Here is a 71382-nt window from a genome sequence, read left to right as displayed (position 1 = left end):
ATCTCCTGACCTCGTGATCCGCCCGTCTCGGCCTCCCAAAGTGCCGGGATTACAGGCTTGAGCCACCGCGCCCGGCCTGCCCTTCCTTTCTGAAGCTGAATAATAATTTATTGATGTGTTTACCACATTTTGTTTATCTATTCATTGATTGATATTTTATTTAACTTTAACTTACTTAAATTTATGTAGCCAAATGTGGCTACTGGCTACTATATTGAACACTGCAGATTTGTAGGATTTGGGCACTTCTGGGTGTTAGGAGTATGTGTGAATGAGAGGAGTGTGTGTTTGAGTGTGCACGCTACATTGAAGAGGTGGTGTGGAAATCAGGAGAATTTTCAAAGGGAAGAAATCCCAGTGGGCACAGGTGCAGAGAGAAGGGACCTTTTGGAAAAGAATAAGGATCATGGTAGCTGAAACATAAGGTACATTAAGAAAGGTAGAAAATACGGCTAGAAAGAGAGGCTTTCCCAGAGCATAAGTAGTCTTGAATACAACGTTTAAATTATTTCAAAATGAACTTACCTTCAGTTGTAAAATTGCAGTATTATGTACTTGTTTAAATCCTTCAAAGCATCATTCCTGTTATCATTTTATGAAGAATAAAGACCAAATGTTGGACAAATACCTGCAGGACTCCATTTGAGAGAAAAAAAAATGTGCATAAAAGTTCCAGTCTAGAATGCAGATGAATTAGACAGATGTTGTTAAACTTGCAGGGAAAAAAATACTCACTTCATGGAAGGATTTACTAGAGACTCTTCCTTTACAGAATGTGCTCCCTTAGAGTACTAAAAAAGGATTTGATTTATTTTAAAAATGCATTTACAACTCTTCCAGGCCCATCTTGACAGTGCTAAACAAAGCCAGCCTGTAGAACTGTTGCTCTGTGTGGGGCTAAAGCACAATGTAATGGTCACAGTTTTTCTCCAGCTTGGCTGAAACAGCAAAGAATAGTGGAAAGAGCTCAGGCTTTCAAGTCAAGACATCTTCCTCAGGAAAGTGATTGAATTTCTTTGAAATATGGTTTTCTTATCTGTCAAATGGAGAAATTCCGAGCAACCTTGCAGACCTTTATATAAATTGCCTCGTCCAACATCTGGAAGGTTATAGGAATACCAAAGAGGGGTGGGAGAGGGGAGTCTTGGCAGTTATATCATTTTCCAAACAACTAAAGATAGATCAAAATGGACAAAATGTTGCCAGAAGTCAGAGCGTCTTATATGATAATGGTGAAAAGAGATAACAGGCCTGCCAGGCAGGAGGACCAAAGTTTCAGATCTGCCAACTAGCCGGGACCAAAAGAGCAAGAAGATTCAGGATGCAGATCAAGATAAAGCAAAGTCTTATTATCCCCATTTGACAAATGTGGAAACTGAGTCTCAGAGAATTTTCTTAGTTTCCCCTAAAGTGATATATACAGTTGGTGGCTAGAACAGTAACTGAAACCCATCCCCTGTGAATGGAGCAGAATGAATGTCCCTTCCGCCTTACCATGCCCACTTAACTCTGCCACTACATGTGACAGTGAACACTCAGTAACTGGCTAATGGCAAGTTCATGAGAGGCTCCAGGGCCCTGAGGAGACACAGATGCAGTAGGCTCAGCAACCAAGGGCTACTCCAAACTTTTAAAGTTTTGGGTCTATTTCTAAGGGACATCAGAGACTGCAACACCTTGATACACTGAAGATGTAAAAACGGATGCTCAGGGCCAGGCACTGTGGCTCACGCCTGTAATCCCAACACTGTGGGAGGCCAAGGTGGGTGGATCACCTGAGGTCAGGAGTTCGTGACCAGCCTGGCCAACATGGTGAAACCCTGTCTCTACTACAAATACAAAAATCAGCCGGGCACGATGGTGGGCGCCTGTAATCTCTGCTACTGGGAGGCTGAGGCAGGAGAATCTCTTAAACCTGGGAGGTGGAGTTCACAGTGAGCTAAGATCACACCATGGCACACCAGCCTGGGTGACAGATAGAGATCCTGTCTCAAAACAAAAAACAAAAACAAACAACAACAACAACAACAAAACCTGACACTCAGAGATAGGAAGTGACCAGCCTAGGTCATGCAGCAAACCACTGGTGAAACAAGAGACTGGAACTGGTCTTCTCATTTTCAGCCCCATACTCTTTCCTCTGCTGCACCACCCAGGAAATGCAGACGTGAGTTTTTTCTCTACTTAGTGAAAGTCAAAGCCCCTTCTTATGTCTCTCTGTAAACAAGTCTTTCAACGGGCATGACTGCTTTCAGCAGAAGCATCTCACAGTTTCTCCAACAACACTTACCTTCACTCCTGTTTCCAGAATCCACTGGACTCATTGTGGAGAAAACTATAAAGTGACCCCTGACTGGGGACTATGATGGCAAAAGCCAAACATTAACTGAAAAACAATATATGTATGAAATTAACCCAGAAACATTATGGAGAAATACATAGATAAAGAAGTTTCAAAGAATAGCAATGTTTTGCTAACAATACCAGTAGATCACAGGTCACAATTGTGTGTGTGTGTTGGCAATCACAATTGCATTTGCATAGTATTTTATAAATGTTAAAGCATTATTATATCCACCCTATCGTTTGTTCCATATAATGCATTGATATCCACGGAACATTCTAATATTCCATTTTTCAAAAACCTGAGCCCCAAATTAGTCCCATTTTCCATCCTTCTCTACCTTTATATAACCTGCAGTTTCCATGCAAACAAGAGTTGCTTCAATATCTCCGAACCTTTGTTTGTACTTTTCCTGCTTTCTGAAACATCTCCGCCTTTTTGTGTTTGTTTTTGTTTCTGAGACAGAGTCTTGCTGTGTCACCCCGGTTGGAGTGCAGTAGTGCGATCATGGCTCACTGCAGCCACAATCTCCCAGGCTTAATGGATCCTCCCACTTTAGCCTCCCAAGTAGCTGGGACTACAGTCACACACCACCAGGCTCGACTCATTTTTGTGTTTTTTTGTAGATGGGGTCTCGCCATGTTGCTCAGGCTGGCCTTGAACTTCTGGTTCAAGGGATCCATCCACCTTGGCCTCCTGAGGTCCTAGGATTACAGGCATGAGCCAGCACACCCAGCCTAAAATGTCTTTCTTTGATATGGCTTTCCCAAACCTGGACATCTCCTTATCTGTAAACACTCAGCTCAGTGCTGCTTCCTCCAGGGAGTTCTCCCTCACACTTGCTGCCTACAAAGTCTGAACTCCCAGACCTTCAGGGAAGGGTTCATGCTGGACTCATCTCTGCATCCCCCATGCCCAGTGCAGTGGTTGGCATGGACAGGTATGCTTCAGGGCAAGGGCTGATGAGGAAAGCAAGTCCCAGAGAGGCTTGGTGGCCTGCTTGGCCACAGAAGCTGAATTCACCACAGAACGTGGATTAAGACCCATATATCTTGAATCCTAGACCAACGCAGGGCTTGAACAGCTTCTGCCAAAAGCACAGGGTGGGTTGCCATCCAGAATCAGGGTCCTGCCTGGTGCGCTGCTGGAGGTCGCTGTATGGGGAATTCCTTCTTCCCTCCGGATCCTAGTGGGTCCCGAGCCCTCCCCACCAGCCCCCTCTGCAGTGGGGCCCACAGCACACAAGGGTGCTATTTCCCTCCTCTCTCCTTAGCAGAGGAACAGCGTTAAAGAAATCTGGAAGCCTATGAGTGAGCATCTCTTTTCTGCTGTATTAGTTTCTAATTGGGCAGGGGAAGGATCATGGAGAATGTCTGGGGTATGCTTTCATTCCTGGCTTGGGTTTTATTTCGTTTCCTTCCTCATTCCCAATAGCTCCTCCAGCGCCTTGTCATAAAGTTATGGGGCTTTTAGAATTATTTATAATCTCATTTTAAGTTGGCATGCACTCTTAAAAGCCTCCATTTCCCCTATTGTATTTATTTAGGCACAGGTAATATCATAATCTACAATGATGCATTACAAGGCAAAATAATTGTCTTGTAAATATGGGTCTGATGAATCCTAATTGGTTCCTGGGTTACTCAAAGGGAAAATCATTTTGACTGAGTCATGATGTTGTGATATTTTTCAAACCACTGACAATACCTGTTCAACACCCATGTGAAGCCTCTAGAAGATCCGAAGATGGCTAATGTAGCATCCCTGCGCCTCCAGGAGCCCCGAGTGGAGAGTGAGAAACAGGACAAGGACAGCTACAGTGACACTCATGAGTTGTAAAAAGGACACGAAGAAGAGAAGCACTCATTTGGACCGAAGCAAGCTGTGCTTGAGAGAAACCTTGACGTGAGATTAAACTTGGTCAGATGAAGATGAAAGAGAAGAGAGAAAGAGCATCAGGGAATCAAGGGACAAAAGTGTGGGAAGACTGGACAGGACCTGGGAATAGCACCAGGAAACAGGACAGGAAATTGAAAGGAAAGACAAGGAGAAAGAAAAGACGAAGAGTTTCAAGGTTAGTGAGAGCTGAACACCCTTTCTGTCCACTCTAGCCAGACCTCGCTTTATTTTTCATTTATTTATTTTTTTTATGAGATGGAGTCTCGCTCTGTCACCCAGGCTGGAGTGCAGTGGCGCCATCTCGGCTCACTGCAAGCTCCGCCTCCCGGGTTCACGCCATTCTCCTGCCTCAGCCTCCCGCATAGCTGGGACTACAGGCGCCCTCCACCTCGCCTGGCTAGTTTTTTGTATTTTTTTTAGTAGAGACGGGGTTTCACCGTGTTAGCCAGGATGGTCTTGATCTCCTGATCTCGTGATCCGCCCGTCTCGGCCTCCCAAAGTACTAGGATTACAGGCTTGAGCCACCGCACCCGGCCCAGACCTCGCTTTATTGCACTTCATTAAATTTCACAGATACCGCATGCTTTACAAATTGAAGGTTTGTGGCAGCTCTGCATGGAGCAAGTCTAAGGACCCCATTCTTCCAATAGCTCATGCTCACTTCATGTCTTTGTGTCACATTTTGGTAATACTTTAAATATTACAAAAAAAAAATCTAACAGTATTTCAAACTTTTCCATTATTATTGTAACTGTTATGGTGATTTGTGATCATGGATTTTTTTTTTTTTTTTTTTTTTTTTTTTGAGGCAGAGTCTCACTCTGTTGCCCAGGCTAGAGTTTAGTGGCACGATCTTGGCTCACTGCAACCTCTATCTCCCAGGTTCAAGTGATTCTCGTGCCTCAGCCTCCCAGGTAGCTGGGATTACAGGCACCTGCCACCATGCTACTAACTACTTTTTGTAGTTTTAGTAGAGACAGGACTTCACCACGTTGGCCAGGCTGCTCTCGTACACCTGACCTCAGGTGATCCGCCTCCCTCAGCCTCCCAAAGTGCTGGGGTTACAGGTGTTAACCACCCTACCCAGCCAGGGATCTGATGTTATTGTTGTAATTGTTTTGGGGTGCCACAAGCCATGCCCACATGAGGTGGCAAACTTAATTGATAAGTATGTTCTGACTACTCTGCTGACCAGCCATTCTCTGTCTCTCTCCCTCTCTTCCCGCCTCCCTATTCCCTGAGACACAACAGTATCAAAACAAGACCAACTAATAATCTACAATGACCTGTAAGCGCTTAAGTGAAAGGAAGAGTCACGTATCTTTCCATTTAAATCAAAAGCTAGAAATGATTAAGTTTAATGAGGCAAGTGTGTTGAAAGCCAAGATAGGCCAAAAGCTAGACCCTTTGCATCAAATAGTTAAACCAGATGAGAATGCAAAGGAAAAGTTTTTGAAGGAAATTAAAAGAGCTACTCCAGTGAACACATGAATGATAAGAAAGCGAAACAGCCTTATTGCTGATATAGGGAAAGTTTTAGTGGTTTGGATAGAAGATTAAACCAGCCACAACATTCCCTTAAATCAAAACCTAAACCAGAGATGGCCCTAACTCTCTTCAATTCCATGAAGGCTGAGAGGGGTGAGACAACTGCAAACAAAAGTTGGAAGCCAGCAGAGATTAAGGAAAGGAACCGTCTCCATAACATAAATGTGCAAGGTGAACCAGCAAGTGCTGATGGAGAAGCTGCAACAAGTTCTCCGTAAGATCTAGCTAAGATCGTCAACCAAGGGGGCTTCACTAAACCCCATATTTTCCATGTAGGCAAAAGAGTCTTCTATGAGAAGAAGACGGTCATGGACATTTTCTCCATCCATCTAAGGAGAAATTGATATGATATGCTAAGTCCACAATTACCACCTAAAACTTTCATTACGCCTTACAGATGGAGAATAAGAAACGTGGAGAAATGATGATAGCTGTGAGCCCAAAGCTAGAAAGAGACAGGGTGGGGACTCAGTTGCAGGCTCCAGAGCCTGTGACCCACCTGCCAGACTATTCATTGATTCTACCTAGAAAAGTCTTCTTTGGTCTTCTCCACCCCGACTGGAGTTCATGGGGATCAGTTGCACCTGGGAGGCCAGTAGGTAAAAGAAAGGCAGGAACCAGGGCAGATTCCTTGAGAAAATCCTAACAATGGGTGAAATCTCCCTGGGCATGCGCTGAGGCTCGCTGTGAACCTGGGCCTGCCACTGGTTCCCGAAGTCACATGACCTATCTGCACCTGGGTGTCCTCAGCTGTGGCATGCAGAGTAAATCCCATCCTGCTGGCCACAAAGTGGCACAGTAAGGATCAGGAGCCATTTGATGTCAGAAAGGCTTTTGCAAAGGGGAAAGCCCCGTACAAATGAGAGTTGTTCAAACAGGGAGAAAAAAATAAAAAAGTAGAATTTCGGTGAGCTCCTCCTCCCTTTGGTTCCCCCCACCCTGGGAACATGACTACTTCAATCAAACACATTTCTGGGTAAAACGGTACCTGTTTTAGATTCTGTAATGATGAATTTGTGACCTCATTTAACCACTCTTGAAAAAGACCATGCCCAACACAGACTCACCTGGTTTCTTTGTGGGAGGAATCCAAAGACACATTGTGTATTGTTCTAGTTCTAGGCTCCAGCTACCCTTTTGCTCCCCTCCCCTCTCCAGGCACTCTGTTCCCACCATCCTCCAAGTTCACCAGCAGTCAAGGCAGAGTCCTCTTGTTAAACAGAACACGCTCTATTTCAAGGTATGCAGACCGCTTAATTTCACATGGTATGAGTCATGATTCACAGCTCCAAAAAAGAATCAAAAGAATTCATTAAAACAGTAGAAAATGTCACATCCAGCCTCTGTAATGTTGATTTTTTTCCTCTCTCATCTGGGGACCCAGGTACGGAGGGGCAAGAGAAGTGTCTGCACATAGGTCCATCAGCCATCCTTCCTAGGCCCAGGGATTGGGAAGGCCAGGGTATAAGGCAAGTTGGGACAGTTGATAAAGAGGGAAGATGTTACAGGGCAATACTCCCTACTCTGTCTCACCCAGGACTTTTCGAAGTTCTCAATAGATTTTGATTGAGAGGGAAGGTTAGCTAACTCTCTAGTCCAAGAAACATTTAAACAGAGAGAGGTTGAGAGCAAGAGAATGCATGTTGGCCAATAATGGCTGTTGCTGAAGAGACCCAGCTTATGGCCAGGGCCGGATCTCCAGTTTGAGTAATTTATGCAAAATAAGAAAGCAGGCTGGGTGCGGTGGCTCACGCTTGTAATCTCAGCACTTTGGGAGGCCAAAGCAGGTGGATCACCTGAGGTCAGGGGTTCAAGACCAGCCTAGCCAACATGGCAAAACCCTGTCTCTACTGAATATACAAAAATTAGCCAGGCATGGTGGTGGGCGCCTGTAGTCCCAGCCACTCAGGAGGCTGAGGCAGGAGAATTGCTTAAACCCAGAAGGCAGAGGTTGCAGTGAGTCCAGATGGCACCACTGCACTCCAGCCTAAGCAACAGAGACAGATTCCGTCTCAAATAAATAAAGAAAGAAGAAAACAAACAGAACACAGGTGTAGGTGTCTCTTTTCATGAGGCTGTGGGTAGATGGAGAGAGTTGGGGGAAAAGTGGAGAGAGTTAGAGCTGGCAGATTTCACCTCCTGGTAGATTTCGTCCCCTGGTAGATTTAGTCCCACACATGGTGTTCTTATAATCTGTGAAACTTGTCTTTCCCATTTTTGTCCCTGTCCCTCTTGAGTCACTGGCCTTCCTATGTAGGATGTCACCCTCACTCAAAAGCTGAGAGAGTGGACCCTTTAATGAGAGTCCCATCACCTGTGTCTAATCCACTCACAGCCCTGAACACACTGCATTATAACGTTGATTCTGACTTGTCTGTCTCTCCCCACTAGACTAAGGCCCCTAAATACAAAGACTGACCGTTGCATCTCTGCAGCCCTAGAACTGAGCACAGGGCCTGGCACAGAGCAGATGGCCAATAAAAATCAGCTGACCTGAGACCCCCTGTTATGGAGTTGATTTGCATCCCCCCGAAAAATATGCTGAAGTCCTGACCTCCAGTACCCCAGAATGTGACTTTATTTGGAAATAGGGATGCTGCAGATGTAATTAGTTAAAATTAGGTCACACTGGAGTAGGGTGAACCTGGATTCCAAATAACTCTTGTCCTTATAATAAAAGGGAATTTTGGACAAAGAGAGGGAAGAGGCCCATGTGAAGACGCAGAGATTTGGGGAGAATCCTGTGAAAGGAAGCCATGGAGCACGAAGGATCACCATCTGTCAGCAGAAGCTATGGGAGATGCCCAGGACACTTCCCGTTATGGTCCTTAGAAGGAACCAGCCCTGCTGACAGCTTGAACAAATTTGTAGCCTTCAGAACTGTGAGAAATACATTTCTGCTGCTGTAGCTCCCCAGTTTGCAGTACCTTGTTATGGTGGCCCAAAGGAACAGATACAGCCTTCCACATCCACCCCCCCCACCCCTTTCTGCTAGCAGGGGCCTATTCCTTAATGTGTTTTATTGCATAATCTGGGCTGCCAAAGAGGAGCAGGATTTTGTTGTTTAATGGGAATGGTAATGTTTTCTAACCTAGAGTATTTCAGTGGATGAAATATTGTAGGATGTCATCAGAGTTCAAATCCCACGAGAAGCCATTTTTCAGTAGCTAAAAGACCTAAAGAAATGCTCCGTGTCTAACGACGGCCAATGCCCGTGTCTGAGGAGCTGGGGATGAAGGGCAGGTTCTCCCTCTTCACCCCCCAGGGGGATTTCCCTATCTCCTGTTGTGGGCTGGTGCCAGGGCGGGGGCACCCCCAGTGCAGAGATGACAGGAAGCTGGGTGGCATAATCTGTCCTCCACCCGATAAAAGACAGGAAATCCAGAGCTGAAGGTGGAAAATCTGACCTCAGCTCACCCCTGCATTGTGTTGGGCCCAGAATGAAAGAACGGGCTGCACAAAGGCCTCTAAAGAAAGCGATTAGGGCCTGGCCCCTGTGGCGAGGGAGTGATGAGACACTGTCCCCAGACCGAGCGGCCCCAGTCCAAAGGGCTGGATGGAGGCCGCCACAGTCGAGCAGTCCCCAGGGAAGGCCCACTCTGACGCCCTGCAAAGGGCGTCCCACCCCATCGCCTCCTCGAAGAGCGCCTGGGGCCGCCTCCAACCAGACCAGCCTCCTGGGCATGAAGGACAGACTCAGGCCCTAAAGAAGCAGGGAGCACCAGCCTGTCCCAAAATGGGGATAGCCTCTACCCACCTCAGAGGGGGATTATGCAGCTCAAATGAGCTAATGGATAACAATAATTCCTTCAATTTTTGGGGCACTCTACAGTTTACATAACCCTTGCAGTCCTTTATTTCATTTAATCCTCCTCGCCACCTTGTGAGGTTGAAATTTTCACTGCCTTTTACAGATGAGATCACTGGCTCCAGAGTTCAAATGCCCACAGTGCCCAGAGGGGGGGAAGAGCAAGCTGTGCCCACCCCACACACGACTTGTATTGTGGCTCTGGACCTGGCTTGCGCCGGAGACAAAGCTTGGAGCTTTCTTGAGGACAGGGCTCCCTGGCTCTTCTGTCTGGTCCTAGGTGCACTCTACTAAGACAGGGTAGACTTGGATTGAATTGATGATAGGTGAAGCTGCCAGGCAGGTGCTGAGTCCTGAAGGTCTGGCTGTGTCTGCTCAGGTTTATCCTGGACTCTCTTAGTTCTGCTGACTCCATTTTTTAAAATTACCAAAGTAATCACTAAAGCCAGGCACAGTGGCTCATGCTTATAATCCCAACACTTTGGGAGGCTGAGGCGGGAAGTTCGCTTGAGCCCAGAAGTTTGAGACCAGCCTGGGCAACATGGCAAAACCCCATCTCTACAAAAATATTAAAAAAAAAAAAATTAGCCAGGCGTAGTGGTGCATGCCTATAGTTCCAGCTACTCAGGAGGCTGAGGTGGGAGGATCACTTGAGTCTGGGAGGTGGAGGTTGCCATGAGCCAAGATCGCACCACTGCCCTCCAGCCTGGGTGAGACAGTGAGACTCTGTCTTTAAAAAAAAAAAAATTGCTAACACTTACCAAATATTTATTATGGGCCTTGCCACAGTATTAACTCTCTTACTCCTCACAATAAGCCAAACAGCTAATGCTTTTTAGGAATTCCTGTTTTACCAGTGTGGATATTGAAACCTGCAAACAGCAGACACGGCACTAAATGCTGGAGTCCAGACCTGGGCAGTGTGACTCGAGGGTCCATGATCTTAAACCATGCCGGGAGTCAGGACCCACCCAACCTCCGATAATAGCGGTAAAAACCAATACACTCCAAAAATATGTCACAGAGCCACATGGCAGAGGAAACCTGTATCAAACCCGGAAGGAACAAAATTTCAGTTCAACCTAAAAAATAATGCCCACTACAAGTCCTCTGCACCAGAGCTCACAGTGCATTGATAACAGATGCTCTCTGATGTGACTGTAGGGCAGGGAGAATGCTGTTCTGCCTGGGAAGCTGCAGAGGTCAGAACAGCAAGTAGATTTGTGAGCAGAAACTTGACAGGAGCTGGGATCAACCGAGAGGTAGCAGATGAGGAAGGGGCTCCTCAGAGAGGCGAATGCAACGGCCTGGAGCACTTGACCATTGAAAGGACATCAAGGCACCCTGCTGCAGGAGCATGAGCTGTGGGCTGTGGGCTTCTAGTCCAGAGAAGTGAGTCAAGCTTCCTGGTGTACTTGGCCAGAACCTGCCTCTACCTGGCACCATGTTTAAATCTAGGCACTTGGATCCCTGTATTGACCTGCCCTCAGCCATACATGGCCCCCAGAAGCCAAGGGGATGTGTTTCCCAGGTACAGGATGAAGCTGGTGAAGTGGGAACCATAGGTAAGGTGGGGTAGGCTCCATTTGGGCTCTTCCTCCAAGGTCCAAATATTAGGTCAGCTTTCCTTTCCCTGACAACACTGCAACATGCCCAGTGGACAGGAGGAAGCAATTCATTTTCCCAAGGGCGGTGCCCAGGTGTCTAAATGGAGTGACCAGGTAGATGGCAATGATAGAGACCAATGCAGTGAATGACTAAGGAAGGACAGGTTTCAGGAGGAAAATGATGAGTTGAATTTGGACAAGTTGCATATGCGTGTCTTTGGGACATGGAGAAAGAATATAATAGGAGCTAAAAATGTGAGACTTAATAAAAACATACAGGACTGGACGTCGTGGTTCCCAGCCTTGGTTGCACACTGAAATCGCCTGGAAAGTTAAGAAAATTTTCCTTGGTCTGTGGTATGGCCAGGGCACTGGGATTATTATTGTTATTTATTTTTATTAATTTAACTTTTTAAAAAATACTTTAAGTTCTAGGGTACATGTGCACAACATGCAGGTTTGTTACATAGGTATACATGTGCCATGTTGGTGTGCTGCACCCATTAATTCATCATTTACATTTGGTATATCTCCTAATGCTATCCCTCCCCCAGGCCCCCACACCACGACAGGCCCTGTTGTATGATGTTCCCTACCTTGTGTCCAAGTGTTCTCTTTGTTCAATTCACACCTATGAGTGAGAACATGCAGTGTTTGGTTTTCTGTCCTTGTGATAGTTTGCTCAGAATGACGGTTTCCAGCTTCATTCATGTCTCTACCAGGGACATGAACTCATCCTTTTTTATGGCTGCATAGTATTCCATGGTGTACATGTGCCACATTTTCTTAATCCAGTCTGTTACTGATGGACATTTGGGTTGGTTCCAGGTCTTTGCTATTGTGAATAGTGCTGCAATAAACATACGTGTGCATGTGCCTTTATAGCAGCATGATTTGTAATCCTTTGGGTATATACCCAGTAATGGGATGGCTGGGTCAAATGGTATTTCTAGTTCTAGATCCTTGAGGAACTGCCACACTGTGTTGCACAATGGTTGAACTAGTTTACAGTCCCACCAACAGTGTAAAAGTGTTCCTATTTCTCCACATCCTCTCCAGCACCTCTTGTTTCCTGACTTTTTAATGATTGTCATTCTAACTGGTGTGAGATGGTATCTCATTGTGGTTTTGATTTGCGTTTCTCTGATGGCCAGTGATGATGAGCATTTTTTCATGTGTCTGTCGGCTGCATAAATGTCTTCTTTGAGAAATGTCTGTTCATATCCTTTGCCCACTTTTTGATGGGGTTGTTTGATTTTTTTCTTGTAAATTTGTTTGAGTTCTTTGTAGATTCTGGATATTAGCCTTTTGTCATATGGGTAGATTGTAAAAATTTTCTCCCATTCTGTAGGTTACCTGTTCACTCTGATGGTGGTTTCTTTTATTGTGCAGAATCTCTTTAGTTTAATTAGATCCCATTTTTCTATTTTGACTTTTGTTGCCATTGCTTTTGGCATTTTAGTCATGAAGTCCTTGCCCATGCCTATGTCCTGAATGGTATTGCTTAGGTTTTCTTCTAGGGTTTTTATGGTTTTAGGTCTAACCTTTTGAGTCTTTAATCCATCTTGAATTAATTTTTGTATAAGGTGTAAGGAAGGGATCCAATTTCAGCTTTTTACATATGGCTAGCCAGTTTTCCCATCACCATTTATTAAATAGGGAATCCTTTCCCCATTTCTTGTTTTTGTCAGGTTTGTCAAAGATCAGCTGGTTGTAGGTGTGTGGTATTATTTCTGAAGGCTCTGTTCTGTTCCATTGGTCTATATCTCTGTTTTGGTACCAGTACCATGCTGTTTTGGTTACTGTACTCTTGTAGTATAGTTTGAAGTCAGGTAGCGTGATGCCTCCAGCTTTGTTCTTTTGGCTTAGGATCGTCTTGTCAATGCAGGCTCTTTTTTGGTTCCATATGAACTGTAAAGAAGTTTTTTCCAATTCTGTGAAGAAAGTCATTGGTAGTTTGATGGGGATGGCATTGAATCTATAAATTACCTTGGGCAATATGGCCATTTTCACGATATTGATTCTTCCTATCCATGAGTATGGAACGTTCTTCCATTTGTTTGTGTCCTCTTTTATTTCGTTAAGCAGTGGTTTGTAGTTTCCTTGAAGAGGTCCTTCACATTCCTTGTAAGTTGGATCCTAGGTATTTTATTCCCTTTGAAGCAATTGTGAATGGGAGTTCACTCATGATTTGGCGCTCTGTCTGTTATTGGTGTATAGGAATGCTTGTGATTTTTGCACATTGATTTTGTATCCTGAGACTTAGCTGAAGTTGCTTATCAGCTTAAGGAGATTTTGGGCTGAGATGATGGGGTTTTCTAAATATACAATCATATCATCTGCAAACAGGGACAATTTGACTTCCTCTTTTCCTAATTTAATACTCTTTATTTCTTTCTCCTGCCTGATTGCCCTGGCCAGAACTTCCAACACTATGTTGAATAGGAGTGGTGAGAGAGGGCATCCCTGTCTTGTGCCGGTTTTCAAAGGGAATGCTTCCAGCTTTTGCCCATTCAGCATGATATTCACTGTGGGTTTGTCATAAATAGCTCTTATTATTTTGAGATACGTCCCATCAATACCTAGTTTATTGAGAGTTTTTAGCATGAAGCGCCGTTGAATATTGTCGAAGGCCTTTTCTGCATCTGTTGAGATAATCATGTGGTTTTTGTCTTTGGTTCTGTTTATATGCTGGATTACGTTTATTGATTTGCATATGTTGAACCAGCCTTGCATCCCAGGGATGAAGCCAACCTGATCGTGGTGGATAAGGTTTTTTATGTGCAGCTGGATTTGGTTTGCCAGTATTTTATTGAGGATTTTTGCATTGATGTTCATCAGGGATATTGGTCTAAAATTCTCTTTTTTTGTTGTGTCTCTGCCAGGCTTTGGTATCAGGATGATGCTGGTCTCATAAAATGAGTTAGGGAGGATTCCCTCTTTTTCTATTGATTGGAGTAGTTTCAAAAGGGATGGTACCAGCTCCTCTTTGTTTGTAACTCTGGTAGAAATCGGCAGTGAATCTGTCTGGTCCTGGCCTTTTTTTGGTTGGTAGGCTATTAATTATTGCCTCAATTTCAGAGCCTGTTATTGGTCTATTCAGGGATTCAACTTCTTCCTGATTTAGTCTTGGGAGGGTGTATGTGTCCAGGAATTTATCCATTTCTTCTAGATTTTCCAGTTTATTTGCATAGAGGTGTTTATAGTATTCTCTGATGTAGTTTGTATTTCTGTGGGGTCGGTGGTGATATCCTCTTTAACATTTTTTGTTGCACCTATTTGATTCTTCTCTCTTTTCTTCTTTATTAGTCTTGCTAGTGGTCTATCAATTTTGTTGATCTTTTCAAAAAACCAGTTGCTGGATTCATTGATTTTTTGAAGGGTTTTTTGTGTCTCTATCTCCTTCAGTTCTGCTCTGATCTTAGTTATTTCTTCCCTTCTGCTAGCTTTTGAATGTGTTTGCTCTTGCTTCTCTAGCTCTTTTAATTGTGATGTTAGGGTGTCAATTTTAGATCTTTCCTGCTTTCTCTTGTGGGCATTCAGTGCTATAAATTTCTCTCTACATACCACTTTAAATGTGTCCCAGAGATTCTGGTATGTTGTGTCTTTGTTCTCATTGGTTTCAAAGAACATCTTTATTTCTGCCTTCATTTCGTTATGTACCCAGTAGTCATTCAGGAGTTGGAGTCTTGCTCTGTGGTGCAGGCCAGAGTGCAGGAGTGTGATCTCAGCTCACTGCAACCTCTGCCTCCTGGGTTCAAGCAATTCTCATATCTCAGCCTTTCAAGTAGCTGGAATTACAGGTGTGTACCACCAAACCTGGCTAATTTTTGTATTTTTAGTAGAAACGGGTTTCACCATGCTGCCTAGGCTAGTCTTAAACTCCTGGCCTCAAGTGATCCACCCACCTCGGCCCCCCAAAGTGCTGGGATTATAGGCATGAGCCACCGCTCCTGGCCTAGTTTAACCATCTTTAAGTGTACGATTCAGTAGCATTTAAGTAATTCACAACGTCGTGCAACCATCACTACTATTTTTCTCCAGAGTTTTTCATTCCAAATTGAAACTCTGTATCTGTTAAACAATATCCCTCCATTGTTATTTTCTTTGTTTTTGTGTTTGTTTTTGTTGTTTTGTTTTGTATATTAAAGTAGTCATCCTATTGGGCATAAAGTGGTATCTCATTGTACTTTTCATATGTATTTCCCTCACAATTAATGATGCTGAGCATCTTTTCATGGGCTTATTGGCCATTTGTATGTCTTCTCTGGGGAAAGTGTCTATTTAAAACCTTTGCCCATTTTTGAGTTGGGTTGTTTGTTTTTGGGGGGCACTGGGAATTTTTTAAGTGTTCCAGATGTTTCTAATGTCCAGCCAGAGATGAGAACCACTGTAAGATGACAGCTCATAGGCCGGTCACAGCGACTCACACCTGTAATCCCAGCACTTTGGGAGGCCAAGATGGGTGGCTCACTTAAGCTCAGGAATTCGAAACCAACATGGGCAACATGGCAAAACCCTATCTCTACAGAAAAATGAAAAAAAAATTAGCTGGGCTTGGTGGAGCATGCGTGTAGTCCCAACTACTTGGGAGACTGAGGTTAGAGGATGGCTTGAGCCTGGAAGATTGAGACTGCAGTGACTCGTGACTGCACCACTATACTCCAGCCTGGGCAACAGAGCAAGACCCTGTCTCCAAAAAACCAAACCAAATCAAAGCAAGACAGCTCACAGGCTTCAGGGGCAGGTGTCACCAGCTCAGTCATAGAGCACAGCTGACACCAGGAACTGGGAGACACCTGCAGCACAGCCAAGAACCTTAGAACCAAGTCCATTCCAGAGCCTTGGGGAACTGTGTAGAACCCACAGGGGGTTTGGGAACTGGGTAGAGCGGAAGGTGGGAGCTCTCTCCTTCCCCTCTTTCCCTGGGTATTTGTATGCTCTTCTCCAAATCTTAATGTATGCTGGAAAATCTTGCTTTGCTCCCAATCTTGAAATTCCCATTTGGACACAATCAATGAATTACAGGAACCTATGGGACTAGCTGCATTGTTTTCACTTTTGAGAAATCCTAAGTGAAAAGAGGACATCACAGCAGTAGCCATTAACTCTTTTGATAGTAGCTACATCTAACATTAGCTACAGGCATGGTGGCTCATACCTATAACCCCACCACTTTGGGAGGCCAAGATAGGAGGATCGCTTGAGACCAGCCTGGTCAACATAGCAACATAGCGAGACATCACCTCTTAAAAAAAATTATATGTATATATGGAAGCTGGTACCAACTCTCTTCTGTGGATATACATTATATATACATATATACATATATATATATATACACATATATACATATATATATACATATATACATATACATATATATATATATATATATATATTTTTTTTTTTTTTCCTTGAGGGAAGAGGAAATGGAGTTGTAGGGGTGAGAAGGAAACTATGACTTCATCTGTTTACCAGATCTTAATGGTACTTTCCTCACGATAAAGTATGAAATTGAGTTGCTGGTAATAGAACTTTTCTTGTAGGTTATTTTTGGTGAAAGCCACTTGTGCTTAAGCGTGAGCACTCTGGAAAAGACCAGCACTGCCCTTTAAATCACTCTTCCTCCTGGAAAGGCTCTGTTGAGGTAAAAGGATTGGGTTGTTACTCTTCCAACTGCACCTTGAACTCTGACTCCATAACAACATAGATCAGTGATTCAAACTTAGAAGGTCTTTGCAGATTTAAAATAATTTTCTATTAGCGCTATGAGGTCATGTTTAGCCTACAAAACACTGAACTGTGAAACAGAAGTCCAAAGTTCAAATCCCACTTCTACCACTCTAGGTGCATATGTTTAAGTCTTGGTTTCGCTTCATCTATAAAGTGGGGATAATAATACCTACCTAATCAGGTTATTATAAAGCCTTGAATACCATGCAGAACTACAGAAATACAAAAGACCAAGGGAATATGGAATAAAAGTACACTAGACACAATGGATTTAGAGAGCATGTAAAGAGAATGTAAGTGTAGGAAGTATTCTAAGGTTAAATAGATGGCACGACCTTATCCTTTAAGACTTGTCTTCAAATTGTTTCAAATAAATTCTATGAACTCTATATTAGTTTGTTTTTATGCTGCTGACAAAGATATATCCAAAACTAGGAACAAAAAGAGGTTTAATTGGACTCACAGTTCCACGTGGCTGGGAACGTCTCAGAATCATAGCAGGAAGCAAAAGGTACTTCTTACCTGGTGGGGGCAAGAGAAAAATGGGGAAGAAGCAAAAGCAGAAACCCCTGATAAAACCATCAGATCTCGTGAGACTTATTGACTACCACGAGAGTAGCAGGAGAAAGACTGGCCCCCATGATTCAATTCCTCCCACTGGGTCCCTCCCACAACACATGAATTCTGGGAGATTCAATTCAAGTTGAGATTTGAATGGAGACACAGCCAAACCATATCATTCAGTCCCTGGCCCCACCAAATCTTACGTCCTCACATTTCAAAACCAATCATGCCTTCCCAGCAGCCCCCCAAAGTCTTAACTCATTTCAGCATTAACCCAAAAGTCCACAGTCCAAAGTCTCATCTGAGACAAGGCAAGTCCCTTCTGTCTATGAGCCTGTAGAATCAAAAGCAAGCTAGTTACTTCCTAGATAAAATGGGAGTATAGGTATTGGGTAAATATAGCCATTCCAAATGGGAGAAATTGGCCAAAACAAAAGGGTTACAGGGCCCATGCAAGTCCCAAATCTAGCAGGGCAGTCAAATTTTAAAGCTCCAAAATGATCTCCTTTGACTCCAGGTCTCACAGCCAGGTCACGCTGATACAAAAGGTGGATTCCCATGGTCTTGAGCAGTTCTGCTCCTATGACTTTGCAGGGCACAGCCTCCCTCCTGGCTGCTTTCATGGGCTGGCATTGAGTGTCTGCAGCTTTTCCAGGCACACAGCACAAGATGTTGGTGGATCTAACATTCAGGGGCCTGGAGGACGGTGGCCCTTTTCTCAAAGCTCTACTAGGCAGCCCCCTAGTAGGGACTCTATGTGGGGGCTCTGACCCCATATTTCCCTTCTGCACTGACCTAGGAAAGGTTCTCTGTGAGGGCCCCAACCCTGCAGCAAACTTTTGCCTGGGCATCCAGGCATTTCCATACATCTTCTGAAGTCTAGGCAGAGGTTCCCAAACCTCAGTTCTCGACTTCTGTGCACCCGCAGTCCCAACACCATGTGGAAGCTGCCAAGGCTTGGGGCTTGCACCCTCTGAAACCATGACCCAGCTACTACTTTGGCACCTTTCAGCCGTGGCTGGAGCAGCTGGGACACAGGGCACTAACTCCCTGGGCTGCACACAGCACAGGAACTCTGGGCCTGACTCACAAAATCACTTTTTCCTCCTGAGCTTTCAGGCCTGTGAGGGGAGGGGCTGCCGTGAAGGCTTCTGACATAGCCTGGAGACATTTTCCCTGTGGTCTTGGGGATTAACATCAGGTTCCTTAATTCTTATACAAATTTCTACAGCCACTTGAATTTCTCCTAAAAAAAAGAAAAAAAAAAAAGAAAAATGGGTTTTTCTTTTCTACTGCATCACAAATTTTCTGAACTTTTATGCTCTGTTTCCCTTTTAAAACTGAATGCTTTGAACAGCACCCAAGTCACATTTTGAATGCTTTGCTGCTTAGAAATTTCTTCCACCAGATACCCTAAACCATCTCTCCTCTTTCAAGTTCAAAGTTCCACAAATCTCTAGGGCAGGGGCAAAATGCGGCCAGTCTCTTTGCTAAAACATAACAAGAGTCACCTTTGCTCCAGTTCCCAACAAGTTCCTCATCTCCATCTGAGACCGCCTCAGCCTGAACCTTATTGTTCATATCACTATCAGTATTTTTGTCAAAGCCATTCAATAAGTCTCTAGGAGGTTCTAAAGTTTCCCACATTTTCCTGTCTTCTTCTGAGCCCTCCAAACTATTCCAACCTCTGTCTGTTACCCAGTTCCAGTCATTTCCACATTTTCGGGTATCTTTTCAGCAACACCCCACTCTGCTGGTACCAATTTACTGTATTAGTTAATTTTTATGTGGCTGATAAAGCATACCTGAAGCTGGGAACAAAAAGAGGTTTAATTGGACTTACAGTTCCACATGGCTAGGGAGGTCTCAGAATCATTGTGGGAGGCAAAAGGCACTTCTTACGTGGTGGTGGCAAGAGAAAAATGAGAAAGAGGTAAAACTGGAAACCTTGACAAATGCATCAGATCTCATGAGACTTATTCACCATCATGAGAATAACATGGGAAAGACCAGTCCCCATGATTTGATTACCTCCCCCTGGGTCCCTCCCATAACGTGGGAATTCTGGGAGATAAATTCAAGTTGAGATTTGGGTGGGGACACAGCTAAACTATATCAAAATCAAACACTCTATATTCAATGTCATGTTAATATGATAGATCTAAAGATCAAATAAGATAGAGTTCTTCTCTAGGAGTTTCATAGACAGTAACAGGTATATATTACAATTATAGTAATTATAGTGTTTATTGTGGAATCTGGAAGATCCTTTTTATCGTCTCCACTTTAAGGATGGTAAAATTGAGGCTCAGAAGGTCACATGGGCCAGGTACAGTGGCTCACGCCTGTAATCCCGGCACTTTGGGAGGCTGAGGCAAGCAGACCACTTGAGGCCAGGAGTTCAAGACCAGCCTGGCCAACATGGTGAAATCCCGTCTCTACTAAAAATACAAAAATTAGCTGGGTGTGGTGGCATGTGCCTGTAGTCCCAGCTGGGAAGGATAAGGCACAAGAATTGCTTGAACCTGGGTGGCAGAGGTTGCAGTGAGCCAAGATTGTGCCACTGCACTCCAGCCTGGCTGACACAGCAAAACTGTCTCAAAAAAAAAGACAGGCTGCTATGTGAACTAATCACTAGACACTCAAAGGAAAACCTGAGATGGGGAAGAAAAGAGTTGCAAGTGAGTACTAAGGAGGTGCACGTGAGGTTTCAGTGACTTCCAACATGCAGGTCATGGAAGGCTTTGTGGAAGAGCGAGGCTTTGACCTGAGCCACAAAAAAATGGGTAATATTGAGAAAGGAATCGAGGGAGTCAGGGTAGCTTTCAGATAGAGGGGCCAGCAGGAGGAAGAGCACAGAGACTGCTGGGTGTCTTCATCCTACCATAGAACTATACCGTCAGGCAAGCTTGCAAATGCTGATATTGATAACACATTTCCTGCTTATTTGCTTATAGAAGAATTTTGAATATAGATGTTCTTCTAGGTACCCTGCATCAAAGTTGTCAAGATAAGTGTATAGTTTCTGTCTTGCCCAAGGGATTTTCTACTGACGGGGCAAGAAAGGAAGCGAAAATCCAGCTGCATTCTATTTGCCAACTGTGATTACCTACTGGTGCCATGGTTGCCTGTAGCAGAGAGGAAGCCTTTTTCTAATTCAAGCAAAAGTGCTTCATAGACTATTAGTAACACTGCAGGTCAGGAGAAACGAGGAATCCAGAGCGTTGAAAACAATTAGTTTTTCTCAGATTCTAAGAGTCGACTGATATCCCCAAATTGGCCCACTTTGGATAAGCCAAAAAAAAAAAATTAGTTGAATTTAAACTAGGCAAATCTTAGGATTTATATGGACACATCTTGAGTGCATTAAATCATCGTTTTATTTATTTATTTATTTATTTATTTACTTATTTTTTTGAGATGGAGTTTCACTCTTGTTGCCCAGGCTGGAGTGCAATGCCACGATCTTGGCTCACTGCAACTTCTGCCTCCCGGGTTCAAGCAGTTCTCCTGCCTCAACCTCCCGAGTAGCTGGGATTACAGGCATGCGCCACCACACCGGCTAATTTTGTATTTTTAGTAGAGACGGAGTTTCTCCATGTTGGTCAGGCTAGTCTCAAACTCCCAACCTCAAGTGATCCACCCGCCTCGGCCTCCCAAAGTGCTGGGATTACAGGTATGAACCACTGTGCCTGGCTTATTTATTTATTTATTTGGTTTTTTTTTTTTTGAGATAGAGTCTTGCTCTGTCACCAGGCCGGAGTGCAGTGGTGCAATCTCGGCTTACTGCAACCTCTGCCTCCCGGGTTCAAGTGATTATACTGTCTCAGCCTCCTAAGTAGTTGAAACTACAGGCATGCTCCACCACGCCCAGCTACTTTTTGTATTTTTAGTAGAGATGGGGTTTCACTGTGTTTGGCCAGGCTGGTCTCCATCTCCTGACCTCGCGATCCACCCACCTCGGGCTCCCAAAGTATTGGGATTACCAACGTGAGCCACAGCACCCAGCTAAATCATTGTTTTATTGTTTGTTTGTTTGAGACAGAGTCTCAATCTGTTGCCCAGACTGGAGTGCAGTGGTGCAATCTCGGCTCACTGCAACCTCAGCCTCCCGGGTTCAAGTGATTTTCGTGCCTCAGCCTCCCAAGTAGCTAGGATTACAGGCATGCAACACCACACCTGGCTAATTTTTCTGTATTTTTAGTAGAGACAGGGTTTCACCATGTTGACCAGGCTGGTCTTGAACTCCTGGCCTCAAGTGATCCACCTACCCTGGCCTCCCAAAGTGCTGGGATTGCAGGCATGAGACACCATGTCTAGCCGTAAATCACTGTTTTAATTATTATCATCTCATTTTAGTTTGGGGACATTACAATGTTAATGCCAGGAAGGATGTGCCCAGTCATCAGATGTGTAGGAAAGTTCTTTCTTCTACCTGTGTTGGAGATTTAGTGAGCAGAAGTCTTCAGATTACTGGAACTGAAAAGGACCTCAGACATGATACAAACCAAAACTCTCGTTTTGCAGATGGATAGAGAAAAGCCTAATCAATCATTCATTCATCACTTGCTGCTTGCAAGTGATGCAATTCTAGAAGATGCAGAATACACAAAAATTCTAGAGGATGCAGAATACACAAAGATTCTAGAGGATGCAGAATACACAAAGATTCTAGAGGATGCAGAATACACAAAGATTCTAGAGGATGTAGAATATACAATGATGAGATAGCTCCTCACTCCTGGTAACAGATAAGACCCAAATACAATTCCTTATTATACATAATAGAAACTAATTAATGATCTTATAAAGACACAAAATAAGTGGGCATAGCCATACTGGTTTGTGTGTATATGAAAAAAATCTAGAAATAAATGCACCAAAATTTCAGTAGCTGCCATCTCTGAAAGGTGAGTTACCAAAGATATTTTTCTTTCTACATTTTTTTTTTTTTGGAGACAAAAGTCTTTCTCTGTCGCCAAGGCTGGAGTGCAGTGATGCGATCTCAGCTCACTGCAACCTCTGCCTCCTGGGTTCAAATGATTCTCCTGCCTCAGCCTCCCAAGTACCTGGGATTACAGACACCTACCAGCTAATTTTTGTAGTTTTAATAGAAATGGGCTTTTGCCATGTTGGCCAGGCTGGTCTCCAACTCCTGGCCTCAAGTGATCCACCTGCCTCGGCCTCCCAAAGTGCTGGGATTACAGGCATGAGCCACCATGCCTGACCTCTATTTTTCTTTTGTCTTTATACCTTTCTTGACTATATTATTTTTTTCATAAAGATCTTGATAGGGAGAGAAGGATTATTTACATTTTTCAAACACAAAAAGGTGTAGAAAAGGCTCTGGGTGAGGTTAGAGGCAAGAGAACAAGCTTCCTGCAGCAGGGAGTCTGGAGGTTTTGTGCAGAAGGTTCCCCTGAGCTGCTTCCTGGAAGACAGTTGGGCTTTGGACCTATGAGACCAGGGGGATGGACAGAGGAAAGAGAGAAAGCACGGGATCGGCAGATGCTTGAGGTAGAAGAATCTTTAAGTGGTGGCCTCAGTGAACCAGGACCCACCCCCACCCCCAGAGACCTAGGTCTGGGCTCTCCTCCCATCCCCAGGAGTGCTGGATCAGCACCCGTGCAAAGCAGGTGCATGGTTACTTGTTACCAATGCCGATGCACATATGGAACTCTTTGACTTGATTAAATATGTCTATTGAGTGTCAATTTCTTCCAAAACCACAAAGAACTTCATCACGTTCCCTGTCCTAGGACACCACGGATGACTCCCCATTGCCTGGAGATGATCCTTAGACTCAATCCATCTGTCTCACCTCATGCTCCAGAATGCACTTGAGCCCTGAACACGCCATGCACATCCATGCACCTAGGTTCAGGCTGCCCTTCAGCTCCTCTTGTTTCTCCATCCAGCCAGTCCTTCTCCCTCCGTCAAGGGCACTTCACATATTATCCCAACCAGAGATGACTCCTCTGTCCTCCTATCCCACTTCCCATGCTCCCTCCTTACCTAGGTGATGCTCAGAGTCATCTGCACTCCTGTCTCTTGCCCGTCCTTCCTCCATCTCATCCCCACACATCTAATCTGCACTTCTAGAAGGACTGGATGGAATAGCATGGAGTTTTACATCTCGCTGTGAAGCCCTCTGGAAGCCTGTACCAATGGGAAGTGTTATATGGCTCAGGAGAATTTAGGGATTCTGGCATTCATAAAATTTACCATTTTATTTTATTTTATTTTACTTATTTTTTGAGATGGAATTTCACTCTTCTTGCCCAGACTGGAGTGCAATGGCACAGTCTCTCACCGCAACCTCCACCTTCCAGGTTCAAGCGATTCTCCTGTCTCAGTCTTCCAAGTAGCTGGGATTATAAGTGCCCGCCACCACACTCGGCTAATTTTTGTATTTTTAGTACAGACGGTGTTTCACCATGTTGGCCAGGCTGGTCTCAAACTCCTGACCTCAGGCAATCCTCCCACCTCGGCCTCCCAAAGTGCTGGGATTACAGGTGTGAGCCACCATGCCCAGCCAAATTGACCACTTCAATTCAAAAAAATCAAAACAAAATTGCATTTCTTTGATCATGCATCGAGGTGTCTTCTTATGGGTGGGTGTGGAACAGGGCATGCTTGGAGCTCTGCACCAGTGGAAAGCACCCCCCGCCCCAAAACACTGCTGTGTTCTCCACCAGGATAGCTTTATGAAGTAGACTCTTCCAGGGCTCTCCCTCGACATCCCCATAAGGGTATCCATCTGCACATTGAAGAATCCCTACAACAAACTCTCATTCCCAAACTCCAGGCCCTTTGACCCTTCTCCTAATAATATGCACATGTCATTAGCGTGACAGATCCTATCCCCTTCAGGGGGCCCTGGAGCTAGGGAACATCTTCAACTGTGTACTTCATACTCTTTAAATAGGATATTCAGGATATATAAGCTGTTGTTGGCTGGGAGTTAACTGCAGGGTTTCTCCCAAAAGCTAAATACATGTAAACACCTCTTTTAAAGGTCCCTAAAAGGTCCACTTGACTTTCCATCCTGTCCCTTTTGTGAAGGAACACACCTTCAAAGCCTGAGGAATGTCATCCCTCCACCCTCAACAACAGATGCCAAAACGCTTTCACACTGCCAGAGTGCAGGAAAAACCCACTACAGGGAGCAGTTAACCTAATGGAATGTGGTAACAGCAATGTTATCCCAGTGCCCTCAACCCAGGGAAACAAGGTCCGAACCCATTTCTAGGCACCTGAAATGGTGCTTCTTCTTGCAGCTTCTCTGATGAAATGAGGCCCGACTACCCACAGAATCTTGGCGAGGATTTTATTCCAGGTGCTTCCCTGGCTTCTCCTTAGACAAGCCCACACCCAGAGAGCTTCAGGGAGTGCCCTCACTGCCTGCGAGGGGGTTTGATTGATTTATTTACTGTTGTTGTTTTGTTTTGTTTTGAGAGAGTCTAGCTCTGTCGCCCAGGCTGGAGTGCAGTGGTGGGATCTCGGCTCACTGCAACCTCCGCTTCCGGGGTTCAAGTGATTCTCCTGCCTCAGCCTCCCAAGTAGCTGGGACTCCAGGCCTGTACCACCATGCCTGGCTAATTTTTGTATTTTTGTAGAGATGGGGTTTTGCCATGTTGACCAGGCTGGTCTCGAACTCCTGACCTCGAGTGATCCACGCGCCTCGGCCTCCCAAACTGTTGGGATTACAGGCGTGAGCCACCCTGCCAGGCCAATTGTTATATTAATTTGAAAACTGCTCCTTTTGGCTCCTTGCGAAGACCTGAATGAAGAATAAAGAGCAAAGCTACTATCACAATGCCTCCGAGATATAGTATTTGTCATTCATCAGAAGGATTAGAGTGCGGGGCGGTCGGTGGAATTCTGGTCCCTGGTATTTGTACAGGACCTGCCACTTTTGCATTCATTATTTCCTGAGAGGCTAATAGCATCTCAAAAGGAAAACTGAGATTTTCCCTTTCTTGCCATCTCAGGTGCTCTGAGTCAATGGGGTTTCCAGAGCTCAGATCCATGTGGTCTAACACCAAGACAATGTTCTTTCCAGGCTTGCTTGGGAAGGAGCACAGGTCTGTACACAGCTTGGCTGACCCTCCCACACTGCAGTCTGGTGGAGCCCTTGGCGGCCTGTGCTGTGGAGTTTCAGCCTGGGTCTCCAAGCCCGCCACAGGGAGCCTTGTGAAGCAGGTTAAACTGTGGTGAGAAAAAGCAAACACTGAAGAGGGGGAAGAATAGGGAGGCGGGGCGGGAGTGGGGAGGTTGGAGGGCTTTTTTTCGATTTGCCAGAGACTTGACACAGGACACAGGACTTTCCCGTTTTGTTTTTGTTTTTGTTTGGGATGGAGTCTCGCTTTGTCGCTCAGGCTGGAGTGCAGTGGCGCAATCTCAGTTCACTGCAACCTCTGCCTCTTGGGTTCAAGCAATTCTCCTGCCTCAGCCTCCCAAGTAGGTGGGGTTACAGGCACATACCACCATCCCTGGCTAATTTTTATATTATTAGTAGAGACGGAGTTTCACCATGTTGGCCAGGCTGGTCTGGAACTCCTGATCTCAGGTGATACACCCGCCTCGGCCTCCCAAAGTGCGGGGATTACAGGCGTGAGCTACCGCGCCCAGCCTGATATTCCATTTTAAAACCAGGACAGTCACGGGCAAACTGGGAGAAGTCAGTCACCCTAGGTAAAGAGAAAAAAAAAACAACATCCTTGCAAAGAGACTCCTCCCCCTCAAGTGAAAACACTGTGGAGAGAGCACTTGAATGTCAGCGAACATCGTATCACATATGCATTTCATGGCAATTTCCACTCCAGTTACCCAGGCCTCAGCATCTCATCCCTCCAGTAAAGCTGGGGCTTGATGTGCACTTGGGCTAAATTCTGTTTCTTTTCTCCCAACATTTGTACCTTGTGGCTCATCATGGTGTGCAAGTCCTCCCATCGCTGCCCAGCCAGCAGGACCAGTGGCCACAGGCGAGAAGGCCGCCTCCACACAGTTGGTGCGAGCTGCAGCAGGAAACTGACTTGCACATTTGTTATCCAAAGGAATTATCAAGTGAGGTAACACTCCAGGAGAAATAACCTCCCAGAAGTGTTCAACAGAATGTATTCACAGCCATCCCGGAAGTTTATAGTTAAACCCATCCAAGAAAACCTCTGAGTTCATTATTTTAATGAGATGTCTGAGGGAGAGGGCTGCTGGTAGAAAGACGATTTTCCCTCAAAACAGACTATAAAATATTATTTCAGCAAATTCAGAAGGACCAACTTGGGATAAAAACGATATTTCTTTTGAAACTCAAACGTAATTAAACTATTTATAATAGTAAACTCAGGTCTCAATTCTGCCCTCTTTACCAAGAAAAATGCATCTGACTAAAGCTTCGTGGTTTCAAATCTCTAGTTTAAATTCCTTGTTCTTCCTGGCTTTATGCCAAAGAAAAGTGGCTAAACCAACCCAAGCAAAAGCTTGAGGTGTTAGATGTCCGTTGCCATATTCTATTTCATTTGAGTAACCAAATTAAAAACCAGATTAATCATAGTTGTCTGTAGTTCTAGATGAGACAAGCCTGTGTAACCAGTGTGTTTGCACAAATTGAGTCTCTCTATCTGGCTTTGAACAATCAGTCAAGTCTTTTCATTGGTTATCATTATTTAACAAACATTATGAAGCAGCTATTATGAGCATAGCCGTGTTCTAGGTAGAGAGGAGCACCCAGAGGTGTGCTTATTTGACTTTAAAGGAGTTTCCTACCGGGGAAACCCACTTAGAGATGAATCCAGAAAGCAAACGGTGGAATGGGTGGGCCGTGTTGGAAAGGGCTGAATATGTCAATATCTAGGGCAATGAGGGTTCTTAAAAGATTGCCCCATCTTCAAGTGCTATCACCTGCCTCCTATATGTCATTTGGTCCTTATGAGAGCCTGGTGAGGTGGCGATTATTATTATTGTTTTAGAGAGAGACAGTGAGATTCAGAGGGAAGTGACTGATCCTCAGTCATAGAGTTGGTGAATTGCAGAGCCGAGATATGCCCCAGGGCTCCTATCTGAGTCTCTTTCCTGCTGTTGTAATAGAATGCCACAGACTGGGTAATTTATAAAGGAAAGAAATTTATTTATTTATATATGCATTTATTTATTTATTTATTTGAGATGGAGTTTTGCTCTTGTTGGCCAGGCTGGAGTGCAATGGCACCATCTCGGCTCACTGTAACCTCACCTCCTGAGATCAAGTGATTCTCCTGCCTCAGCCTCCTGAGTAACTGGGATTACAGGCATGCACCACCACGCCCGGCTAATTTTGTAGTTTTAGTAAAGATGCGGTTTCTCCATGTTAGTCAGACTGGTCGTGAACTCCTGACCTCAGGTGATCTGCCCACCTCGGCTTCAGTGCTAGGATTGCAGGCGTGAGCCACCGCGCCTGGCCAAGAAATGTATTTCTTACAGTTTTGGAGGCTGAGAAGTCCAAGGTTGGGAGACCTGCACGTGGCAAGGGCCTTCTTACTGTGTCACTCCATAGCGGGAGGTGGAAGAGCAAGAGGATGTAAGAGAGAGACAGAGACAGAGACAGAGACAGAGACAGAGACAGAGACAGAGAGAGAGAGAGAGAAAGGCTGCTTAACCTGCTTTCATAACAAGCCCACTCACTCCTGAGGCTGTAACCACCTGGTGGGTTCACCTTGTCTGCTGTTTAGACAGAGCCAATTTATCAAGACAAGGAAATTGCAATAGAGAAAGAGTAATTCATGCAGAGCCAGCTGTGCGGGAGACCGGAGCTTTCTTATTACTCAAATCAGTCTCCCCAAGCATTTGGGGATCAGAGCTTTTAAGGACAGCTTGGTGAGTGGGGGGAAGTCAGTGAGCCGGGAGTGCTGATTGGTCAGAGATGAAATCATAGGGAGTGAAGCTGTTGTCTTGTGCTGAGTCAGTTCCTAGGTGGAGGCCATAAGATCAGATGAGCCAGTTTATCAGTCTGGGTGGGGCCAGCTGACCATCAAGTGCAGGGGCTGCAGAATATCTCAAGCACTCGTCTTAGGAGCAGTTTAGGGAGGGTCAGAATTTTGTAGCCTCCAGCTGCATGGGTCCTAAACCGTAATTTCTAATCTTGTGGCTGGTGTTAGTCCCACAAAGGCAGTCTAGTCCCCAGGCAAGAAGGAGGTTTGTTTTGGGAAACGGCTAATCTATAAACTAAGTTCCTCCCAAAGTGAGTTCAGCCTATGCCCAGGAAAGAACAAGGACATCTTGGAGGTGAGAAACAAGATGGAGCTGGTTATGTCGGATCTTTCACTGTCTCAGTTACAATTTGGTAAGGCAGTTTCAAGGTCACTAATCCACTCCCCCAATAAGCACATTAATCCATTCGAGAAGGCGGAGCCCTCATGACCTGATCATCTCTTATTAGGCCCCACCTCCCAACACTACTGCATTGGGGATGAAATTTCCATCACACGAACTTGACAGGGCACGTCTTCCAACCAGAGGGTGTTGACAGACACTGCAGTCTTGCTGCCGTCTTTAAAGCTCCAGCCATTGCAGAGGACCAATGACTCTGGATCCTCAAAGTTGACAGGGAGCCCCAGAGATCACTGACTTCAGCCCATTCTACTTATAGACAAGGAAACTGAGCAACAAGAAGTTACTTTCCCATTTCAAGGTTGAAAATAGTCAATAACTAAGCTAAGACCCAAGCCAGGGGCTTCTTCCAAACTAAGTGTTTCTGTGACTCAGGGTTGCCTCCCAGTCAACCCGGAACAACATTTTTCCAGTGGAGGGATTGCTGTTTTGTCCTCTCTCAGGAAGATGGCTGAAGATAGCCTGAGCCACAAAACAACACACAAAATTCAACTTATGTCAGGCTTTGTGAAGGAGTGGGCCCGTTTCCCCCACCCTAGGCCAAAGGCTTGCTGAAAATCTCAGGCCCACTGGAATGCAGAGAAAAGTCAATTTTGTGTTGCCTGTTCCTCGTGAATCCCACTGCAAATCGTCTGTAGCTATCGGAGGGGTTTGTGCTGTGTGTGCTCTCCAAACGTGCATTGTACCAATAGGTCTGTGTGCTTCCACCATAAAAAGGCTCTGTTACCTCTCCTGGTCAAAGGTTTCAGGATGAATGTCTTGTAGCATGATACATCAATATCAAAAGAGATCAGGTAACCCTGGTCAGTGGCCTATGAAGAGATTTCCTTTACAAGTAAGGAAAACTAATAAACCATTGTAGAAGGCGTAGATGTTCTGCGGCACTCAAATTCCTAGGCTCCGTCTTAAAATAGGCTTCAAAGCTCACATTCATTTGTTTCCAAGGTACCCGTTTTCAGGTTTTGTAAGGCCTCTTTTGAGGAACAAAAGTCTGCAAAGTTCTTGTTAAGCTCAGGCTTGTGAATTTGTTCTACCGGTAAATGTTTTTTTTAAAGGTTCTTTGCCCTGGTAACATACTGAGGAAATGGAGAGAGGAATGATCCCGTCAACATCAAATCATATTATTGAACAGATTTAAACTACACCTGTCACATGCCAGACACTACTCTATGTGCCGTATATAAATTAATTGAAGGCGGGGTGCAGTGGCTTATGTCTGTCATCCCAGCATTTTGGGAGGCAAAGGTAGGCAGATCACTTGAAGTCAGGAGTTTAAGACCAGCCTGGGCAACATAGTAAAACCCCATTTCTACAAAAAACGGAAAAAATTAATTGGATATGGTGTTATGAGCCTGTAGTCTCAGCTACTTGGGAAGCTGATGTGGGAGAAGCACCTGAGCCCGGGAGGTCGAGGCTGTAGTGAGCCAAGATCAGGCCACTGCACTCCAATCTGGGCAACCAGAGTGAGACCCTGTTTAAAAAAATATTAACAATAATGATGCCATCCCACTAATAATCCCAGTGTTATCCTCCTCATTGTACCAGTTGGGGAGCTGCACAATCTGGAGCCTGTGAGTATGGGATTCAAATGCAAACCCAGGGAGTCTTTAACTTTTTTTTTCTTTGAGATGGACTTTCACTCTTGTTGCCCAGGCTGGAGTGCAATGGCACGATATTGGCTCACTGCAACCTCTGCTTCCTGGGTTCAAGCAATTCTCCTGCCTCAGCCTCCTGAGTAGCTGGGATTACAGGCATGTGTCGCCATGCCCAGCTAATTTTGTATTTTTAGTAGAGACGGGGTTTCTCCATGTTGGTCAGGCTGGTCTTGAACTCCCGACCTCAGGTGATCTCCCCGCCTCGGCCTCCCAAAGTGCTGGTATTACAGGCATGAGCTACCGTACCCGGCCAAACCCCAGGACTCTTAACTTCAGATTCATACTCTTTTTTTTGAGACGGAGTTTTGCTCTGTCACTCAGGGTGCTGCAGTGCAATGGCACGCTCTTGGCTCACTGCAACCTCTGCCTCCTAGGTTCAGGCAATTCTCCTGCCTTCGCCTCCCGAGTAGCTGGGATTACAGGCTCCTGCAACCACATCTGGCTAATTTTTTTGTATTTTTAGTAGAGATGGGGTTTCATCATGTGGGTCAGGCTGGTCTTGAACTTCTGACCTCAGGTGATCCACCTGCCTCAGTCTCTCAAAGTACTGGCATGAGCCACCACGCCCGGCCCAGATTCATACTCTTAACTACTATGCTCAATGGTTTCTTCTCGAGACAATGAATGGAAACTTGCTGGGGTACATTTACCAATGTCTAGAGGGAGATAAGGGAAGTTAAGCACTGAACCAAGAAGCCTGAGGCCTGAGTTCTGGTTTCTGAGCAAGTACAAGAGTGCCCAGGGCTGGATGCTCTCCCCACAGGCTCTGCCCCTCAGCTCCCAGGACGAGATACGCCTTCCCTGAGCCGCCTACCTCTGCTGTTGGCATCCCTGAATTCCTCTAGCCTTTCTACTTATTTTTTTGTGGCATTCACCACTATATTAGATACTGTTTAATTTATTTGCTTATTCTGTTTATTTGTACAGATGTCACTCTCTCTCAGACTATAAACTTCAAGAAGGCAGAGAAGATTTGGGAGAGTTTTGTCTTTTTGTTCATTGATGTCTCCCAAGCACCTAGAACAGTGCTTGATATATGGTAGCTGCTAAATAAATATTTGTTGAGAGAGAGAGAATGGGAAAGAGGGAAAGAAAAAAAGAAAAAAGAATGCTGCCAGGCATGGGAGTGTGTGTGCACCTGTAGTCCCAGCTACTCAGGAGGCTGAGGCAGGAGGATCACTTGAGTCCAGGAGTTCTGGGCTATAGAATCCTAGGTCTCCTGGATGTCCACACTAAGTTTAGCATCAATATGGCAAGCTCCTGGGAGCAGGTGACCACCAGGTTTCCTAAGGAGGTGTGAACTTGCTGGCCCAGGTCATAAATGGAGCAGGTCAAAACTCCCGTGCTGATCAGGAGTGACACTGTGCCTGAGATCAGCCACTCCACGCCAGGCTAGGCAACACGGCAGGGCCCTGTCTCAAAAAATAAAAATAAAATAAAATTAAATAAAATAAAATAAAGGAAAAATAGAATTCTCACAAGCAGACTGTAGGTGCCTTCCCTGAAATGGGAGAGTAGCTAGTTGACTTCTCGGCTTCTTCCAAATCAAACAACCTCTGATTTTCAAAAGAACTCAAATCAGAATTTCAAAACATAGCCACCATAGGGATTAATGAAACTAAAACTCAGAAGACCAAATTCCCTCACTTATAATGTGGAAAAGTGATAAACTGGTCAAAAATCCTCAAGAATTTGTGAGAGTCAAGCATACAAAAATTTGGGAAGCTCTGCAGTGCTACGCAGGGGTGGGAGGCACTGCAACCTTTTTCACTGTGAGTGTAGACCATCTGTGGACTAAGGCCAGTGTTTGAGCTGCCTCAGGCCAGGCCAGGGGTAGACTCAGTGAACCAAGGCAGAGGACCAGCTTCCTCTGTCAGACTGCCCCAAACTCAGCCACGAGGGCCCTCATATGCTTTCATTCATCAGCCCCTCAACCCCAGTGCCTCTTGGTTTCTCCCCTTGCCTTCTATACAATCTCCAGGGCTTTAACTCTCTTGCAGACTGTGGGCTTTTTGTAGACAGGCCTCTATGAGCATTTTATCTTCACTTCCCCAGAACTACCGGCATAGTCAGTACCAGACACTCACTGAGGTCTAAGGGATATCTTTTCCCATCTGAATTAGCCCGAGAGCTTGTGAACTGGGGTTGGTGGGAGACCCACCCATAATGGAAATCCTCACCTCACTCCTTCCTCTGTTACCGTCTCTACTGCTGGCATCTGCTAAGGCTCTGTCACCTGTCAGTCACAGGGCAGGTGCTCAGAATCAGAGGCAAATAAGAGCCCTAACTGCCTTAAGGGAGCCCACAATTTAGAGGGTCTAGGAGGTGTGTAAGGCAGCTTTTCTGTCTCCAGAGGGGCTAGAGGATAAGTGCACAGAGGCCAAGGGCTGGGAAAGGCCCACCTGGGGATGCAAGATTGAGAAGGATTTCAATTAATGGAATCTGGATAACCCAGAAGGAGGGATGCGGCGAAACAAGTCACGAAACAGCCAGAGCCCAACACCCGGAGAGCCATGGGCAATGGAGCTGGTGGGGTGGGTAGGAGTACCTCCGTGCTGGACCGGAGAGTCAGGACTCGATTCTGTAAATAGCAGGGAACTGTTGTAAGTTTGCATAACAAGTAGGTGGTTTAGAAGAGTTAATATGGAAGCATGATGTAGGTGGACAGGAGGGCCAGGAGGTGGGGAGGCTACTGTGTGGGCAATGAGAAAGCAAATGTTTTGGGAAGGGCACTGGGCGGATCATAGGAGACCCTGGTTCTATTCTCCCTGGGTAAAGCCATTAATTCCAGGTGGGATCCCGCACTCCCATTCTGTGAAATGAATTTCAATGGGATGATCTCTGTGCTGCGTCTCATCTCTATGATTTATTGATCTAAATGATGTAGAGCTCTTTCCCGGTCTCAAAACTGCTCTTGGAATGCAGAGATGGTTTCTCATGTTATTGAAACAACTAGCTCAATTCTTCTGTGACTACAGCAATTACTTTATAGATAATTACAGAGCTAAATTTGGTGACATTCCCTCAGCTAGGTCAGAAAAGGCAAATACGGGATTTTTTTCACTTTAGTTTAATACTTTAGGTGCATATGTGTGGTCCACCTAATGCAAAAACATTTCATATTATATACTACATTATATACGTTAAAAAGATGACTAACCTAACAATGAAAAACAAGAAACCATAAACATTTAGAAGAGAATGACCACTGGAGATGTTAGAGGGGGTGGAATTTGGCTCTGAGCTTCCCAGCAGCCAGAGCAAAAAGAGAGCATAGGAGGAATTGTAGTTTAGTGGCCTCATTCATATGAACAGTTTTCTTTCTTCACAGTTAAGCATTCCATTTCACTGGACACACTCAGGTAGGCTCCTTATGGGAATCACAAATAGAGAAATTGGGATGACTGAGCTGGGCTTCAAGAATCTTAGGTGCACAATTAACGTGAGGTTGCTTAACTTTCTTTTGCCTCTTGCATACACAGAGGGGCAGAAGCTGTGAGTGATTTGGGGCCTATAAAATGCAAACGAACAGAAGCTTTTTGAATGACAATTCAAAAAGAAAAGGTGCATTATTTTTAGTCTGGGGATGGGGACTAGGAGAATTAAAGGGCATTTTTTCTATTTTCTACATGGCAAGACCATCAGAAAGATGTACATGGTAGTCTCACCTATCTCACATCTCAAACTCGAGTTCTGAACTCCTACTTGCCTTTATAAAATGACCAAAGTGGCTGGGCACAGTGGTTCATGCCTGCAATTCCAGCACTTTGGGGGGCCGAGGTAGGTGGATCACAAGGTCACGAGATCGAGACCATCCTGGCTAACATGGTGAAACTTTGTCTCTACTAAAAATGCAAAAAATTAGCCAGGTGTGGTGGCATGCACCTGTCTTCCTAGCTACTCAGGAGGCTAAGGCAGGAGAATCGCCTGAACCCAGGAGGTGGAGGTTGCAGTGAGCTGAGGTTGCGCCACTGCACTCCAGCCTGGGCACCAGAGTGAGACTCCATCTCAAAAGAAAAAAATAATAAAAAAATAAAATGACCAAAGCAGACAAGGACACATGGCTTGGTGTCTCCCATTTCTGCCCCGACAAACTGTGTGGCCAGGCAAGCAAAGCTGTCTCATCTCTGGACCTGCTTTCTTCTCAGCGAAGCAAAAGGCCTTTTTTTTTTCTTTTTCAGCTCACAGTTAAAAATCTGAGATAAACAAAACCCTAGAGAAATAACCGAGTACAAGCTGACACTCAAAAGAGAAATAGGTTATTTGTACACTTTTAGTTCTGAGAAGCTGCTTACAAGCAAGGGTCTTACGTCCCAACAGGTAAACGATCTGAAACCTCCCTAACAAGTAAGTCTTGGCTGTCTTCTGGAGCCTGCAAGATTGATCCCGTCTCCACAGGAGTAGCCAGACACTGCTGTGTGATAGGAATGGCTAGTGGGGAGCTACACCACCCATATGGGGTCTCCATTGTGACCCCAGGGTCTCTCCTGCACCTGGAACTTGCTCTGGACTACATAACTGTCACTTCATTAATTACACGTTGGTGAATCAGATGGAGTTCATTGAAGGGAGGAACCCATTTCCATCTTTTTATTCTGCTTACCATGCTTAGCCTAGAACCTCCACAGATCCTAGGAAAGGTTTTTAACAATGAATTCTTGGAGACAAACTGTGCTCTATGTTAAAATAGAAGACTGTCTGCCAATGGGGCAAATACTACCAAAGCCCAATACAAGCAAGTTAAACAACCCTGTGACTGCTTTTACAGGGACTGATCTAAGGAGCCACACTATACAGAAGTGCTCTGCAAACTGTCCAGTGCCATTGCTACAATGCACAGAATACTCACTAGTAGCATCTCTATTCTGCATAATCTTGGAAATTTCCCCAAACTCAGTTTCCTCCACCTTAAGTGGCAACAATGACTCAGGCCCCCCAACCAGGATTGTACAGGTGCAAAAAGGGCTATTTATGGAAACCAAATCCCCTCTATAAGTTATGGATTATTTATGGTTGCTTCTTAAGGGACAAAGTATAGTGCCAGGAAGGAAAAGGTTGAGTTGCATCATTTAATTTTAAGCTATTTATTTTCATAAACATGAGGTATTTCAAAGTGCTATAAGATGCAGCACTAAATATATACATTTTGAAGAAATTAAACACAGAACTTTGCATTTACCCAGTTCTATGCACCAAACATGAACAAATACATTAACAGGAAGAAACAGGCTAGGAAAAAGGCATATATATATAGTAAATTTCTTTACAAAAGTTTCTTAGTTCAAAAAGTGATAAAGTAATATCTACTCAAAACTTTCACAACTCATTTTCATACGAAAATATAAGTATCAAATTTAGTTATGTATCAGCGTCATACTAAAGTATACAGGCAGTGTAAGAATTAGTACAGTACATAACAGAGATTAACAATATATTTGTATACAAAACATGCTCCTCAAACATTGAGGTATTATTACAGTACTTAGGTATGAACTTCCAGTCTAATACTGGCCGCAAAAGCCACCTCTCATTACCCAGGACGTATACAAAAGGCGGATGTGTCAATGGTATTTACAGAAATGTTCCCCAGGGGTATCAAATGGCAAACCCCTTATGTGGCATCTGCTGGAACTTAAGCACCATTTTAAAAAAGAAGGAATGACTTTCTGTTGTTTGGAAACTTGGAACACACAAGGTGACTTCAACAGCCCCAGAGGCTCCCAACCGTCACCAACTTTTACCGCTGTCATGGAGGTGAGGTGGAGGAGGCTGCAGGGCCACCCAGCATCCTGGGATGCAGGCTCTCCAAGGTCCCCGCAGAACCCCACACTGGTGGTCCTGCTCCCCACCCAGAGCCGAACTCGACAGGGGACCGGTTTGAAAGTAAACCAACATTCTTAATGTCAACACAATGTTTGTTTAAAAAAAATCAAAATGTGCAAAGTGGCAGTGACTGTCCAGTTTTGAGTAGCGTCTAGCAAGTCCGAGCGTGTTCAATTTTCTTTAGCAACTGCTGCTGTCTTGCCTGCAATTTTTCCTTTTCCAGCAAAAGCTGGTGCTCCTCGGCCTGGAGGGAGTGGACGTACTCGGTGGCCTTTTTCAAAATGACCACCTTGGCGGCCTTCTCATTCTTTACCAGCTCCGGCACGTGGTCCCTGAGGGTGAGAAAGCTGGACCGAAGGTCGTTGCGGCGCTGGCGCTCCAGGATGTTGTGGTTCCTGCGACGCTCACTGTCCTCCGAGTCAGAGTTTCGCGGGCTCAAGCTCTTAGCCTTTGGGGGGATGACACTCTTGAGCGGACGTGGGGACACCTCACTCTTTATCTTCTTCTGGGGGGGTGCATCCTCACTCTCCACGTAGGGAGATGGGGCGGCATAGTTGTGCTGCTGGTGGATGGGAAGGCATCGTTTGAGGATCAGCTCGCTGGACTGAGCCCTCCCGGGACCCAGGGCTGCGTTCTTGGGACGCACAGTGATGGTGAATGTGGTGACAGCCTTGGTGTTGGAGGAGGAACGCCGCTTCTCCACAGTGACCACGTCAATTTCCTCCTCTTCATCTTCCTCTTCATCATCTTCATCATCTGAGAACAAGATGCCAGTTACTCTCACGTGAGAACCATTTGAATGAAATTCATATATATTCATGTTATTATATATGTGCTATCTGTCTCTTCCGGCAGACCCTGGCACAGAGTGTGCTATTTTTACGGGTCCATCAACGTAGATGTGGACAGTTATGTATGTTTTAGATCTCTTTAAATTTTGTGGGAGGATCACCTGAGATGAGGAGATTGAGACCATCCTGGCTAACATGGTGAAACCCCGCCTCTACTAAAAATACAAAACTTTGCTGGGTGTGGTGGCATGCTCCTGTAATCCCAGCTAACTCGGGAGGCTGAGGCAGGAGAATCACTTGAACTCGGGGGGCAGGCGTTGCATTGAGCCCAGATCACACCACTGCACTCCAGCCTGGGCAACAAGAGCAAAACTCCATATCAAAAAGACAAAACAAGAGAAACATACATGCATACATATACATGTATGTGTGTACATATAAGTATGCTTTCCTTCCCCATTCCCCAACTGTGCTTTCAGTCTCCATTCAAGACTTTAGCAGGTAGTAGAAATAAATATAAATAACTTGGCCTTCAGGGTCAGACAGAATCCTGGCTCCACCGCAGACTAGTTGCATGACCCTGGTCAAGTTACCCAGCCTTTCTAAGCCTCTGTTTCCTCGGCTATTAAATGGGGATACCACTTTGACAGATAAAATGTAGACTTAGCATAGAGCTGCGCCTAGTAGACAGATGCTCAGTAAATGGTAGCTTTTATCATAATCAGCAGTCTGCCCGGTGGACTTATTTACATTTCTAGCTCCACACTTAAAGAGTTGAGGCCTCTCATTTTAGGAGCCTCATTTAGCAATTTACACATGGTTGTGTTTGATTTTAAGTCCTTAAACAAACTAGAGGAACAATTTAATTAACTGAAGAAGAAAAACAACTTTTCATCCACAAACCTGAGTTTTATACAGTAAGCAGTTTTTCATTTAACAAAGATCAAGTCTTAACTACAAAGCCATAATCCACAGTTGGTATAAACCCCCAAATGGGAGCAGCTCTCCTCAAAGCCACCAATAACAACAGCAACAACAAAAACGTGTAGCATCATGTGTGCATTCTTCCCCTCTCTCCTCATTGACTACCACGCTGAGGTAGAAAATTATTGTTTAAAATACAAGCATGAAAATCAAAACACATCTTCTGCTTGATCTGAAGGGGACCGGAAAGCTGAACAATTGTGGGATTTGTTCTAAAGCCGAAATGTGAGGCTGTTCCAGTCTGTAGGTCCCTTTAAGCCAATGTTTTGGTTTTCTGCCAAGAAGACAGCTGTTGGAAGGAAGTGCTTCCTCACCGAAAGCTGTCAAGGCGCAGACATTAAAGGGACAGAGCCGTTTCAAACTGGAGGCTTATCACCAAGTTTCCTTCCAGGAGCCTCAAAGATCTCTCCTCAGCCCAGAAGTAAATTTAGGACTGTTTCCACCTGCATTCTGAAAACACTGATTTTCAAAGTCCAAGGCGGGGGTGGTCCCAGCTCCCTACTCCAAGGACAAGGCAATGCCACTCTTTGGGTTGAGTTCTGTTCATCCAGACCCCCAGGGAAAGGCCTGGTTTTAATCCTTCCCTTCAGCTTAAGGCACAGACAAATGCACACAATAGAACTAACCAGTGAGTCCTCCCAGGATGCGAGCATTCCTGGGGAGGCTGCTGAGTGCCTGCCCTCGCCTTCAAGGGCACTGGGTTACAGATACAACTCACATCTCAAATTAGGCCTGGAATTCAGGATGGAAGACAAAACTGGAGCCAGTTTTCACTGCACATTGGAAAGAGGAGGCCCCTTAAGAATGTACACAACTGCTGCTGCACTTGCGGCCAGCTGCTGAATGGAGGGAGGGTGCCCCCCCCAACCCCCAGCCTTTCAGATCCCGGGCCCGCCTGCTGGACTCGCATATCGCCGCCTGCTGGCCACGCACCAGGAGCAAATAGCCCACCACCCACCGAGGATGGGGGAAGGGTACCGACATTTGAAAAAGAAAAAAAAAGAAAAGAAAAGAAAACCGGCTCTAGCCATCTGTGCAACCCTCCTATAAGTTCCTGCGCCTTAAAAAGGGCTTTGCACAGCCCTTGTATCTTCTCGGGATGTCTTTCCCTCCCCTGACCTGGGCCGGAGAGTCCCTTTCACCCTTGCGCTAACAGGTTTCTGTCCAGGCAATGCACCCAGCAACCTCCTAAACCCACACCCGGTTTAGCCACCAACTTTCTCCAATTTTATTCCTCAGGCTGCGCTACAAAAGATGGGGGGTGGGGGGAACGGGGTGAGGGCCCCTGATGGCCTAGAGGAGAGCTCCGCAGGAGAGGGTGGAAGGAACTTTAGTAAAGGCGAGAATTGGAGAACACCCTTTGCAGTGGCCTTCTCTCAGCCCCTTCTCTTTACCCCGAGGACAGACTTGGAGGAAACAGGACCTCTCTGCCCCCAGCACTGCCTCCAAAATGCTCCCCAGGCCAAGACAAAATGCTCCCCAAGCACTAACAAAGGGGACGCGACCCGGGGTCCAGTGCCCCAGGGAGGCAGCCGGACCCGAGTTCGTTCTTTACCTGAATCGCTCAGGGTGTCCTCTCCGGAGGTACTGAGGGCCTTGTGGTCGCCGCCGCTGGTTTGGCGGCCGCCTGGGCGCAGAGGGGCGACCCCCGGGGCCCCGGCTGGGGCGGAGACACCCACCCCCGAGGCGACCGCAGGGCCCGCCGCCGGGGCACTGGTCGGGGCTGCGGGCATGGGTGCTGGCTCGCGCTTGTTCACAGGAAAGGGGAAGACCACCGCAGGATCCACGCACTCGGCAGCCGGGTGGGCGAGCTCGGCGGGCAGGGCTGCCCCGGCGCGGCCGGCTCCCGCAGCCCCGCCGTGCCCGCGACTCGCAGGGCTGGCGGCGCCGGCTCCCGGGGACTGGGCGGTGGAACCGGCGGTCGGCGGCCCGCGGCTGTGCTGCAGCTTCTCGCTCACGGCGCGCTCCAGCTTCTCGCGGGCGGAGAAGCCGCTCCACATGCAGTCCTGGAGGATGACCGGGTTGGGGGTGAGGCCACCCAGTCCACCCAGGCCGAACGCGTCCTCCTCCGCCGGGCTGCCCCACAGCTCGTTCTCGAGCAGCATCTCGGTGACCCAGCTCGGGGGCTCGGAGCTGTGCTCCGCGAAGCCACGGCTGGGCGACAGCGGGGGCGTGGGCAGCAGCTCAAACTTCTTCCAGATGTCCTCCCCCGGGGGGGTCGAGTCGGGGCCGCCGAAGTAGAAGTCATCTTCGTCCGGGTAGAAGCAGGGCTGCAGGGAGTCAAACTCGAGGTCTGGGTTCTTGCAGATCATGCCCGGCATGGTGGACGCGGAGCAGCTCGGCATCGGCTCGCCTCCCGGCCGGCGACTGAACGCTTCTTTCCGCCCCGCTCGTTTTAATACCGGGGGTGCTTCCTTCCCGAGGGGGTCGCGGAAGGCGGGGGCCGGCGCCGACCTCCAACACTGCAACCGACAGACACACCGGAGAGGGTGGGCAAACGGAGCAGACTGAGGGGATAGGCAATGGGCGCCCCCTCTAACCCGGTTCCCCAATCTTCCCTCCAAGCCCCCCACTCTGCCCACGGCTCCCGAAGGTGGAGGAAGTTGTGCCTCTCGCTCCTTACCTCCCTCCCTCCTTTTGTGTACAAGCTGTCTACGACAGGGGGTGGGAGGGGGCATGCAGATGCAGGGGGTGGTGGCGTGGCTCCGCAACTTTGGAAACTGCCATTTCATTCACACAAGGCACTGCCTGGGGGAGGGGGTTGTTCCAGGCTGCAGAATTCTAGCTCTCACGAGCACGCAGACAACCCCACTCGCAGCGGTGTGGGGCTGGCTGCTCAGGAGAGCTGGGCTCTCCGACACAGCTACCGGGTATGGTATTGGGAGTACTTCTACCCCCTTTGTAAAAATGCAGCCTCGGGAGTGCAAATGATAGCAGGGGATTTAGGAAACTTTGCAAATGAAAAAGCCTTTCTCTAGACAGAGACCAACAACAGACACCCATATCCACAAATCCTTCCCCTCGGCATTCACCCGCTGCAGGGATACTCCTACCGATAGCTTATCTGGAACCTCTCTAAGCCCATTCCTGCTCTTCCAAACCCCCAACAACGTCTTCTTCCAGGGAGGGGGAGGTTGAGCCCCTGTTCTCGGGAATGGTGCAGGGGCGCCCGCGCGAGGAGGGTCACCGGGAGAGCCGCCTCTCCTCCGAGCTGGAGCAGCCGTGACCCAGATTACGACCGCGGTGGCCTCGCCCTGCCTAACCTCCCGTCTTCTTCCTCCAGGGGCACCCTTTGGAGAAGAACCCCAGCCTAGGGTGGGGACGCACCGGCTCTCCGACAGCTCAAACACAGACAGATCTTCTAGAGCAGGGGGAATTTCTTTTCGCAGAAGCCATTACTCCCCCCGGTAAGGGCTGCAAAAGGATTAGGGCGGGTCTCCTCTAGCCAGGATGGCTTCGGGGCTGGAACTGGCTTTTCTGGGAAAACCCAGAGATGGTTTTGTTTCGGAAGCAGAAACAGTCCCCCGGGCATATTCGGGCGCCCGGTGCGCACGTCGCAATCCCGTCCAGGGCTTGCTTGGCCCCGGCGCTCGTCGCTCCCTGGGCGCCAGGGCGGTTTGGAAGCCCTGCTCCTTACCTCCCGCCGACTGCAGGGGATCCGGAGGCGATTCTGCACGGGTGTCTCCGGGTGGGCCGGGGGGCGGGGGTGTCCTCGGGTGGCTACAGTCTGTGCGCGCTTGCGCCTGGCTAGCGCTTGCTCGGCTCCAACACAGTTCCCAGGAGCCCCCCGCATCCACCCAGCGCGTCCAGACAGATGACTGTCACTGCCTGCGCTTTGAAGCTCGGGGGATATTATTAACTGAAAAATCTGACACACCCGGGGGGCGGGGAGAGAAGGGGGCTGTGGCGCAGACAAGGGGGAGGGAGAAAGGAGAGGAAAGCGGCTTTACCCCGCCCTCCTGATTTCCATAAAAATCAGGGGAGGCGCCAAGGCTTTCGCGCCAAAAGCCACTTGCTTTTCTTTGCAGAGAGAAGGCTGCAAAGCTGGGAAGCCCGGGGTGTGCTCCTCCCGCCCTTTTGGACCCCCGGGCTTGCACCGGCTGCACTCAGAACCAGCTGCGCGCCGAGCGGTGCAATGCAGCACCCACCCTGCGGGCCTGGCAATTGCTTGTCATTAAAAGAAAAAAAAAAAAAATTACGGAAAGCTCCGGGGGTGTGTGTTGGGGAGGGGAGACCGATGCTTCTAACCCAGCCCCCGCTTTGACTGCGTGTTGTGCAGCTGAGCGCGAGGCCGACGTTGAGCAAGGCCTTGCAGAGAGGTTGCTCCTGTGTAATTCCGAAAGAAGGCTAGTCCGAAGGTGCAAAATAGCAGGGAGAGGACGCGCCCCCTTAGGAACAAGACCTCTGGATGTTTCTAGTTTCGAATTGAAAGGAGAGGGGCGCCCCCCTTGTTTGAAAATAAATAAATAAGTGCGAGCTACGAGGGTGGCGCCGCGGTGGTTTCTTCGGCCGAAGGCGACACCTCGCGGAGACTGAGCAGAAAGCGGAGCTGCCCGGCCTCGGCGCGGACCTGGAGGGCGGCCACTCCGCAAGTCTCCCGCCATCCCCGTGGGACTGTCCACGAGTCCTCACCGCCGCGGAGGGGAGGCGGCCTGGCTCTGCTTCCGAGGGGGAATGGGCGTACGTTCCCTGCAGCGGTCCCTAGGGCTCCCAAGTTAACCTTTTCAAAGTCACCATTCTCCCCAATTATGGGCAGACGAATCTGATTTCCAGAGATGGAACTGCTGTCCACACCTCCTGAGACCCAGCCTCGGCTCAAAAAGCTTGATTCCGAATTGTTGAAGGGAAAAAGGAAAGCTGCTGTCACTACTTCGTTTCTTTGTGCCTCAGTTTCCTCAATTGTGAAATGGAGTTCGTAGTGCCTCTTACCTGAGAGTTATGAAAGCTCTCATAAGTCTTCAGCCCATAATAGTTGTGTCAGCTATTATTATTATGATGACCACGACATGATATTCTTCCGGGGACAATAACACCTCTCTGTCCAGCAGCAGCATTGGTCCCTCCCTTCCCTCCACCATCAAATCCTGGCTTTACTTCACGCTGGTCTAGCTTTCTTACAGGTGCATTTGTCTGCAGGGGATCAGACATTACTGCCCCTGCCCGCCAAACTCTCCCCCAAGAACAGTCCTGGTCTCCTGGACACCCCCCTTCACAACCAAATACACAGTGAGGTGGGATTTTGCCTTGAAAACATCCCTTAGGCTTGCGTGGAGGGAGGGAAACCTGGCCCTGGGATTGGGGTGGGAAGGCTTCCCCACCTCCCCCTCACTTTTTTCTCCAAACTGGAAATGCCATTCTCCATCGCCCCCACCTCTTCAACTCACCATCGGATCTAGTTAAGGAGGAGGATGCTGAGGGTCAGCGGGCAGCCCATAAAATGCTCACAGATTAGCATTTGTGAAGACCTTTCCAGCCCTGACCCTGGATGCCTACAGAGCTATAAGGAGAAAGATTCCCAGAGTTCTAGGAAGAGGCCCATGAATGCGGATGAGCTGCCCTTCCAAGCACCTTTATTATTGTTATTTCCCTCACAAATGTAAAAGGCTTCACCTTTGCAAAAGCCCTTTACAGCCCCACTTCTGCTTTTCCCTAGCCCCCTAATCGACATCAAGCCCTCCTGCTGAATTCTCGCCTAGCATCCTGTCCTTTCCCGCCCAGCACTCACCTCCATTTGTCATGATCTATGCCTGGGAGTATTTGTTCAGTGCTCACTTCGGTGACACTGTAGGAGACAGGCTCACTCTCCCTCGCTAACCTGTGATGACCTGGGTCAGTTTTGCTCCAGAGGGGATCCTCAGGGCACAGCAGCATACCTGTATATAGTAAGTACTCATGGTATTGTTCAAGACCAAGATCACTGAATGAGTCCTTTTAAGGCAGCCAGGTCTTCCGTGGCAGGACTGTGAAAATAGGCCAGGATGGGTTCAGTTGCTCAGAGTCAAAGCCTTGCCTTTGTCCTTTCTCATCAGATGAATGACCATCAGTAGGTCATTCACCCTTTGTTGAGGGACAAGGTGTAGCAGAAGAGAGGGACAGAGGGACAGGAGACCTGGTTACTCTACATGCCTTTGAGCAAATCATTTATACTTCCTGGACCTCAGTCTCTAATCTCCTGCTTTTAATGCAAGCCAGTAATTACTGACAAGTCTGAATCAGAAGGTTAACAGAATGATAAAATGCAACAAATATTTATCGGTTACCTTCATTTGTAAGTAGAAAGATAAAAGACTTTGTACATGGAGAAAACATGCTAATGCTGATTCTTAGTCTGCTTATAGAGAAGCCTGAAAATCTCTTAAAAATGTTGAAATACTTCAACTATGTGAATACACACAAAACAAGTCTTCATATGGCTTCAAAGCCAAGGTTTTGTTCAGTACTGCCGTAGTTTCAATGTGTCCCCCGACAAAAGCACATGTTGGAAATTTATTTATTTATTTATTTTTTTGAGACGGAGTCTCGCTCTGTCGCCCAGGCTGGAGTGCAGTGTCCGGATCTCAGCTCACTGCAAGCTCCGCCTCCCGGGTTTACGCCATTCTCCTGCCTCAGCCTCCCGAGTAGCTGGGACTACAGGCACCCGCCACCTCACCCGGCTAGTTTTTTGTATTTTTTAGTAGAGACGGGGTTTCACCATGTTAGCCAGGGTGGTCTCGATCTCCTGACCTCGTGATCTGCCCATCTCGGCCTCCCAAAGTGCTGGGATTACAGGCTTGAGCCACTGCGCCTGGCCCATGTTGAAAATTTAAACCCCAGTTCAACAGTGTTGGAAGGGAGGTCCCCAAATACCAGTGGGATCTAGTCCCCAGCCAGTGTCCAGCCTCTTGACATTGTCAAGAGAATGAATTCGAAGACCAGTTGGAAAACAGTGAAAGTACAATTTATTGCAAAGGGAAAAGTAAACACTCAAGAAAAGGGAATGCGGGTGTACTCGAGAGACTCACATGAAAGGGGGTTTGGGGCTGCTACCTTTATGAGTTTCTTTAACCAAGAGGTGGAATATTCATGATCATTCCTAGAAAAAGGTGGAGATTTCTCAGAACTGTGACACTACCTATTTTTACAGCAAATGTGGGTCTTCTCGAAACTCTCACGATGCTGGTGGGGTGTGTGATTTAGTATGTTAATGAGTGTATAATGAGGTCCTAGGAGAAACCTAGGTCAAATCCAGTGCCTTGCTGAGTTCAGTGGGTCTTAGCCAGCTTGGTCCACACTCTATTCTTCAGGGTCTTGTCAGCCCATGGCCTCTGCAGCTATTTCAACAGTTTCCCTTTGCTAGTCATGTGAAATTGCTGCCTGAAATTTTCTATTATTCTGCAGCCACCTTGTATTATTCCTGTGTCAGGACCTAATGGGAGGTGTTTAGGTCGTGAAGGTTCCACTCTTGTGAATGGATTAATGCTAATTATAAAAGGGCTTGAGGCTGGGAGTTTGATCTCTTACTCTCTCTTCCTTTTTCCTGCCAGGGGATGGTACACCATGAAGGCCCTCAGCGATTGCTGGCACCTTGATTTTGGACTTCTCAGCCTCCAGAAACGTGAGAAATACATTTCCTTTCTTTATAAATTACACAGTCTGTGCTATTATGTTATAGCAACACAAAATGGACTGAGACAATACCCATCTACTACTGTGTCTGAGCCCCTGGGGAGGTTTGAAACAGAGGTAAGTTAAGGCGCAGGCTGCAAGGAGCTCACTGTGGACCAGGGAGGGAGACCCACATCTGAAATGGATGCCTCAATCTAATGACCAACTGCTAGGATAGAGTTATATACAGGGTTTGGCTTATGATTAAGTCAGGCGATTTTTGAGGGAGGAGAATATTTTTGTTTACATATCTCCTCTTTACTAAGACACACACACAAAGAAACAACATACACATACACACGTTGAGAAGGGCCCAAACCATGACCAGCTAAGAGAGCAACAGCCTCTAAATGGTTTTTCCAGATTGTGAATTAAAGATCTGCTGGGTTGGCCAGGTGTGGTGGCTTCTGCCTGTAATCTCAGCACTTCAAGAGTCTGAGGAGGGCAGATGGCTTGAGCCCAGGAGTTTGAGACTAGCCTAGGCAACATGGTGAAACCCCGTCTCTACAAAAAATATCAAAATTAGCTGGGCGTGGTGGGTGCATGCCTGTGGTCCCAGCTACTTGGGAGGCTGAGGCAGAAAGATCACCTGAGCCCAGGGAGATCAAGGCTGCAGTGTGCCATCATCACGCCACTGCATTCCAGCCTGGATGACAGAGTGAGACCTTGTCTCAAAAGAAAGAAAAAAAAGGAAAAAGATCTACTGGGTCTATCTTCAGGGATAACAGCCCAGTTTTTCCTAGGATCTTCACACCTTCTCCCTCAAAATGTGTACATTTTTACTGATTAAATAATTTTAAAATCTTTGGGATTGATTTACTTCATTTGGAAAACAGTAAAGCTAGCTCTCTGCCTAACCCAAATGCAAAAAAAAAAAAAAAAGGCGGGAGAGGGAGGGGTGGGGGTGCTGGATGTAAGAATTTTACTACAATAAAAAGATGACAACAGTAATAGAAAATTCTTGCCATATATTGAGTCAAAGATTATATCCCAGGTATACAAAGAGCTCCCACAAATTGAATAGAAAAAAACAGGCAGACAGAAATATGACTCTAGGATATGAGTAGGTAATTTACTGAATAAGAAATGTAAATTGTCAATAAACATATGAAAAGATGCTCAACTTCACCGGTAGTCAGGAGAATGCAAATTAAATCTCAATGAGATTAACGTTTTTGGGTCTAGCAGATTGTCCCAAAGTACTGGCCAGCCTGAGGAGTGGGGGCAGGGGCCTCACATACACTGTTGGTGTGCCTGCCCTAAGAGGAAAAGCAGTTCCACTCTTCAGGATCCATCCTACGAGAAATAATAAGACAAACACACAAAAGCATATAAATAAGAATGTGTGTGGCTGCATCATTCTCAATAACAAAAATACTATAAGCAATCTCAATATCCATAACAAAAGCAAATTAAACAGGAGAATGGTATGTAACATATCCATGCAGTGGAATTACATACACCCACAAGAAATAATGTGTTAGATCTGTAGTTATAGACTTGGGAAATGTTCGTGAACTTGAAGGAAAATAAGCAAGGTATAGGTCAATCTGTCTGGCATTTTGGATATATATGTACTTAGATATATCTGCATCAACCCAGTAACAAATTGAGAACAGTGGTTTACTTTGAAGAAGAGAATCAGTCAAGTGGAGGGAGAAACTTTGGACTTGATATAACATACATTTATTTATTTATTTATTTAGACAGTTTCATCTAGGCTGGAGTGCAGTGGCGTGATCTTGGCTCACTGCAACCTCTGCCTCCCAGGTTCAAGTGATTCTTGTGCCTCAGCCTCCCCAGTAGCTGAGATTATAGGCACCCGCCACTATGCCTGCCTAATTTTTTTTTTTTTTTTTTTTTGAGATGGGGTCTCGCTTTATTGCTCAGGCTGGAGTGCAATGGCACAGTCTCGGCTCACTCAGCCTCCACCTCCCTGGTTGAAGTGATTCTCCTGCCTCAGCTTCCCTGGTAGCTGGGATTACAGGCACATGCCACCACACCAGGTTAATTTTTGTATTTTTAGTAGAGACAGGGTTTCACTTTGGTGGCCAGGCTGATTTCAAACCCCTGACCTCAAGTAATCCACCCACCTCAGCTTCCCAAATTGCTAGGATTACAGGCATGAGCCACCACGCCTGGTCTATACCTTTTTTTTTTTTTTTTTTTTTTAAAGCAGTGGGGTTATGAGCAAATTTAATTTCTTTGTTTTTATTTTTCAAAAATAATTTTGCTACTCTTCAGTAAAGTTAATCATTTCAAGTGACGTAAGGGACCCTTTTGTGAAGCCTAAAGTCACTCCCAAATTTCTCCTTTGTTTCCCAGGACAGTTGGCATTTTTCCCACCAAACTACTATTGAACTGAGTCAGCTGAGAGTGGGTTCAAAGAGACCAAGATGGACCAAAACGGGCACTGCTTTAATTAAGATTAGAATCAAGCCCATCAAAGCCATTCAACATATATGATGTTGGATGTGCCCAAGGCAAAATGCATAGTTTTTTGACATCTGAGGCTGGAGGAGAGTTTGAGACCCACCATTGAGAGAGTTGGAGGTGGGAAGTTTTATTTGTAATGGCATACATAATTAGATTTAAAACAAAAATTATCTTCATTTAATGCCAGTAATTTGATTACTGACTTAGAAAATGGAAGTGTCCAGCAGATCCTGGACTGCCCTCAGAGACTAATTTTGCATCCTTGGAGGCAGCTCAAAGACCCCTTCCACTGTGAAGACTTCCCTCCAGCTTCATGCATTACATAGACTTGAGAGCGGACTAATGGAGTGAGTCAAAATGCACTGCAAACCATGAAGAGCTGCGGGAAATGGACAGTGGTATTGCCGCTGTGGAGTTGGAATTCTCATTCCCCTTAGTTTCCTTATGCTAAAAGTCAAAATGGGAAAGATGTCCCTGGAGGCAGCTGCTCAGGGCCAGGCTCCACGGGTATGGGGTTTGAGGGGAAATAGGTTTCCCCTTGTGGACCTCAAACTTGAATTTGTCAGTGCAATGGAATGGTTCACAATTAGGGGATCCTCATCTTAGTAGAAACCTGTAAGGGCTACGAGGAACTCTGATGCCAGATCTGGCCTTTGAGTCCATTTGGCGCTGCCCCTTGGAACAGGCAGGCTCTCTATGAAGGAAAGGGATCTCCTTTTCCTGGGATTACTTTCCAGGCACAATGACGTGCTTTGGCTGTATCCAGATCACCTTGCTCTGTGCTGCAGTTTTCGGATCTTCTCCTCAGGTGATTACTTAGTAGATGGCTGATCTCACCCACTGATTCTTGCTAATTTCATTTTCCTATAATGCTGGATACACTCCTGCAGCCCCACGGACGGCCCTGGCCACCTCAATATCTGAGTGGAATTGCTAGGAATCTGCCTGCTGGCCCTTTCAGTTTCCTTGGACTCAGATAACAATCACTGGTAAATACCAGTGATTCTATCTGCTCATTTCCAGAAGCTGCTACTTCTGGCCTAGAAAGTCTTTTCCTTTCATTTCTGCTTATTCAAATTATTTCCTCAAAGTTCAGCTGGAGACTGTCCTGAAAGGAATCTCGTCCTCCCTTCCCCTAACCCTACTCGTTCTCTGCCCCAAATCTCCATTAATCTTATATTGCCTGCCGCCAACAAGGGGGTTCTTTTTTCTTTTTTTAATTCTTGTCTCCCAGGCTGGAGTGCAGTGGCACAATCTCTGCTCACTGCAACCTCTGTCTCCCAGGTTCAAGTGATTCTTGTGCCTCAGCCTCCTGAGTAGCTGGGATTACAGGCGTGTGCCACCACGCACGGCTAATTTTTGTATTTTTGGTAGAGACGGGCTTTCTCCATGTTGGACAGGCTTGTCTCGAACTCCTGACCTCAGGTGACCTCCCGCTTCAGTATCTCAAAAGAGCTGGGATTACAGGCGTGAGCCAGCGTGCCTGGCCACAGGGATTCTTTATCAGATTCATGTGTGTGTGTGTGTGACTTCCCTAACAGGATGAGGAGTTCCTGAGTGCAGGACCCTTTCCCATGTTGCCTTTCCATCTTCTACATCATCTGCTGCAGCAGATGCTGGAAAGAGACAACCAGACACCAGGACACGCAGTGACCTGGTCACGCTTAAGGGATGCAATGGGAGGGGCCTTCTTTTTGAGGCATGAGGGCGCACGGAGGGGTAAAAACTCCCTCGTCAGGAATTCCTTAAGAAGGATTTAGGACCTTAGCAGGCCGGCGCCGTCCCCTCCCAAGAAACACCTGACAAGAAAGAAGAAATACCTAGTACGGGACTTCTTTCCTTCCCATTCCTTCCCCTGTCCTTCCTTCCTTCCTTCTTCTTCCTGCTTCCTTCCCTCCTCCTTCCTTCCTTTCCTTCCTTCCTTCCTTCCTTCCTTCCTTCCTTTCGACAGAATCTCACTCTGTTGCCCAGGCCAGAGTGCAGTGGCACCATCTTGGCTCACTGCAACCCCCGCCTACCAGGTTCAAGTAATTCTTGTGCCTTAGCCTCCTGAGTAGCTAGGATTACAGGCTCGAGCCACCACGCCCAGATAATTTTTTTTTTTTTTTTTTTGTATTTTTAGTAGAAAAGGGGCTTCACCATGTTGGCTGGGCTGATCTGAAACTCCTGGCCTCAAGTGATCCACCCACCTCGGCCTTCCGAAGTACTGAGATGACAGGCATGAGCCACTACACCGGGCCGTTTTTTTCATCTTTCTTTTAGTATCATGCGAGGATTACATGAAGTAGCCATCTGTAAAGTGTCTGCTTTATAATGGATGTTCAGTAAAGGTTAGTTCCTTCCCTTCCTTCTAGTCCCAGCCCTCTTGCAGGGGCTCCATGTACCCCACAGCAATAAACCACAGCACGTGGGTCCTGGGGGAGCCTGCAGAAAATGGCTCTTTGCTTTAATGGGGCTGGTGAATCATTCTTTCTTCAACTGGAAATCTCTCTGGGCCACGCCCCTTTACTCTTCTTGGCTTGTCCGTAAACAAGTAACTTTAGGCTTGAAAGAAGGTACTGGTAGTCCTAGTAAGAACACAGGATCACCTGGAGAGAGGACTGGAGTTCTTCAAGCTTAGAATTGTGTCTTACTTCTTGAGGAATTTTAGATTGGTCCATTAACTTCTCCTGGTCCATAAAATCGGAATAATGAGCCCTATCCCTGCTTTTATTCCATAAGGAAAAGATATCTGTAGAGCAGTGGGCTTAGATTCAGAAGTGAAGTTTGATGACCTGGTTCTATTATTTCTATATGATCTTAGGCACATCCATTTCCATCAGCCTCAGTTTTCTTACCTACAAATAGGGATAATAATATTCTTTTAATTGCAACAGAGAAGACAGGAAATCTACAATCAAAATGGGGCCATGTATGTTACTTTGCTGTATGTTATGAGCTCTAAGAAATTGTAGAGGAAAAGGACTTTATTCTGTGGGGTAGGGGCTTGAAAAATGGTAAAACCTCTACACATGAAAAATGTGGGATCCTGTATGGAGTTCCTAAAACAGGGCTGTTTGGGATGGACACTTTTGAATCCTCTTACAATGCTTATAATGGTCATATTTCCTGGTAAGTGGTATCAAATCCAAAAACCTGTCAAAGGGACAGATGGCATTCTTAGCACAAAAGAGGAAACCAATTAGAAGTTAAAATACAGAAAAATGTGAACTTGTAAATGCTAACAAATTGTTTCAATGTGGAGGACTGTGCTGTTTTTCCTGACACTGGCCAAGGAAGGTCTCTTTCTGGTCCAGCTATGCTCACAGGGCACTGACTATTGGAGTCTGAAAGAAACCTTTTGGACTCTCTCTCCTCACTGCCTTGATTTCAAGCTTGCATACCTAGCTCGAGTTGTTGGGCAGATGCTGCTGATTGCACCATGTCACTTTTACGTGACAGACTGTGTCTTTGCAGCTCAGAAATGAGCTCTGAACAGTAGGCTTTAGGAAGCAATTTCTAAATACAAGCATTCATTTAGTCCATCAACAAACACTTGTATATGAATATATATAGCTATAACTTCTGCTTGCAAGACACTTATAAGCCACACAGAAAAATCCGATGAAAATTATTGTGTGCTACAATTAAGGATGGTCCAGAGGAAAGAGACTCTACCCCTCCCTAGGGGAGTGGAACATGGTTTCACAGACTGGGAGGGACATTTGAGCTATAGGATGAGAAACCGTTTGCCCAGGACACAAGGGTGGATGGGATTGTATTAGTCAGGATGGGTGAGAGTATGCTGTAGTAACAAACAAACCTCAAATCACAGCGGCTTAATGCAACAAAGCCTTACTTTTTGCTCTTGTTACACATTATAGCCTTCTTGTTAAATGAGCAGCCCCTCATGAAAGAGGGAAAACAGCCAGAAGGGACAAACCAAATCAAGCATGCAGCTGTTACACTCTATGCTAAAACCCCCCAATGGATCAAGGTGGCCCAGCTGGATAGAATAGTTTGTTTGGAGGGAAAAGACTAAGAGGATGGGACCAAGAAAGCTTCATAAGCTGAAGGTGCTGAAAGTAAGTCTAGAGAAAAAAGTAGGGTCTTATTTTTGTTATTTGTTAAATAACCTTTTAAATTATAAGTCTTAACAGTGCAAATTTAATGGATTTTTGTTTTTTTTAATTAAAAAAAAATTTTTTTTTTTTTGAGATGGAGTCTGGCTCTGTTGCCCAGGCTGGAGTGCAGTGGCATGATCCCGGCTTACTGCAAGCTCTGCCTCCCGGGTTCCTGCCATTCTCCTGCCTCAGCCTCCCAGGTAGCTGGGACTACAGGCGCCCCCCACCGCGCCCGGCTAATTTTTTGTATTTTTAGTAGAGACAGGGTTTCACTGTATTAGGCAGGATGGTCTCGATCTCCTGACCTCGTGATCTGCCCACCTCAGCCTCCCAAAGTGCTGGGATTACAGGCATGAGCCACCACGCCCGGCCTTGGACTTTTATTATAATTATGATTTACAGCAAACTGTTGAAGATATCCTTTTTTTATTTTTTTCTGAGGTGGAGTCTTTCTCTGTCGCCCAAACTGGAGTGCAGTGGCACAATCTTGGCTCACAGCAACCTCCATCTCCCCCGTTCAAGCAATTCTTGTGCCTCAGCCCCCTGAGTAGCTGGGATTACAGGCATGTGTCACCACACCTAGCTAATTTTTTTTTTTTTTTTTTGTATTTTTAGTAAAGATGGCATTTCACTAGCCTGGCCAGGCTAGTCTCGAGCTCCTGACCTCAAATGATCCTCCGGTCTTGGCCTTCCAAAGTGCTGGGATTACAGGTATGAGCCACTGCTCCCAGCCTGTTGAAGATATTCTAATTAACCCTAAGTTAGTCCTGCAAGTTGTTTCATGAAAAAAGTTCTCTATATTAAAATACATATAGGTTTAAATAAAAAACGAGAAAGAGAAGTCTTGAAGAGAATGGGTCTGTAGCTACATCTGATTGGAATGAAGTCATTCAAGGACAGAAGCCTAGACTTCACTTCAAAATGCTTCCTCTGAACTGGTTGCCGTGGTGTCACCTGTGCCCCCAAGCACAATCTCCTTAAGGGCAATGGCAGTCATTACTAGACCTTTTTATTTTTCATGATGCATAGTTGTACCTGGCACAAAGGAAGTGCTCAAAAAATATTTTGTGGAATGAATGGACGGATTTCTCTCTGTTCTCCCAAAACGAGACTTATGTCGCTGTGTACATAAGGAGAATGTCGGGGCCGGGTGCAGTGGCTCATGCCTGTAATCCCAGCACTTTGGGAGGCTGATGCAGGTGGATCACTTGAGGTTAGGAGTTCGAGACCAGCCTAACAAATGTGGTGAAACCCCATTTCTGCTAAAAATACAAAAACTAGCGGGGCTTGGTGGTTGGTGCCTATAATCTCAGCTACTATTATAAATAAATAAATAAATAAATATATTATATATATGTATATGTATTACATGTATGTATATATGTATATGCAACTGAAGCAGCAGACTTGTAGTTTTCAAACTTGCTTGCAGCTACAAAACTTTTTTTTTAAAAAATGCTAACTAAATGTCTTTTACATTAAGCTTGATTTTTTATTTAAAAAAAATTTTTTTGAGATGGAGTCTTGCTCTGTTGCCCAGGCTAGAGTGCAAATGGCACCATCTCAGCTCACTGCAACCTCCGCCTCCTGGGTTCAAGTGATTCTCCTGCCTCAGCCTCCTGAGTAGGTGGGATTACAAGCACCTGCCACCATACCCGGCTAATTTTGTATTTTTAGTAGAGATGGGGTTTCACCATGTTGGCCAGGCTGATCTCGAACTCCTAACCTCAAGTGATCCATCTGCCTTGGCCTCCCAAAGTGCTGGGATTACAGACACGAGCCACTGCTCCCAGCCCCTCTGGGGATCTTGAAGGGTTTCAAAGCCAGACTGAAAGCCACATATTCAGATCAATCAAATCACACAAACAATAAAACCCCAGCACTTTCTCATGAAACCAGGAGAATGTTCTGGCTTTCGTCTCTTCCACCTGTGGAAATCAGCAGTTGTCTCTGTTCTCCTTTGGGGATTGGAGTGTTCAGTTTCTCGATGAAGGAATGAAATGTTCACAAGAGCAAGAACATGCCCTCTGAGAAGAGGGCTGGAAGAAGCCTCTAGCTCCAGTATCCTCAAAAGGGCGCCTCTGCAGGTCCAGGGTCCGCGGTTCCTCCAGAGGCACAGATGAGCTAAGTGGGGCTCCTAGGGCCTCGGAAAGGTGAGAGCCCTGGCATGAGTCACCTTTTCTGCAGAATCTGCTTCAGGTTCCTCCATCGGAGACTCATTTCTCACCATCCATGCTACTGGTGGAGCTGGGGAGAATGGAGAGGATGTCCTGTTGGTCAGCGTCTCCCTTCTGACTGACCGAAGACTCCTGACCCACTGTAGTGCCAGACAAGGGTGACAGTACCCTCTCCGTGAGGGCCCCAGAGAGAGGCTGACACGAGCTGTCAGTTCCTCTCATCGCTGCTAATCTGAGTCAGAGATAGCCAGACCCCCAGGACACTCTCCCGCTGTCGGATGCTGTCCAGGGCAGCAAGGTGTGTCTGTCCTTCCTGAGCAGGTCCCCTGACTTCCCCTAGGATGATGGACTAGGCTGCTTGATTTGCTTTCTAAACATCATCGTCCTGTGCCAGTCACTCCCAAAGCTGCATAGAAAGATGAGATTTCTTGACCGGGCGCAGTGGCTCACGCCTGTAATCCCAGCACTTTGGGAGGCCGAGGCGGGCAGATCACCTGAGGTCAGGAGTTCAAGACCAGCCTGACCAACATGGAGAAACCTCATCCCTACTAAAAATACAAAATTACCCTGGAGTGGTAGCGCATGCCTGTAATCCCACCTACTCGGGAGGCTGAGGCAGGAGAATCGCTTGAACTCAGGAGGCAGAGTTCAAGTTGCAGTGAGCCGAGATTGCACCATTGTACTCCAGCCTGGGCAACAAGAGTGAAACTCCATCAAAAAAAAAAAAAAAAAAAAAAAAGAAAGATGAGGTTTCTTGCCCTTTTCCTCATTTCATTCTATTTCATTATAACATGAGATCAGCCTTAGATAATTCCAGACTGTCTGCTCACCTCTGAAACCGTGAGGATGGATGAAAGAGATTTTCATTCTGTGAACTCTAGCACAAGTGAGTTCCCATGCTCCCTCCTCTGTACTCATGGAGCCCCCAACTGCCTCAATTCCAAACCAAAGAAGAGCTCCGGTAGCCCACACCACGCTTCAGGGCAGTGACATGCCCCAGTTGGGAGTTGGGACAGAAGTCATGGTTGCCAGCCCAATGCAGGTCCCACTTTCCCGCATTCGCTGTTTTCTAACACAGTGCCGGCTACATCACAGGTGGTCACAAAACACTGTGGACTATTTAGCCCTTAAGCCAGATGTCATAGAGCAGCATTCCTCTGAAATTGCGGAAGGAATCTCAGCTTTACTCGAGGCAGGAGGTCAGACGCCAAGGGCTCACTTCGCTCCTTTTTATGGTTTACCCACTGGCGTAGGGCCTTAAAGAATCAAAGTCCACCTTCCTCTACCTGACTCCCAACTCCTGTCCTTGCAGCAGCATGGCAGCTTCTGTGAATCTCAGTTTCCTCCTCTTTATAATGGGAATAGTGGGCCCCTCTCTCCTTGCAGGACTGCAGCCATTGCCAAAAGCAAGATAAGTGACAGAGCACCACGTCACTGAGAGGTGGTGGTCAATACTACAAAAATGATTCCTGCTCATTCAGAATCCTCTAATTGGCTTGCTTATCTGGATTATCTCTCCACCTGCTGTCTGACCTCTGCCATATTTTTGAGATGAAATAATTAGATGTTAACCTGAATTTTTCCGTTGTCATCCAACCTTTAGAATTGTAGACTCAGGGCAAACCTTACATGTCACTGACATTACTTCTTTTAAAACCCTTTTAAAAAATTATTTATTATTTATTTTTGAGACAGGGTCTCACTGTGTCACCCAGGCTGGAGTGCGCTGGTGTGACCATAGCTCACTGCAGCCTCGACCTTCCTGGCTTAAGTGATCATTTCACCTCAGCCTCCCAAGTAACTGGGAGTATTGGCCTGTGGCACCACACCCAGCTATTTTTTTAAGTTTTTTTTTTTAGTAGAGACAGGATCTTGCGATGTTGCCTAGGCTCATCTCAGACTCCTGACCTAAAAGGATCTTCTAGCGTTGGCCTCCCAAAGTGCTGGGATTATAGGCATGAGCCACTGCACTTGGCTAAAAGCCCTGTTTTAAAAACCCATCTTAGTGATACCTGGCAGTGGCTAGGTGCAGTGGCTCACGCCTGTAATCCCAGCACTATGGGAGGCCAAGACTGGCGGATCACCTGAGGTCAGGAGTTTGAGACCAGCCTGGCCAGCATGGTGAAACCCCGTCTCTACTAAAAACACAAAAATTAGCCAGGCATGGGGGTGCGTGCCTGTAATCCCAGCTACTCAGGAGGCTGAGGTAGGAGAATTGCTTGAACCTGGGAGGCGGCGGTTGCAGTAAGTAAAGGTCACGCCACTGCACTCCAGCCTGGGCAACAAGAGTGAGACTCTGCTTGAAAAAAAAAGAAGAAGAAGAATATTAGTACCTGGGTGTGAAGAGGATGGAGCTGGAGCTCATGTCTATCATATAGTGTCAGATGCAAAAAGAAGTGGCAGAACAATGTGTATGGCATGAGTTCATTTTTGAAGGGAATACATCATATGTGCTTGTATAAGCATATCTGGAAGGTTGCACACCAAACTGTTTAGCGGAATTATTGGGGAATGGGACTGAGGATTGAAATGGAGGGATGGTGAAGAAGTTTTCATTTGTTTTTCTATTGATGGTTTGAATTTTTAAAATAATGATTGGGTGTCGTTACATTTTAATTTCACATTTTTAAACATTGACAGACACTTTAAACATATGGCCTTGAAATATTTTTTACTAGATTGTATATCTCTGTTCTTACTATTTAACTTTCTAAATAAATTAAAGGAACATTCTCTCTCATGTTTAAAATTAGGATCTACAATCTTGATCTTTCCATTTATTGAGTGCCTGCTACATCCCTGGCTGAATATAGGTGTTTTTGCACTTAATACTCACCCCAGCTTTGCAAGGTTAATTATTTTCATACCCACTTTCCATCTGAGGAAACTGGGGCCAAGGTCACACGGTTAATAAGTGGCACAGCTGGAATTCTAACATGGCACAACCTGACTCCAAAGTGCACATTTGTTTATGAAGGTTCCCTGATGCCATCTTTAAGATTGCATTTAACTGGCCGGGCTCGGTGGCTCAAGCCTGTAATCCCAGCACTTTGGGAGGCCGAGATGGGCGGATCATGAGGTCAGGAGATCGAGACCATCCTGGCTAACATGGTGAAACCCCATCTCTACTGAAAAAAACAAACAAAAAAAAACTAGCCTGGCGAGGTGGCGGGTGCCTGTAGTCCCAGCTACTAGGGAGGCTGAGGCAGGAGAATGGCGTAAACCCAGGAGACGGAGCTTGCAGTGAGCTGAGATCCGGCCACTGCACCTGAACTCCAGCCTGGGTGATAGAGCGAGACTCCATCTCAAAAAAAAAAAAAAAAAAAAAAAAAGATTCCATTTAACTAAGTGCACATAATTAAAATTTATTTTTTTGTCAATACACACTTGTACATACAATTTTATTTTAAAATAAAATATTTAATATTGTGTAGTAATCCTCTTGGTGGTCTGGGGGGGTGCTCATCCACCTGAATGAGCAAAGCTTAGGTAAGACCTTAAGGTGTGCTGTCTTTTAAACAAATTATATCCAAGTGCAGCCACAGCAACTGACCAATGTATTCAGAACTCCTTTTAAAACAAAGGTTTGTTTTTTTTTTTTTTTGAGACGGAGTCTCACCCTGTCTCCCAGGCTGGAGTGCAGTGGCACGATCTTAATTTACTGAAACCTCTGCCTGCCGGGTTCAAGTGATTCTCCTGCTTCAGCCTCTCGCATAGCTGGAATTACAGGTGCCCACCACCACATTCAGCTAATTTTTAAAAAAATTTTTAGTAGAGATGGGGTTTCACCATCTTGGTCAGGCTGGTCTTGAACTCCTGACCTCGTGATCCACCCACCTCGGCCTCCCAAAGTGCTGGGATTACAGGTGTGAGCCAACACACCTGGCTCAACTGTATGTTTTGCATTTTTCTTTATTTTCATTGAGATGGTGTCTTGCACCATTGACCAAGCTGGAGTGTGGTGGCACAATTTTGGCTTACTGCAGCTTCCGCCTCCCAGGTTCAGGTGATCCTCCTGCCTCAACCTCCCATGTAGCTGGGATTACAGGCACATGCCACCACATCTGGCTGATTTTTGTATTTTTAGTAGAGATGGGATTTCACCATGTTGGCCAGGCTGGTATTGAACTCCTGACCTCAGGTGATCCACTTGCTTCGGCCTCCCAAAGTGCTGGGATTACAGGCATGAGCCACCATGCCTGGCCTTTATTTCTTATTGATAGACTAGTATGTGGTCTTAAGGAAGATCATCCCTGAGCTGATAAATGCTATGATCCAAATTAACCCCACAGTTGTGGTATAGGTTATGAAACTGCTGCTTCTTTGAAAGTTTGGATTTTAAAGACCATCAATCAATTGTTTAGTCCTAATTAATTTTGCCTGAGAACATCTGACATACTAACATAAGTACCAATTAAAATTGAATGGTGGTGTAATCACCATCTCAAATATTTGAACAATGTGATTATATAATATGTACTAACAAGGTTAAAAAAATACACTTAGAGAAGGAGATGTGAAGGAAAAATAGGTATTGCTTCAGGGTTTGGAAAATGCAGTTTCTTCTTCGTCTGCCTCCCAGATTTCGAGATTGAAGACAAACTCTTGCCAGCCCCTCCCGCTGACTTCTGACAGCCCAGCACACCTAGGGAACTTTGAGCTGAGATATACCCTCCAGGTGTCTGTGTCGATCATAATCAGACAAAGGATGTTCTGTGCTTTTCCTTAAAGTCAGTCTGCGTGAGGTCCTCCCAGTCACCTCCCAAGCTGGGCTGATGTGTTCACGTTAGAGGTTTTTCATTCAGCCCTGGGGTGTCAGCAACACCAAATCAAGACAGACTAGTTGAGAGCCTACTATGTGCTGACTGATACCTCCCACATCTCTGATAACATCCCCATCTTATTTCCTAGAAAGTCTACACCCTTCTATACAAAACAGGCATTGCTTTCTGGAAATCCCAGAGGTACGCCACATCCAATGTGTCCCAAACAGAACTCCTTATCTCTCCTCTGAAGGCTACTCCTGCCAATGAATTTCTCTTTCACTGGTACCCAGATCAGAAACCTGGCCTTTGGGCTGACTGCTTTCTTTTTCTTCATCTTGCATTTTTGCAGTGGCCATATTTTGTTATTTCTACTTCCATCCAAGCCTTATAGAAGGATCAGAGCCAGGCATGGTGGCTCACGCCTGTAATCCCAGCACTTCGGGAGGCTGAGGTGGGTGGATCACCTGAAGTCAGGAGTTTGAGACCAGCCTGTCCAACATAGTGAAACTCTGTCTCTACTAAAAACACAAAAATTAGCCAGGTGTGGTGGCACATGCCTATAATCCCAGCTACTCGGGAAGCTGAGGCAGGACAATTGCTTGAACCCAGAAGGCAGAGGTTGCAGTGAACCCAGATTGTGCCACTGTACTCCAGCCTGGGCAACAGAGTGAGACTCCATCTCAAAAAAAAAAAAAAAGAAGAAGATGTCAGAATGTCCATACCCATTTTTCAAATATTAAGACCCCTCCATGCAGTCAATGGAGAGCCACTGCTCCAATTTCCCAACATGCCCCTTTGCCCACCACTTCAGCACCTGCCTCCATCCTCTGGCCCTTCCCAAGATCCAGCAAACAAATGGCTAATGTCTGGCATAAGAGGGAGCATCCAGGAACTTGTTGCAACAAAAGGTCAGTTTTGTTTGGCTAGGGCCTGGCAGTCCCTTTCTTTACTTGATGACCACTGCGCGCTCTGGGCCAACTTCCTCACTGGACATAGTAGCACAGTGTCTAGGCCTACTGTACATTTTTTGTTTGTTTTTTTTTAAAGATGGAGTCTCACTCTGTCACCCAGGCTGGAGTGTAGCAGCGTCATCTCAGCAACTTTTGCATCCCAGGTTCAAGTGATTCTCATGCCTCAACCTCCTGAGTAGCTGGGATTACCGGCATGCGCCACTACACCTGGCTAATTTTTGTATTTTTCAGTAGGGACGGGGTTTCACTGTGTTGGCTAGGCTGGTCTCAAACTCTGGCCTCAAGTGATTCGCCTGCCTAGGCCTCCCAAAGTGCTGGGATTACAGGCATGAACCACCGTGACCAGCCACTACTAATCTTCTTTTAAAGGATGAAGTTCACAAGGGCAAAAGTGCGTCAGACCCAATGAAATCCCAGTGCATCCTGCTCTCAGCTCCAAGCACCGAAATCCTCCTTCTCAATGCCCTCCTCCATCCACTTCCTTCCTCTTTTGCTCACTTTTCTTCTTCCATCCACATTTGTTGATCGCCGACACTGTGTGTGCCAGTTCTGAGGATTCAGAAACAAAGGAGGCCCCACTCGCTGCCCTCTGGGTACTCCCAGCCCAGAAGGCACAAAGATGCAGACAGGCTCAACTGCGGTACCCCGCGATCAATGCCGCATAGGAGCCCAGGAGTGCCAGAGAGAGAGAGAGAGAGAGCGAGAGAGACAGAGGGAGAGAGGCCTGCTGCAGCCATGCTGGGTGAGGGAGGCCTCCCCAAAGACATGATTTATGAACCCCAGGAGACAAGCTCCCCAGTGCCCCTGCAGAACTCCCCTCACCCAGGATGGGAAGGCACAGCACTGGGGATGCTTTGGAGTTCGACATTCTTTTCTCAGCCCTGTCGATGTCCACACAGCTACTCCCAGCACTGTCTGAGATGGGTCCCCTTTTCCGATTTTAGAGGGCTAGTGAGGATTCACTCTTGGTGGTATCATCCCGGGCTGTGAGAGTGTCTGGCTCCTTGGAGAGGACCAGCACCACTCACTCAGAGGAGGCGGCCCCTGGCAGTGGAAGGGCCTACCTCCAGGGAGAAGCAGGAGGAGGGGGTGCAGGCGACCACAGAACTCAGCCAGAGGCAGCTGTGTGTGCTTTGGTGCTCGAGGCTTCAGGGGTCCAAGGCTGCTGGGGTAGCCACCACACTGGTGCTAAGACCTTAGCAGGAGGGAAGGCAGGGGTGAGGACACTTGACCAGACACAATGCTGGCTTGCTACCCCAGCAGCTCCCTGTTCTGCATCCCACAGCGGCCTCCCTTATCTGTCTCCTCTTCTCCCCTCCGCCCCACCCACACCATTGGCTCCAAAGGCTGGTCCTGCCCCAAGCATTTCCTATGTGTTCACACCTCTGAGCCTCTCCTTCTCCAGCTGTGAAGTGTGACCTGGCCCTTGAAGCCCTCAAAGTTCTTCAGTGAAAGCCAACTGTATTCCTCCAGCTGGAATTACGGTGACGTTCTCCGTAGTCCCAAAATGTGCACAAAACTTATAAAGGTGTGTGATGACCCTTAGATATTTGGGTATGATTTAATTGCATGCATGTGTCTTGCTGCCTGGGTCAATTTCTTTGAGATCAGTGACCACATGTGACCTTTGCCTTCCCAGAGACCAGCACAGACCCATCAGTGAGGCCCGTTCTCAACAAACACTTGTAAATGACTCATTCCTACTGGGGTCTAGAGGACGATGGATCCCAGATCAAGTTGCCTGTTGCCTCATTTGTCAAATTCTGCCTGTACATCGGCTGTTCTTCCTTATGATAAATCTGAAGATCAGAAACAGGACAGAACAAGCAGCATGCAGGACAAGTCCATACTTCCCAGAACACCCTAGAGTTAGCTCAAAGCAGGAAAACAGCATGAGTCGCATCCAGCAGCAGACATGCAGGGAACCCTGCTCTCCCCTCTACCCTGAGAGGAAACAACAGTGCCTTCCCTGCCTAGGGAAAATCCTTCTCATGCTATCCATCTCAGGTAGCAGCTCCTCTGCGAAGCCATCTTCTGCTCTCTCAGAGTCAATTGTTTCTTCCTCTGCATTCTCTCTTGCCTCTATTAAGGTGTTGAGCAGATGGTATTGAAATGATCTCCTTGCCTATTTGGTATTTTCCACTATGGCAGACACATATGGGAATCAGTTCTGGGAGCAATGGTTTAAAAGGAGGCAGACCACCAAACATCAGGAGAATAGCAGTCAGGGTAGGGAAGGACCGGGAAACCCGTGCCCCATGAGCGGACCGAATGTTGAGTTGGTCCCAGACATTGCTGTGTCTCAGTGTAATCATCAATAGTACCCACGTTCACTCTCAAAAGTGTCCTGGTTTAGTCCATCACATATATAATCACCCTCCATGTGAGAAATATGTAAAGAAGCCATAGGGGTTCAACCCACGGGAGCCTTGGGGAGCCCATCACTGTCTTCAGTCATTCAGGGTGCAGCCACATGCTCTGCGTGGCCTCAGAAAACCTGTGGGAGAGGATGATGTAATGAAAGCCTTTCCCCTAGTCTCTGTTTTGTTTACTGTTGGGCACCCAGGACTTGGCATCATTCCTGGAATACATTAATCTCTTGATAAATATCTGTGGGAGAGAGGAAGAAAGAGAGGGAGGTAGGGGGAAGAGGGTACAATCTGGCAAAGAGCTGATTGCATTGCAGGCCTGCCCCCTCAGTGGGGGTGCCCACCAGAGGCTGAAAGACCCCTTGCTGGGGATGGCACGGATGGTGTATGGGCTGTATTGTACCGCCCCCCCGCACGAAAAGGATATGTCCAAGTCCTGATCCCCAGTGCCTCAGAGTGCAACTGTTGCAGGTGTTAGTTGAGACGAGGTCATACTGGAGTAGAACAGGCTCCTAATCCAATATGACAGGTGTCCTTACAAAAATACAGTCATGTGCAGACAGAGGCCTGCAGGGAGAAGTCCATGTCTAGACAGGCAGAGGCTGGCATGATGCAGCTCCAAGCCAGGGACTCCCAAGATTGCCAGAATACCACCAGGGTCTAGGAAGAGACAAGGAAGGATTGTCCCAGAGCTTTCAGAGGGAGTCTGCCAACACCCTGATTTCAGACTTCTAGCCTCCAGAACTGTGAGAATACATTTCTCTTGTTTAAGCCTTCCGGTTTGTGGGGGTTGTTTATGCCAGCTCTAGGAAACTAACATGGAAGGAGTTCTGCCTTGGGTGGGAAGATGCATGAGATGGATGATCTCTGGACTCACTAGGCTTCCATCTGGGAGCCAGGTAGCAGTGATGGATTTGCCTCAGGCAGACTTGCAGACCCACTGTGCATCCATCGGGCTGTGCACTGGTGCGCTGCATCCAGGGAGCCAAGCACAGGTCCATCTGAGTAAACTGCAGCACCAGCATCCTGAAACCTCCCTTCTCTGTCCAGCCGGTCATGGGCTCAGGGCTCTTTGGCTCCTGGAACATCAGAGCCATGGAAACTCACAAAGACACCCAAGTCCACCCCTCCCTCACACTGCCAGATTCCAGACCCAGAGGCGTGGGGGATACCTGGACTCTTTCCCTGCTCTGTGCTCTTTCCATGTTGTTACAAGAAATAACTCTGTGGGCTACTCATTGTTTTCCAAATAAGCCCCAACCTTCCCACCTGTAGGAATCCCCTTTGCCAGAAATTCCTCACCCCAGCCTCCTCCTCTCAGCCTGCCAAGATGCACTAAGATAGGAGACCACTTCCTTCAGCTGATCTGTCCTGGGGGATCTCTGCTTCCCTCTGTCCCCAACCCTGCCTGCCACGCAGAATCCTCTGGCCTCACCCCCAGGCAGTCCACCCTTACCTGCCACTTGTCATGGGCTACTTTGCAGGGGGCTAATGACATCTTATTCTCTCACCTCTATTCTTGTTCCTGCTAGTCATTCAATCACCCACAGATATTTATTGAGAACCTACCTTACTGCAGAAATTACATTATGAATAAGAATAAAAAGACTATAGTGTGGGGAACATGGATACTTCAGCATTCACTTACAATATAGAGTCCCAAGCAGAAAAATTGGAAAAATACAGGCTTCCCTTGAGGTCAGAACTGGAGAGAGTGGTGGGGAGCTGTCAGGCAAAGTCCACAAGTGCCCCAGGCCTCCTCCCAGACCTCACTTCTCACCACTGGCCCCTTCCTGTCTGCCCCAGCCACTCTGAATGTCTTGCTCTTTTCTCCACACTCCAGCTTTATTCCCACAGAGGCTTTGCACGTATTTCCCCCAACCTTGAACATCTGTGTCCCTCCCATTCTTCTTTGCACGACCAGCTAGCTCCCTTACTTCCGTGTTCCCTGTGTACCATACCCAAAACAGCACCCTGCCGCTCTCTAGTTCCTTCCCTGCCCTACTGTGCTTCAGAACACTTGTCCTTAACAGAAATTAGGTATGTCATTTGTTGACATGTGCACTTTTTTCTTGGCTGTCTCCCTACTAGAATATAGCACATCTGTCAGAATATAGTGGGCACTCAGTAAATCCTGAGTGAGTGAGTGAGTGAATGAATGAATGAATGAATGAATGAAATGAATGAAGTGACCCCCAAGCTGTGAATTAGGTGAACAAAGTTCCTGGCTAAGGGAAGCGCATTGAAAATGGAAAGAGTGGCACACTCAGGAGAGAAGTTCAATATGGAGGGAAGAGGAGCTGGAAAGTGGGAATGGACCCAGGAGAGAGAAGCAAGGGTCTTTGGAGCCATTCTAAACTTTTCCCCAGGTCCCTGGGAAGCCACTGAAAGTTCAGGCAGAGAAACTGAGCCACGTACACTGCCTATAGTGTAGAGAAAAGGTTGGAAGAAAACAAGAGTGCAGACAACCAATTAAGACGCAGACATCTGGATGAGAGAAAAAAAGGGCCCGGGCTAGAGTCATGGCCGAGGGGCTAAGGAGAAGTAGATGGGTCCTAGAAATACTCAGCAGGGGCTGAGCATGGTGGCTCACGCCTATAATCCTAGCACTTTGAGAGGCTGAGGTGGGCAGATTGCCTGAGCTCTGGAGTTCAAGACCAGCCTGGGCGACATGGTGAAACACCATTTCTACTAAAAATACAAAAAATTAGCTGGGTGTGGTGGTAAGCACCTGTAATCCCAGCTACTCGGGAGGCTGAGACAGGAGAATTGCTTGAACCCGGGAGGCGGAGGTTGCAGTGAGCTGAGATCACGCTACTGCACTATAGCCTAGGCAACAGAGTGAGACTGTCTCAAAAATAAATAAATAAATAAATAAATAAATAAATAAATAAATAGAAATATGACGTAGGTAGAATTATCAGAACTGAAAGGATTGAAAGCTGGTGTGGAATGGCTCTCAGCCTGCATGCCACCTTTGATAGTGAGTTCCCTGAAGGTGGGCATTTGTCCGTTCTGAGTCTCCCGTGCCTGGTGTACTACCTGCTGAATGCATGTCTCACACTTCTGTCACTTCCCACTCCTTCGATGTGACATAGCCACCTGCACTAAGTGAGAGCAGGGATTAAAGGGGAGAGAGAGCCTTCTATTTTGGTCTTGTCACTAAATCAGCTGCCTCAAATTATTTTTAGACCAAGGACAGGTAAAAATAAATGTATAGGAATAGTCACACGTCTGTGCAGGAATAATCACACATCTTTGAGAAGAGGAAAGCAGATGTAAGATTTATTTTCAAATAGTAAGGGCCAGCATTTTACAGCTGCAATATCCTTTACTCCTCAGAACAATCTCTGGTGTTCTGATCACCAGCTCCATTTTACAAAAGAGAAAACTGAGGCTATGAGAAGCTAAGTAACTTACCCAAGGTCATCCAGCTAGAGACCCAGGATTCATGCTCAGCCATTCTGACTCCAAAGCCTGGTTTCCCTCCACTAGAGTACAATGCTCCTCCCAGATTTCTGGCACAGACACCGTGGGAAGTAGGGAGCAGGAAGAACAGTGGATTTAGAGAAGGCCTTACCCTGGAAGTCTATGCCCTGCTATTTATTTCTAGCACTTTGTGTACTTTGAGGTTCTGTGACAAAGGTGAGCTCTAGGATGCTCTCTCTGGCCAATCCCATCCTATCCTTGGCCTATCCTAGCCCTGAAGAAAAGCTCCCATAGAAGGGACTGCCAAGTCCTCCTGTTTCTGTGCGAATGGGAAGCACACCGGCCACCCACAGCTTCCTTGGGGCAGAGAACTGAGAGCTCCGGACCAAGAGGCAGCCCCTTTTCTGGACATGAACTGCCTCTCCTGCCAGTAGAAATTCCAAACTTGGGACTGATAGTGGCTCGCTCAGGTTCACTGAGAGTGCCGGACCTTTCTGAGAAGCAGGTCGGGGTGTCATACTTAAGACGGCATACCCTGTGGCTGCAGGCAGCACCACTGCCCCCATGGCCACCTGGCAGCCTAAATGGCTCAATCATACTTAAAAATGCTTCAAATGCACTTATTGAGTTCTTTCTATTCCCTAGACTCTATGATAGATGGGAGGCCCTTGAGTTTTTAAAACTGAACTCCTTTATCATGGGTTGGGTTCATCACTGACTTGATCAGATTGGTTAATCTAGTTGAGCCCCAATTTCCCTCTGAAACAAATGGAATAATTTTAACATCCATCTCATCTTTATCATCCTCATAAGTATGCAAAGTAATATCTGCACAGTACTTGGCCCATAACAGGCAGTGAATGGTGGTTGTTATTATAATCAATAACTACCAACACATTGGCCACATAGTAGGTGCTCAATAAAAATGTAAGGATTGGAAATTAAGCTCAAAGTGCTCCCTTTAATTCCCCATTTGAATTCCACCCAGAGCAGGGAAGATATGGGAGAAGAAAGGGGAAATCCAACATGTTCAGTGTTTGGAAACATGACATCCAAAAACGTCTGTTTTCTTTTCTTTCTCCTTCCTTCCTTCCTCCTTCCTTCCTTCCTTCTTTCTTTTCTTTTCCTCTCTCTTTCTCTCTCTCTTTCCTTCCTTCCTTCCTTCCTTCCTTCCTTCCTTCCTTCCTTCCTTGCTTCCTTCCTTCTTTTCCTTCCTTCCTCCCTCCCTCCCTCCCTCCCTCCCTTCCTTCCTTCTTTTTTTTTTTTGAGATACGGCCTCACTCTGTGGACCAGGCTGGAGTGCGCGGCGCAATCTCATGGCAACCTCCGCCATCCTACTGGCACATGTTACCATGCCTCGCTAATTTTTGTATTTTTAGTAGAGATGGGGTTTGTAATGTTGGCCAGGCTAGTGTCGAACTCTTGACCTCAAGTGATCCTTCGTCAGCCTTCCAAAGTGTTGGGATTACAGGCGTGAGCCATTGTGCCTGGCCCCAAAAAATGTCTGTTTTCTTCCTTTTTTTCTTTTTCTTTTTTTTTTTTTTTTGAGACTGAGTCTCTCACTCTGGCACCTAGACTGGAATGCAGTGGTACGATCTCGGCTTACTGCAACCTCTGCCTCCCAGGTTCAAGCAATTCTCCTGCCTCAACCCTGCCTCAACTCCTGCACCTCAATGGACAGGAGGTGCAAGACCTCAGGAGTTTGAAAGGCTGTTGAGGATGGATGAACAACGGAGTGGGATTGCTGTAGCTGGGATTACAGGCATGTGCCACCACGTCTGGCTAATTTTGTATTTTTAGTAGAGAAGGAGTTTCTCCATGTTGGTCAGGCTGGTCTCAAACTCCTGACCTCAGGTGATCCGCCCGCCTCAGCTTCCCAAAGTACTGGGATTATAGGCATGAGCCACTGCCTCCGGCCTAAAAATGTCTGTTTTCAAGTCACAATTATTTTCTTTACTGCAGCTGTCAGGGGCTAGAATTACTTAGGAACTGTGGCCAGCTTTTTGGGAGATGAGTTGGTGGAGGAAAGACCTACTCAGATGAAAAAGATAACACACCAGACGAATGGTCCCTCCAGTGCTTATGTCATCTGGCAGAGCCCACTAAGTAAGGAGGAATTTCCCTCATACCTGACAATAACATTTTTTCAAAATAAAATATGTCGAGGCTGAGAAGTTTATCTTGGCTGAGCATTGTACCATTAACTCAAGATTAAATGCATCCTGTCCAAATTCTTTCGCTACTTGTAATGGGTCTCAGGCTCGTGGTCTCCAGATGTTGATTATATGGGTGTCCCAAGAAAAGAAGCTAATCGCTATTTGCTATAGAAGCATGGAAGTGGGGCTGTGGTGGCTGTCCCGGTGCACTCCCTACGCCCCCCTGCAGAGCCAAGGCAGGACTCCTCCAGCCATCGCAGCTTTGCCTGCTGAAGTGTAGAAGATTGGCGGAGGTTCAGCTGGGTCCCTCCCTGCACACTATGTTTAGCTGAAAGCAGCTGCCATGCGGCCTGTCTAGTGGGGTAGCCCAGTCTCACAATTGACTGATGTGGGGGACTGAAGCCTAGCCCTTCGGTGCTTCAGTTTGGGACAACTTCAAAGTGTTTTCCAGCTCCAGAGCTCTGAGCCCTATGAGACTAGCGGAGGCTGTTGCTGTGAGGCCTTCAGAATTGAACTTTTTCTGGCCACACTTTCTTTCTTTTCTTTTTTTGAGACAGAGCCTTGCTCTGTCACCCAGGCTGGAGTACAGCGGTGCCATCTCGGCTCACTGCAACCTCTACCTCCCAGGTTCAAGCGATTCTCCTGCCTCAGCCTCCCAAGTAGCTGGGATTACAGGTGCGTGCCACCATGCCTGGCTAATTTTCGTATTTTTAGTAGACATGGGGTTTCTCCATGCTGGCCAGGCTGGTCTCGAACTCCTGACCTTAAACGATCCACTCATCTCAGCCTCCCAAAGTGCTGGGATTACAGGTGTTAGCCACCGCACCTGGCATATGTTTACTTTCTTTGCTTCTCTGCAGGGGATAATTCAGAGGATGTTCCCTATAAACTTACTGCACATCTGTCTCCAGCTCAGAGATGCTGGTGCCAGGAAGGGTTGGAGGAAGCAGACTGTGTATGGCATTTTGAAGTTTGATCACTCATCAGCCAGTTGACCACGAGGTCGCCATCCCTTGTGGCAGCGGAGCACTGTTTTCCCCAGGCATGCTGTGCAATTGGTAAAACTTCCATGATTCACTTGGGTGGAACAGTTTTGGAAAGGAATGGACAGGAGGTGCAAGACCTCAGGAGTTTGAAAGGCTGTTGAGGACGGGCAAACAATGGAGTGGGATTGCTGTTGCCGAGAATCATCAATGCGTTTGAGAAATGCAGTGGAAGGCTGAGAGTGATTAATCACAAAGGTCAAGTGTGACAGACAGAGGACCTCGTTGGTAGCATGTAAAGAGACCATCATCTCTCACAACTTGAGGGTGGAAAAGGCTGAGTATCAGGCCCAGGGTTGAATTTTTAAGAGTTGTGGCGCCCCAGAGATGGTCAATTTCTCAACCCTATGGAGTGTGTGATGCCAAGGTCAGGGTCCTTGTGCCCGTGCTGTGAGACTGCAGGTCAGTTCAGTGCCTCCCTCCCTCTGCCCAGCCCCACTGCCTTCACTCCTCACTAGAGCACCCCCACAAGAATCTTCCTGTACCCTAATCTCAATTTCAGAATCAGCTTCCCACAGAACCCCACGTTGGACAGGGCAGACGGCCCTACCAAAGAGCAGTCATCAGTTTCCTGCCAGCAGGGTTCAGCATGGGTTTGGATGACTTTTTTAGTTTCACCTCAGTCTTTGCAGTTACCATTCTCTGCACCTGAAACACTGTTTCTGGTCTTTCCACAGCTGGTCACCCAGGGTTCAGCTGAAATACTGCTTCCTCGAAAACATTCCTTGACCACTTACCCTGAAGTATCCCATGTCATGCCTGCTCAGTTTCTGTATTTCACATGACCCTGTTTAATTTGCTTCACAGCCCTGACAAGCATTTGCAACTATTTGCTCATTTATTTGTTTATTTTACTTTTCATCCCTCCGGCTAGAGGTAAGTTTCATGAAGCCCCAGGCCAGTGTTTAGTGTTGTGCTTGGGAGCTATATGAATATTTTTGAAGGCAAAATAAAATAAAATAAATAAATAAATAAAAAAAGAAGGAAAAGGAAGGATGGAAAGAAGAAAGGAAAAAGGGAGGAGTACTTGGTTCAAATTCTGACTTTGGGCCTGGCATGGTGGCACACACCTATAATCCCAGCTACTCAGGAGGCTGAAACAGGAGTATCGTTTAAACCCCGGAAGCGGAGGTTGCAGTGAGCTGAGATTGCGCCACTGTACACCAGCCTGTGTGACAGACCAGGCTCCATCTCAAAAAAAAAAAAAAACAAAAAAACAAAAAAAATTCCGGCTTTGGTGAACCTAGAAAGATTCTTTGACTTCTCTCAGCTTTTGATGCCTTCTATGTCAAAAGGGGACACAAATTCTTTTTGAAATTCAATGAGAGAATTTGGGCAGAGAGCCCACATTTTGCTTCTTCCCCTGGACACATCTAGAATGTTCTCTTTAGAATAGCACTCAAGTCTTTCTTATTTTTCTTCTTACTCACTTTGCCCTTTCATCTCTCGCTTCTCATCTAAACGGGAGATGTTCAGGAAACTGAAGTTACCAAACAGGAGACGTTTTTGAGAGATTATGTCCTAAGCATGAAAGGCAGCCAGCCTGTGGGCCAGAGCAGGAATCTTACCCCAGGCTTCGTTGTTTTGTGTGTTTATATTTGTTATTGTTATCGTGTGTGTAGGAGGGGCTATAGGGGCCTAACCTTACAGTAGTCAGCAGGCACCGGCTCTCTGGAAGCCCAGCTGCTGTGCTGGAATGTGTCTCCATGGCAGCTCCCAGGGGAAGGCTGCTTCCAGCGCTGTGTGCCAGGAACCTGGCCAGCGGCTCCCATCTCTGCGATTTTCCATCTCGGTTCCTACCTTCTTTTCAAAGTCTTGTCCTCCACTTTCTTGACAATTATCAATGAGGTGGGTTTTGTTCACCTGCATTTGTTCACTCATTTATTTTATTCTTCATGAAAGTATTAAATGGACAAACCCAGGACCAGTACAAATTAAACCGGGGGAAAATAAAGAGTTGAAATCACTGTTTGAATTTGTAGTCATGTTCTCACAGGACTTTTTCCATACAATTTCGTAAATTTAATTTTATCATGTCTAAGGGATATTTATAGATAGTTTAAAAACCAGGGAGTGTTGGCTTTTGACAACAACCAGCAATCTAAGGTCCCAGACTTTCCTCCCAGTTCCCACTCCCTAGAGGCAATGGTGATTATTCCCTT

General features: G+C 46.5%; 1 protein-coding gene and 1 long non-coding RNA gene across 2 annotated transcripts; one reads left to right on the top strand and one right to left on the bottom strand.

Annotated features, from left to right (window-relative positions):
* Positions 1–35596: 35596 nt before the first annotated feature.
* Positions 35597–41953, bottom strand: MYCN (MYCN proto-oncogene, bHLH transcription factor). The gene is made up of 3 exons (XM_010354670.2): positions 41764–41953; positions 39682–40588; positions 35597–37107 (listed from the first exon to the last, which is right to left on the bottom strand). The coding sequence occupies exons 1-3, from the start codon at positions 41917–41919 to the stop codon at positions 36503–36505; spliced, it is 1668 nt and encodes a 555-aa protein (XP_010352972.2). The 5' UTR covers positions 41920–41953; the 3' UTR covers positions 35597–36502.
* LOC115894371 lies at positions 40851–46575 on the top strand. Its single transcript, XR_004054501.1, has 4 exons — positions 40851–41001; positions 41410–41533; positions 43780–44008; positions 45650–46575. It is a non-coding gene; the product is annotated as an uncharacterized LOC115894371 (long non-coding RNA).
* The last annotated feature ends 24807 nt before the right edge of the window (positions 46576–71382 follow it).

The sequence above is a fragment of the Rhinopithecus roxellana genome, chromosome 17 (assembly GCF_007565055.1).
Source record: "Rhinopithecus roxellana isolate Shanxi Qingling chromosome 17, ASM756505v1, whole genome shotgun sequence".
NCBI lineage: Eukaryota > Metazoa > Chordata > Mammalia > Primates > Cercopithecidae > Rhinopithecus > Rhinopithecus roxellana.
The sequence above is the reverse complement of the archived record's forward strand: the minus strand, read 5'-3'. Positions and strand labels throughout refer to the sequence as shown.

Bases quoted from the DNA above. Each gene is read 5' to 3' on its own strand.
- MYCN (XM_010354670.2), bottom strand. From the start codon at position 41,919: ATGCGGGGGGCTCCTGGGAACTGTGTTGGAGCCGAGCAAGCGCTAGCC. The intron at 40,589-41,763 runs GTAAGGAGCAGG...TGTCGGTTGCAG, and splicing joins TCCCCTGCAGTCGGCGGGAG to TGTTGGAGGTCGGCGCCGGC. The intron at 37,108-39,681 runs GTAAAGAACGAA...TCTTGTTCTCAG, and splicing joins GGACACCCTGAGCGATTCAG to ATGATGAAGATGATGAAGAG.